This window comes from Mercenaria mercenaria, chromosome 6 (assembly GCF_021730395.1).
Source record: "Mercenaria mercenaria strain notata chromosome 6, MADL_Memer_1, whole genome shotgun sequence".
In the NCBI taxonomy this organism is placed as follows: Eukaryota; Metazoa; Mollusca; class Bivalvia; order Venerida; family Veneridae; genus Mercenaria; species Mercenaria mercenaria.
The window spans coordinates 66,478,800-66,550,888 of record NC_069366.1 but is presented as its reverse complement, the minus strand read 5'-3'; the positions used below and the strand labels follow the sequence as shown (position 1 = coordinate 66,550,888).

The 72,089-nt window shown below is 34.4% G+C and overlaps 4 protein-coding genes across 4 annotated transcripts; 3 read left to right on the top strand and 1 right to left on the bottom strand.

The window, feature by feature from the left end:
- The first annotated feature begins 11,798 nt into the window (after window positions 1–11,798).
- Window positions 11,799–14,746, top strand: LOC128557820 (uncharacterized). Its single transcript, XM_053546221.1, has 3 exons — window positions 11,799–12,064; window positions 13,854–14,021; window positions 14,319–14,746. The coding sequence occupies exons 1-3, from the start codon at window positions 11,827–11,829 to the stop codon at window positions 14,465–14,467; spliced, it is 555 nt and encodes a 184-aa protein (XP_053402196.1). The 5' UTR covers window positions 11,799–11,826; the 3' UTR covers window positions 14,468–14,746.
- Window positions 14,747–15,346: 600 nt separating this feature from the next.
- On the top strand, window positions 15,347–24,787 carry LOC123548536 (uncharacterized). Its single transcript, XM_053546219.1, has 8 exons — window positions 15,347–15,603; window positions 16,461–16,566; window positions 17,135–17,386; window positions 18,271–18,392; window positions 18,966–19,123; window positions 19,509–19,624; window positions 19,794–20,358; window positions 20,893–24,787. The coding sequence occupies exons 3-8, from the start codon at window positions 17,225–17,227 to the stop codon at window positions 21,195–21,197; spliced, it is 1,428 nt and encodes a 475-aa protein (XP_053402194.1). The 5' UTR covers window positions 15,347–15,603; window positions 16,461–16,566; window positions 17,135–17,224; the 3' UTR covers window positions 21,198–24,787.
- Window positions 24,788–37,551: 12,764 nt separating this feature from the next.
- LOC123550384 (uncharacterized) lies at window positions 37,552–46,127 on the bottom strand. Its single transcript, XM_053546868.1, has 4 exons — window positions 45,989–46,127; window positions 44,548–44,691; window positions 43,136–44,209; window positions 37,552–37,760 (listed from the first exon to the last, which is right to left on the bottom strand). Exons 1-4 carry the CDS (start codon window positions 46,125–46,127, stop codon window positions 37,552–37,554), a joined length of 1,566 nt encoding a protein of 521 aa, XP_053402843.1.
- A 20,384-nt stretch (window positions 46,128–66,511) lies between these two features.
- LOC123561924 (uncharacterized) lies at window positions 66,512–67,831 on the top strand. The gene has a single exon (XM_045354586.2). The coding sequence runs from the start codon at window positions 66,512–66,514 to the stop codon at window positions 67,829–67,831; it is 1,320 nt and encodes a 439-aa protein (XP_045210521.2).
- Window positions 67,832–72,089: the final 4,258 nt, after the last annotated feature.

The window sequence follows — 72,089 nt, the reverse complement described above, 5'->3', positions numbered from 1 at the left end:
ATATACAACACTGCCAGAGGACTTGAAGAATGCCGACGGCATACTTCTAAAGTAGACCACATCTGTAATCTGGAACACGTTTTGATGGTCAGTTACTCCTGTATTTTGCGCCGAAACGATCCCCTCAAACCATTATTTAGTCATTTAATGTCATTGTTGAGGCCTTTATGAGATATAAAATGAATTTAGTTTTAGCAATTTATGCAATATGTGCCGATGAAGAACAATGAAATGTGTTGAAAATCGTAATTTCTAGCATTTTTCAGGTGTCCGAAAATGGGCTCGAATCCTTGTTACTGCTGTAATGCACATGCAGCGTCCTAAAGGACTTGAGGAGAAATAAAACCATGTGAATATATTGCTTGTGTATATGTTCAAATGATAGTATATACAGCATTGCCGGCGGATTTGAAGAATGCCGACGGCTTACGTCTCAAACAGACCTTATCTGCAATCTGGAACATGTTTTGATGGTCAGTTACTCCTGTATTTTGCGCCAAAAACGATCCCCTCAAACCATTATTTAGTCATCTAATGTCATTGTTGAGGCCTTTATTAGAAAATGAATTTAGTTTTTGCAGTTTATGCAATATGTGCCGATGAAGAACAATGAAATGTTTTGAAAATGGTATTTTCAAGCATTTTTCAGGTGTCCGAAAATGGGCTCGAATCTTTGTTACTGCTGTAATCCACAGCGTCCAGGAGGACATAAGGATGAATCAAACTATGTGGATATATTGATAGTATGTATGTCCAGATAAAAATACATATTGCATTGCCGACCGATTTTCAGCATGCCGAAGGCATACGTCGAAATAAACGCCTCATCACAAAATTGAAACATATTTTGGTGCTTAGATGCTGCTGTATTCTGCACCGAAACAATGCATATGAGACACGATTTGGTCTCCTTAGGTCATTGATGAAGTTTCTGTTATATACAAAATAAAATTAGTTTTAGCAGTTTATGCTTTATATTCCTGCGAAGAACGGTAAAATCTGTTGAAAATCTTAATTTTAAACATTTTTCAGACGTCCAAAAATGGGCTCGAATCCTTGTTACTGCTGTAATTCACAGCGTCCTGAAGGACTTGATGATAAATAAAACCGTGTGGATATATTGCTTGTGCATATGTTCAAATGATAGTATATACAACATTGCCGGCAGATTTGAAGAATGCCGACGGCATACGTCTACAGAAGACCTCATTTGTAATCTGGAACATGTTTTGGTGGTCAGTTACTCCTGTATTTTGCGCCGATACGATCCCCTCAAACCATTATTAAGTCATCTAATGTCATTGTTGAGGCCCTTGTGAGATATAAAATAAATTTAGTTTTAGCATTTTATGCAAAGTGCGTCGACGAAGAACAACGAAATGTGTTGAAAATCATAATTTCTAACATTTTTCAGGTGTCCGAAAATGGGCTTGAATCCTTGTTACTGCTGTAACCCACAGCGTCAAGGAGGACATAAGAATTAATCAAACTATGTGGATATGTTGCTGATATGTATGTCCAAATAAAAGTACATATTGCATTGCCGACCGATTTTCAGGATGCCGACAGCATACGTCGAAAAAACGCCTCATCACAAAATTGAAACATATTTTGGTGCTAAGATGCTGCTGTATTCTGCGCCGAAACGATGTACATGAGACACGATTTGGTCTCCTAAGGTCATTGATGAAGTCTATATTAAATACAAAATACAATTAGTTTTTGCAGTTTATGCTTTATATTCCTGCGAAGAACGGTAAAATCTGTTGAAAATCGTAATTTTAAGCATTTTTAAGATGTTCAAAAATGGGCTCGAATCCTTGTTACTGCTGTAATTTACAGCGTCCATGAGGACGTGAGGATGAATCAAGCTATGCGGATATATTGCTGGTATGTATGTCCAAATAAAAGTACATTATTGCATTGCCGGCGGATTTTCAGGATGCCGACGACATACGTCGAAAAAACGCCTCATCGAAAAATTGGAACAAATTGTGGTGCTTAGATACTGCTGTATTCTGTGCCGAAACGATGCACATGAGCCACGATTTGGTCTTCTTAGGTCATTGATGAAGTCTTTATTATATGTAAGATAAAATTAGTTATAACAGTTTATGCTTTATATTCCGGTTAAGAACGGATAAATAGCTAAAATTCGTAATTTTTAAAAAAAATTCAACTGTCTGGATAAATAAAACCTTGTGGATATATTGCTTGTACTTATGTTCAAATAATGATACAATTCACATTGCCGACGGATCTGAAGAATGCCGACAGCATACGTCCAAATAAGACTATGTCTAAGGAGTCTAGAGGTCCGGTAACCGATATATTTGTACTGTTATGTACTGTGTTATTAATGTATAAGATTATTGCCAGGGAAAGATATATTTTGTTGTCATGAAGTTGCCTTTAAGTATTTTTTGTAAATATTTTTGTAAACAGCTCTCGCTCGGACATATATTGAATATTAAATTATAAAATAATTTTGGCGATTTCCGTAAGTTACTGTTACTAATTTTAGCAGTACAACGAATTCAGCATTTTATGAGCACAAAACAGTCTTAGTATTAAAGTAAAAGCATAAGTTTATTATTTTAATCCTTTTGTCCTGTAGAAAACACAAAATTGATGAAAGATTAGGCCTACATTACTACGCACAGTAGCTAATTACTATTAATAATCAATTAAAATAGCGATAGTGTTTTTATAGTCATGAACGGTTTATCGTACTATTTTGTTTCTGGTCAGTTGCAATGTACAATTGTATTTAGAACAAAAAAAAAGAAAGCAAAATCTGTTTTTGATGAATACGAGTACACTTTGCAAATAACATTTTCAGAAGTATTCATTATTCATCCTAATTATTACTGGAGCTCTGGCTAGACGTTGTCAAATTTATAGGTTAGCAATTCATAATGTGATATGAACTATCATTATATATGTTATTATTATTTATCCTCCTTCAGGATGATGTGAATTACAGCAATAACGAGGATTCGAGCCTATTTTTGAAAATCTGAAAAAATGCTTAAAATTATGATTTTCAACACATTTAACCGTTCTTCGCCGGAATACAAAGCATAAACTGCTAAAATTAATGTTATTTGTTTATAAGAAAGACTTCAACGATGACCTAAGAATACCAAATCGTGGCTCATGTGCATCGTTTCGGCGCAGTTCTAATACACCAAATCAAAGCACCAAAATATGTTTCAATTTTGTGATGAGGCGATTTCAACACATTTCATTGTTCTTCGTCGGCATATATGGCATAAATTGCTCAAACTAAATTCATTTTATATCTCATAAAGGGCCTCAACAGTGACATTAGATGACTAAATAATGGTTAGAGGGGATCGTTTCGGCGCAAAATACAGCAGTAACTGACTACCAAAACATGTTCCACATTACAGATGAGGTCTTCTTTAGACGTATGCCGTCGGCATTCTTCAAATCCGCCGGCAATGTTGTATATACTATCATTTGAACATATGCACAAGCATAGTATGGCTACCGACTAGATAATCTTTTTTTTTTTTTTTTTTTTTTTTTGAAAAATATTCTGTAAAAAATTCTGACTTCATCAGTCCTGGCTCTGATTATTTATGTTTTGAGAAGACAAGGGACATAATTATACAAAATTTGAATAGCCTCAGGAGCACAAGCAATATATCCACATGGTTTTATTTATCCTCAAGCCATTCAGGACGCTGTGAATTACAGCAATAACAAGGATTCGGGCCCATTTTTGGACGTCTGAAAAATGCTTAAAATTACGATTTTCACCAGATTTTACCGTTCTTCGCAGGAATATAAAGCATAAACTGCTAAAACTAATTTTATTTTGTATATAATAGAGACTTCATCAATGACCTAAGGAGACCAAATCGTGTCTCATATGCATCGTTTCGGCGCAGAATACAGCAGCATCTAAGCACCAAAATATGTTTCAATTTTGTGATGAGGCGTTTTTTCGACGTACGCCATCGGCATGCTGAAAATCGGTCGGCAATGCAATATGTACTTTTATTTGGACATACATACCAGCTATATATCCACATAGTTTGATTCATCCTTATGTCCTCCTGGACGCTGTGGATTACAGCAGTACCAAGGATTCGAGCCCATTTTCGGACACCTGAAAAAAGCTAGAAATTACAATTTTCAACACATTTCGTTGTTCTTCATCGGCACATATTGCATAAATTGCTAAAACCAAATTCTCTTTATATCACATAAAGGCCACAACAATGACATTAAATGACTAAATAATGGTTTGAGGGGATCGTTTCGGCGCAAAATACAGCAGTAACTGACCACCAAAACATGTACCAGATTGCATATAAGTTCTTATTTAGACGTATGCCGTCGGCATTCTTCAAATCCGCCGGCAATGTTGTATATACCATCATTTTAACATATACACAAGCAATATATCCACATAGTTTTATTTATCCTCAAGTCCTTCAGAACGCTGTGCATTACAGCAGTAAGAAGGATTCGAGCCCATTTTCGGACACCTGAAAAATGCTAGAAATTACGATTTTCAACACGTTTCATTGTTCTTCATCGGCACATATTGCATAAATTGCTAAAACTAAATTCATTCTATATCTAATAAAGGCCTCAACAATGACATTAGATGACTAAATAATGGTGTAAGGGGATCGTTTTGGCGCAGAATACAGCAGTAACTGACCACCAAAACATGTTCCAGATTACAGATGATGTCTTCTTTAGACGTATGCCGTCGGCATTCTTCAAATCCGCCGGCAAAGTTGTATTTACTATCATTTGAACATATGCACAAGCAATATATCCACATGGCTTTATATATCCTCAAGTCCTTCAGGACGCTATGAATTACAGCAGTAACAAGGATTTGCGCCCATTTTTGGACGTCTGAAAAATGCTTAAAATTACAATTTTCAACAGATTTTACCGTGATTCGCAATAATATAAATCATAATCTGCTAAAACTAATTTTATTTTGTATATAATAGAGACTTCATCAATGACCTTAGGAGACCAAATCGTATCTCATATGCATCGTTTCGGCGCAGATTACAGCAGCATCTAAGCATCAAAATATGTTTCAATTTTGTGATGAGGCGTTTTTTCGACGTATGCCGTCGGCATCCTGAAAATCGGTCGGCAATGCAATATGTATTTTTATCTGGACATACATACCAGAAATATATCCACATAGTTTGATTCATCCTTATGTCCTCCTGGACGCTGTGGATTACAGCAGTAACAAGGATTCGAGCTTATTTTCGACACCTGAAAAATGCTTGAAATTACGATTTTCAACACATTTCATTGTTCTTCGTCGGCACATATTGCATAAATTGGTAAAACTAAATTCATTTTATATCTCATATAGGCCTCAACAATGATATTAGATGATAAATAATGATTTGGGGGTATCGTTTCGGCGCAAAATACTGCAGTAATTGACCACCAAAACATGTTCCAGATTACAGAAGAGGACTTCTTCAAATCCGCCGGCAATGTTGTATATACTATCATTTGAACATATACACAAGCAATATATCCACATGGTTTTATTTATCCTCAAGTCCTTCAGGACGCTGTGAATTACAGCAGTAACAAGGATTCCAGTCCATTTTTGAACGACTAAAAAATGCTTAAAATTACGATTTTCAATACATTTCACTGTTCGACGTCGGCACATTATGCATAAATTGCCAAAACAAAAATCATTTTATATCTCATAACGGCCCTAATGATGACTTAGGATGACCAAATATTGTCTTAAGAGCACCGTTTCGGCGCAGCAGTAACTGACCACCAAACCATGCTCCAATTTCGTGATGTGGTATTATTTTGGAGGTATGCCGTCGGTATAATTAATATCCGTCGGCAATGAAATATATACTTTTATTTGGACATACATACCAGCAATATATCCACCTTGTTTGATTCATCCTCAAGTCCTCCTGGGCGCTGAGAATAACAGCAGTAACAAAGATTCGAGTCCATTTCCGTACACCTATAAAATGCTTTAAATTCGGATTTTCCGGACATTTCAACGTTCTTTGTCGAAACATTATGCATAAAGTGCTGAAACTAATTTCACTTCATATATTATGAAAGTCTCAACGATGACTTAAATTTCGCGATGAGGCCTTCTTTGGACGTATGCCGTCGGCGTTTTGAATATCAGTCGGCTATGTTATATGTACTTTTATTTTTACATACATACCAGCAATATATCCACATGTTTTATTTCATCCCAAAGTCCGACTGGACGCTGTGAATTACAGCAGTAATAAAGATTTGAGCCCATTTTGGACATTAAAAATCTTTAAAAAAATAGGATGCCATTTGTATCCTGAACATCCGCCGACTATGTAATATGTAGTTCTTTTTGAACTAATATACTGAAACGTACACGGGGTCTGCTAGCCCGCGCACACATCAATATGCAAACGTGGGTTCTTCTCAAACACACATGGGGGGAAACAGGGAGATAATAGGGAGTAAATTACACGGACACCTGAAATAATGTTAAAACACAGTGATTTATTTATATGTCATTTCACAAACAATAAAATCGGATGTGGTCTATCTGTATTATTGGCCCTGGTTCACCGTCTAAGTCCGGTCTGGAATGCTCGCCTACGCCGGTCAAAAGTTCCTCATCTAGATGTAGTTCAGAAAATTCTAAAGAGTATAGAAAGGCTTGACAAAAACGGTGTCACGTCTTGCCTTGGTAATATTTGAGGCTTGACAAAAACGGTGTCACGTCTTGCCTTGGTAATATTTGAGGCTTGACAAAAACGGTGTCACGTCTTGCCTATAGGTCTTGTCAGGAAATCCGGTTGATGATTCTGGCTCTCGGAGGATGAATAGAGTTAAGCTATTTAGTTGAAAGGAATCTGCGTTAAGTCTAAATAATGGTAGTCTTGTATTGGTAGAATAGTAATTAGAAATCAGTTTATTCAGGGTCCCAGGTGTATTGGGATATAAGGAATAGTATTTTATTCTTGGGTTGTGGATGTCATGTTATATCTGGTCAGGAGATATGTAGTTTATTAGAGGAATTATTATAGTTTCATAGCTGGGAAGGTATCCGTTTCAGCCAAACTCTGCCAATTATATGTGGCTTTATTGTACCATCTAGGTAGCTGAAAACATTCATAAGGTATTTCGGCATACTTGGATGTGTGATGTAACCAAGTGGTCACTGTGAGTTCTTACCAGGTACTGACAAAACTGCCAAGGTCTGCCAAGTATTTATAGTCTTGGATTGGCACACGGTGCCTAGCTTGGCAGGGTTGTCATGGAGTCACCATCTGGTAGATGACATCATCATCAAGTCTGACTATGTTGGCATACGGTGCCTAGCTTGGCTGGGTTGTCATGGCACAATTGCCATTTAGTAAATGATGTAATTGCCAAGCTCATGTGATAGAAATTTAGCGCTCGCCAGAAGTGGCATTCATGGCAGAGCAACAGATAGTATGTGTATTTCAATGACTTTAGCATGGTGTATGTATGATAGATATCATAAGCATGAAAATATGTGGAAGAAGTGTAAATTTCCATGCAAACTGGTATCGCACTAGGAATATAATATGCGTGAATTTATAGCTTACTGCATTCTACATGCATTTGTATCTGGAGTTAAAATGATAATGGCTAGGTCATTACAATACCAACAATATATCGATATCGTGACATGCATGCTAAAGCTACATAAAAGTTGTGAATAACAGCAGCAAGAGGGCTTGAAGCCCGTTTCCTGAAACATAAAAAGAAAATTTTAACATTATACATTTTGTAAAAAGAACAGCTTTGACAACTTTTCGATGGCCAATAATACATAAATTGATAAAATTGATTTCATATTGTATTTTGCGCAACTTCCAACTACTGTTGTTACTGCTATAACTTCCAATAGTAGCATCAGTAATATTGTTGTTGTTGCTAAAACTGCCAACAGTAACAGCATTAATACTGTTGTTACTGCTATAACTTTACAAAGTAATAGCAGTAATACTGCTGCTACTGCTATAACTTCTAGCCTTAGTTTTCTTTGTCCTAATGTTACCTGTAATATCTCCTTTTTTTCTTCTGGTACAAGTACTTGTCTATATATTCCTGATCCATCTCTTATAATGAACACCTTTATCACTTTTAGCTAATCCCACAACTGCAGTTAATTTCTAAACCATGGGCTCAAAATGTCTGTCTTTTCTTTCACAGGTTTTCTTCTAACGTCTTTGGCTTATAGAACTGGTTTTGTTTTATGTTCAAATAGAAAAAGTGGAAACTCCACAGGTCGTCCAACACAACAAAAACGAAAATGTTGCATGCTCGGTTTGATTGATTGTCCAGTCTGTGCACCCACTGCTTGTGCCTGCTGTAGGCTCACTTCGCAAACTTCCGCAGTATCCTGTAATCCTCAAACTTCCCCCAATTCAATAATATAATTTCAACAAGACGTCGGCATTTCAGTGGTTCGCCCATGTCAACTTCACCACAGTTGCAATCCCTCAGATTGTCACACCTGGATAAAGCGTCACAATGAGGCTGCAATTTGCCTGATCGGTACTTGATTTAAAAGTTGAAAGGTGCAAGGATCTCTATCTAGCGCGCTAATTTTCCCATTAGGCCGAAGAGCCAAATAAACGCTTGATGATCGCTACTCACTGTGTGTTTCCACCAAAGAAGGTATTCCTTAAGTATTGCATAAAGTAAACAATTGCAAGCAGCTCGCGCTCACACAATAGTTACGTTCTGCTTTGTTCTGCGATCTACTATAGCATAAGCTGAAAGGACATCTACATCTAAAAAGTACTCATCCTCTTTATTGTGTGGAAATCCAATATTTTTTTTGTTGTGTTCTCTTTTTTTTTCTGGCGTTCCCGCCAGCTTAAGGACATGACAAAATATGGTGCCAACTCGACGAAAACATTTGTCATCTCCCTACTTTTGTCGGATGGTCTTGCTGACAGAGTAATATTTAAAACAAATGGCGTTCTGGAAAGCAACTGCTCGACTGAAATGGATAATTGTACAGATGTTTACTGTCTTTCGACATTTAGCTAGAGCATGGTATTAATGACGAAAAATCTCAACTGCCTGTGGCAGGATTTGAAACTGAGTCGCTCAGGTGCTAGTGATTGCCCAATGCTCTAATTAACCACTGAACCAAAGAGTCTACTTCCTGATGCAGATGTCAGAAATTTGCTTTAAACGTACAAACTATTCTTAAGCGACCGTTACACTCCCCCACTTCAATGAAGTCATCATTTATAATTTTAGCATAGAGTGGTATACAGTCCGTATCCCAGACGAGTTTCGATTGTGACCAGAGAAGCTATATCTTCTCTCTCTTGAAAGTTAACTGGATCTCGAGGATACATAGAATATATAGTGATAGTTTGCATTAAGGGATATAATTATATTCAGAACAGTTCACTTTCCCATACGTTAGATCCGATAGGATACAAGTTCGCATTATAAATTATTATATAGTAGAGAAAATTTATACGAACTAAATCACTATCACAATATACCGGTATTTGATTAAAGGTCAAGGCCACAGAGACAGTTGATATAGAAATGGTGTTCGCTCAGTATATTAAAATGTGTTGGCATGTGACCCTTTCACTTTGTAGACACATTGCTTAAATATAGTGAACAGACAGTCCGTATTGACTTTAAGGGTAATTTGTCAGAGGTCAAGGTCACAGTGACTGTTATTACCAAATGATTTATTTACGCTCAATGTCTTGAGAACCCCCTGACCTATGATCGCAAATTTTGCAGGCACATAACCCGTTGGCAGTGACTATGGTTTCTGAAACATTTTGAGGTTATAAAAGGTAAAGTTCAAACTGACTGTTAGTGCAAAAAAAGTTTCCTGGTAATGTTTCGAGAGCAAGTTGACATGCGACACTCTAAAATTGAAGATACGTTGCCAGTGGGCAGCAGCTGCATACTATTTGGCTCAGTGGGTTAAAAGTTAAGGTCACAGTGACTGACATTATTTTTATTTCAAACTATTTAGAAAAATGTTAGTTTGTTATCGGACTTCGACCAAAATTTATATTGGTAGATTATAACAAAGGCATAGAAATGTTGTCTTTAAAGTTATATTATTAATAAATTATTAATGGTACATTGTCACTCCCTTTGTACAACGGTTAGGCTTGGTTTCGACGTTAGTTTCACATTGTTTTAGAGACAATCTTTAAAAAATGTTTATGGCAAAAATACATTAGAAAATATGTATAGTCTATCTTTAATAAAAAGTGGAACCCCCCAACAGGATACAAACGAAAATATTGTAGGCTTAATTTGTTTGAGCCTGTTCTTGTACGCAGATGGAAATGCATGCTACCATCTACACCCTTCAGCCGCGGGTTGAGCATTAGTCAACATTTACACATGTTACATGTACAAAAATAAAAGAAATAGACATCCGCTGATGTGTTCATACCAAGGTATACATGGAACCTGATACACAGAGTCTATTCCATGAAAAAGGACGTTTCGTCCAAAGTTAAAAATATGCTTGCCATTTACGAATGAACAATGTACAGAACTAAATGATCTGGAATTTAGAGGGATATTCGTGGTCATGGAGCCCGCATAACACAGAAACTGCCAAAAGACAAAATTAAAATGCAGACATCATATCCAAACGGGGGTTGAAAACACCCAAATATATGAAAGCGGGAGTTTACATTTGAGTAAAAATTAAAAGTAACAGATATTGTATTCTTTCCAGCGGTACCTTTCTGTACATATATTGTCTTGTGAAAATCAGTTGGTTTTAACGTTTTCAGTGTTTGAAAATTTCACTACAAAAATGTCACATTTTCCCCAGAGCATTTCTTAATTTTATCTTTACACATTTTTCTTTTCAATTCACTGACCACTGTAGTAATTATGTATGATATTTTCATGTCTAGATGTAGAAAGTGCATGATGTGCAGGAGATAATAAGTACCTAGTCTTCATGGTCCACAATAGTTATTTCTATTTATTTCCAAATATTTCACCCGGGACCTTTTTTCAAGTTTTATTTTCTCTCTGAAGAAAACTTTCGGGCCCTCTGGTCACTTAATATGTTATACATTTGCATTGTCTTGTGCTGTGTTGCATTGTTCAAAATGAAATGGAAGTATGTGCTTGTGTCAGTTTCAAATCAGTCTAGAAAACACTCAAGCACACGACTCTATATTTTTTTTTGTATTTGCCATATTTACTAAGTATAGTCTTACGTTTTCAAAATTAATCTTAATCAAATTCTACAATGCAGATTTTGTTTTATCTGAACGTGCAGTTTCACCTAAAGATCATGCTGTATGTGCTAAGGAAGAATGCTGCACCTTGTTCTTAACCCAGGCTCATGACGAACACTATGCAGAATGATAATTTCTTCAAGTTACTAGAAATAATATCTGAGTAGTCACATTGGGCGCAATGTTTCTCATTATTTAACATAAAGCTATTATTATCTGTGTGACTTTAATTGATAGTATAAGATGACAAAACATCAAATGTAAATTTTTGAATCGAAATATATGTCATATTGTGGCTTGATTCTGCCATGTCATGCTGTCATGCTGGCGCTCTTACCATGCAAGTTCTATGCACGATTTTCTTCTTTTCGAATTTTTACGCCAGTAAGAAGGGCTTATAGTGCACGGTCCTCAAAACATTTTGTTGCACTGCCGACTGGAGTTATTCAGAGTTATGTCAGGTGTGCGTTTTAGTGTATTATAAATACTAATTTAAACATGTATTGTAATTTTAGAGATACCACTTGAATTGCTTCTCATGAATGAAACGTTAGTAGACTTATACAAAAGAGCTTTAGCTGAAGGATCAGAGAAGGTACACAATATACGTGTTATGATAGTTGGGCATTTTGGAGTTGGAAAGACAACGCTTACAAAGCGACTGTTTGAAGAAGACGTTGTTTTAAACAATCAGGAAAGTACAGAGGGAATCGAGGTTCATGTCAGAAAATGCAAGGTTTCTTTAGAGGATGGAAGTTGGCATGTATTAGACGAAGGTTATTACTTTGGTTTTAATTTCGCTATAAATCTGACAATTCTGTAATATATTTCGTTATATATTAAACAAGTTTAAAAACTGCAACAGCAACAACAAAAACATTACATCATTACTTGTTTGAAATATCATTCAATTCCATTTATAAGTAAAAATTCGAAATGTTCGATTATTTCTATTTTTTAATAAACTACAAAAAGCAGTTCAACCCATCTTATCATAAACATTTTAGTTGATTAATTATTTACCTATTCTCATTATTAACACTGATGACGTGTAAATTGCTTATTTTATGGTCACTCACCAACCGCCATCCGCCGTCCTTCCGTCCTCCTTCTGTCCACACTTTTCTACAAAAAAAACATCTTCTCTTAAACCGTGTGATGGAAGTTGATAAAAACTTGGCCTGGAAGTTTCTCGGGTGGTCTTTTTCCAATATTATTCAAACATTTCCGCTTGGTTGCACAAAGGGGACGCGAGAGCTTAAAATAAAAACATCTTCAAAAGACATCTTTTCCTAAACAGTTTGTCCGAGATTGAAATAATTTCACACAAATGTTCCTTCTGTACCGAGTTTATATAAATTATTTGGATTTGTCTAAACACCTATCCACCAGGAGGCGTAATCACTTTTCCTTATATGTTAAAAATCATCTTGTATGAAACTGCTGTCCTGATTCTAAAATAATTTCACACTATTGGCCCAACATGTGATCCTCTACCAAGGCTTTTCAAACTATTCCGATTTTTTGGTTGACCTTTACGAAGATTGAACAGCTTATTCTGTTTTGTTAAAAAAGATGCCCGCTATAGGGTATGATCACTTTCTCTTTTTTTTTTGTAATGGAAGATTCTTCTTTGAGATCGTCTCTATATATCCCTGGTCATGATTACCCAACGTATTGCATATGCCCCCCCCCCCCCCCCCCCCCCCCCCCCCCCCCTCCACACACACACCTTTTCAAGCAAGCGGTGTTTCTCAGGTGACCGATATTTAACTCTTATAACTCTTATAGTGAAATTACATACTCATCGAATTAAATAAGAGATTAAGACGCTTTCTAGTACACTGTGAAGATGACACTACTCTATGTAAAAATGGAATCTTCTGAAAATTATTCCAAAATAACTAAATAAACATGTTTGACACTTAGCTCATTGTGTACGGCAATTGCATGTGAAAATAACAATATGGTGAATTTTGACAAGTCAGATGTTCAATGAAATAATACTTTACTCTGTACCTGTATATAATGAAATCTTAAACTTTCTTATAGCTAAAATCTTAAATTGTGAAAAACGATTCATACAAATTAACGCTAGTTGCTTATACATATCAGTTTTGACTGAAAATAATACTTTAGTCTTGATTTGATCATTTTGAGGCATGTTGTTTATGATCTTCTGAAACTTACCTGGATTATTCCTAGAAAAACTTATCTAAATACAAAACAAGTTGTCAAATACGTGATTATTGTATGACACCAGCAAATTATTTAAGTGTAATAATATAATTTCAGTTCAATTATTCATCCTGAAATTTAGAAAAATATGTCATTTGTACGATATCACACATCATACATAAAAACAAAAACGAAAAACTTCAGTATCCATGAAAATTGACAATACACTTTTCCTATTAACTTGTGTAATACAAGTGTACAGGTAAATGCAGGGTAAATTAATATTTGTGTCATTGGTTGATCTGTAGTACTATGTCTATCTAATATGTTCTAAATTGTTTTGTTTGTATTATTCGCTTCTTTAAGCATGCATTATTTCCGTTTAAGATGACCGAAAAACTGATATATATAAGCGCCTAGCCAAACTATTCAAAGCAAACTCTGCTGGACGGACAACTGAAACAGACAATACTCGGGACGTAAGTCAAGAGCGTAGTTCGGCATCGAAACATGACACGGACACATTTGAAGATCGAATGAAGAACACATTGCAAGGTTTGACAATTATTTTCTAACACATTTCTGGTTAACAAGTATAAACGTATTATTGATTAAGACAAATCAAATCTATATATATCTTTACTAAAACTTTTTTAAATAAATTTATTTAGATGTTGCTGTTCTGGACTTTGACATGTTGACAATTTCAATGTTTCAAATGACGATAAATCTGTATAAAAGGCCAACATCTTTTATATGAATTTCTTATGCAGTAATATTCCTAAAATATTTCATTAACTGGTTTAAAATGAATAAAACCAATTAAAATAGGGACATCTTGTTGTTTTACAGATAGTCAAAACATAGGGTTATACCCAAAAGAGGAACAAACATTCAGAGCTACGAAACCAGAAGCTTGTCCAACGAATCTGAGTCAGTTTCAGACATCGGACGACGTATTCAAAGATTTAAAAGTACTGTATCCTTACATTGTATACTAGGCATAAATATGGCTGATCATCTTTTCTAACTAGTTATACAGTACTACCAGGACCCATGCCCCCACCCTTTTCTCTCACAATTCAGTTGGCTGAGAAGTTACCTATACTTATCAAAGTTGCACCAAACTATTTTGGCAAAGAAATAATATTTTCTCAAATTAAGATCAGGCTACCATTCCATACCTATATTTCAAATGTTTATAGGGGAGAGCCCTATGACGCCCCTAAAATGAGGGGTACCCTTCCAATACCTCAATAGGGGCTACTATTCTATACCTGAAAACATGCACCAGATGCCATCATTTCATACTTGTATTTCAAAATTTTCCAGAGGGAGAGACCCCTGACACCACTAAAATAAGGAGGTTACCCCCTCCAGTACCTCATAATTTAGATAGGGCCACTATTCCATACTTGTATTTGAAAAAAACCTCCAGGGAAGAGCCCCCTGACTCTCCTAATGTTAGGGGAATTCCCGCTCCATTACCTCAAAATCTAGACGCAAAAACGAAACAGGCCACAATTTCATATCTGTATATCAATAAGATTCTCTAGGAGAGCCCCATGACACCCGTAAAATGAGGATAATCAAGCATGAGACTAAAACTGCACCAGAGGCCTACATTTTATACCTGTATATCAAAACATTCATTGATGGAGACCCCCTGAGCCCCTCTCCCCCAACAGGGGCGGAGGCCCCACTCCCGAAACTATCCCATCTCGGTAAAATTCACCTCGTCGGTGACGCCTTCATTCTAAACTGGTACCCCCTATCAGTATTTTCTGGATCCGGGCTTGATAGACTTGATTTTATTTCAGAGCAGCAAGCCTTACGCGTCGTGAAGGAGCCATAAAATGTAATTTAAGTAATTAAAATCTGTTGTCATTTTACGAGATTGTCGTTCAAGCCATGGATTTCAACCGCGATTTCAACCGCGGTGTCAGACCAACAGAAATGGCAGATCTGTTTGTATGGGACTTTGCTGGCCAGCTTGCGTTTTACAGCACCCACCAAGTATTCTTGTCAAGAAGAGCTATTTATCTTCTAGTCATCAACTTATCCAAGAGCATAGATGACGAAGTATCGGACAGATGCTTTGCGGACTCTAGGGGATCTAGACATTGTCCTGTTATAGGTTATGTATATTTTTTTCTACTTATGTAATAATTCATAATGCAAACTTGTATTCTGGCGGATCTCACGTATGAAAAAGTAAACTGTTCTGAATTATATTCCTTAATGCAAACTATGTCTATAAATTCAGTGTATCCTTCCTTGAGATCCAGTTAAGTTTCAGAGAAAGAAAATATAGCTTCTCTGGTCCCAATCACTTAAAAACTAAAATGTTACTGCTGATTTGTGAGACATGAAATTAGAGATTTGTGTATATATGCAAATGTTGAACCAGTGCGAATATGTAATACAATTCGGGTGTGTATATATAAAGCAGCATCGAAACTAATCTTCAATCAAACCGAGCCTGCAACATTTTTGTTTTTGTCGTGTTGAGCGACTTGTGAAGTTTCCACTGTTTCTATTTTATTGGGTTAGTGGACTTGTTGTTAGTCTGTACTGCTAGACGCTTTGCCGTAATTGGTGGTGATTTAGTTCGTATGTATAGGTATATAGTAAATCCTCAAACGATGCTTTATTCTGCACAGATGTAAACCCATGCACAGATGTAAACCCATGATATATCAATTACATATCTCATTTCATATAGCCTGAGCCGGTCAAAGAAAAGCACTGCTATGTTTATCTAAAAAAAGGTGTACATACAATCATGAGAATGTTTATATTGACTAGCATGCTCCGTTGGATAAGTGTACACACGGGCATCAATAATCAGAAGCTGTTCAGTAAATTTCAGTAGATTTAAATCATACGAAAAACAATGACCAAAATTTAAGATAACCGATGATAAAAGATCACAAATAAAGTAGTTTCCTACACAAGGAATGATAGTAACAGTAAAATGCGTTATTATTTCAGACTATGTAGAGTTTTGGTTGAACTCTATTCATGAATATTGCAGAGGAACAACTCAGAGAGGACTCCTGTTATCCTAGTTGGAACGTTTGCTGATAAGTTAGATCAGGTTTGTTGAACAAAAAACATGTTATGATCTGGTTTACGTCGTTACGACCATTTACTACTGGTTAATTAAAATGTCAGGATTTTGTAAGATTTGCCATGTACGTCTTATGTTGCGGCAATCCGTCCTACTTCTTCGTAATTACCACAAAGTGATCGATTGAGTAACCTCACTTAGCATCGCTTTATCAAAATGTGGCCCTAGATAGGGAGCAAATAGGTCAAAGTTCTACACAAATAGCTGAAACTGTGCGCAAATAAATCCTTATTCATTGCATTGAACTTGAAATAAATCAAACGATTTACAATTAAAATCTTGTATCTTGTTTGTTGCTTTAGTCTAGAGGTAGTATTGATGTATAGCAAATTAATTTTAAAATTGTCTTTACTAAACCGTTCTTTGAAAAGAAGTTTTCAATTTGGGAGTTGTGGCATCTGAAACACAATAATGTTTTTGTATCTGATGTGTATGTTGTTCTATCCAATTTTGAGCTTAATAGTTCCTTGCCGAAATATTATTTAGCAATACAAACTTGTACTATTATTTTGAACATTGTGTTGTACAAATGTAGGCAAGAAAACAAGAACTCGCTAAGTCCTACTTTAAACAGTTGAAACGTAAGCTGGTGAAATGTGAGACATTTGAATATCTGGCAGAAGAGATGATCATCATTGACAACAGTATCGTGGATCCAAACATGGAAACGTTAAAAACGACCATTTGGAGGCTTGCGTCCGGACAAAACTACTGGGGAGAGCTTATACCAGCTAACTATATCACCTTAGAGAAGACTTTGATGAAACTAAGGAATGAAGGACTCAAAGTATGTGCAAATATTTTGTTATGTAATAGAACAATTTTGCTGAATATGTAACTGTTTGAATAAGAATCCAATAAAAACTGAAGAAAAAAAAACCTTAAAAATAAACCTAATTATAGTTAAGCTAAAATACTTTTTCAGTGTAAACATTTCCTTTTTCTTTCTTTATATTAAATTACGTTGGAGTTTTCAAAATATAATAAGCTTGCGTTTCATCTCGATATTTTTCTATTCATAACAAGATGATCTGTAAGATGAATTCTTTATTTGATACTGTTAGTTGGTAAGAAAGTAACATTATATATTCAGCGTTTTTTCGATAATACCATGTACAGAAATTTGCGTCGCGAATACCATATTTGAAATATATGTGTTTATATGGACATATGATAAGGATTCGACACTATTTAAAAAACAAAAAATACAATATTACAAACTAGGGTAAGAAAGTTATCATTTCATTAATTTGATGACAAAATGATACCAAATAAATGTGTCTTTAATGATCTCTATTCAAATTTCGACTTTCCATGTACTTTTGATACTTTATTCAGAATCCCCTGCCTTTAGTGAGCATACCGTGTGGTAACCACCATTTATCATTCAAATAAGCAGGTGGTCAAGAAACGTTTAGCACTAAAATGTATCTTACGTTGATTATCCTGGTCAAAAAGAATACTCAAATTTCATACGAAAATAAGAGCTATAAAAAGAATATAATGTATTTATCTTGCATGATTATATCCATGATAAATTTTGCAATGTGTTTGTCAACATTATGGCGTTACTTTTTCATATGTTCGATGAATGTACATTCAGTCATTCTAATTCTAACTGGCAAACGGGAAAGTGAAAGATATTGTGTAAAACTGTTTTTTTTTTTAAAGGTTCTCGTAAAGACCGATTTGAGAGAAATCAACAAAGCAATGCCTGTCCCAATTGCCTCAGAAGAAGGTCTTGACGTGTTTCTCAATTTTCGTCACGAAACCGGTTATCTTCTCTATTTTAAGTATGTTGATATATTCTTTCCTGATATAAAATGGCATTGGAGACTTATATCTTTAATACAATCACGAGTGTTGTGCGTTGTTCGACATAGTTGTCTGAATTTTGAACTTTTTGTTATTTTTTAGTTGTATCTAGACTCTGTCAAAACAAAAGTTCTTGGAACTTATTTATTTTCAAATTGTTTAACATATTATCGTGCATAAAAGATGGGGATTTTTTAATTGCAGTAAAATAAAAATAAAAGCTGTACTGTCTCAAACGGAGTATGATAGAATTTTGTTACACTGATATGATACACATGTTAAGTTAAAGAATTTGTCTTGACTTTCGAGCTTCCCCTGAAAGTTTTATGAATGTATTTAATCTACAGTATGTAATTGTGATTAGTAACCACCAATTTATGATGCAAACTGTAAGGTGCTGAAGCGGGTACTCTCAACTCTTCAGTAGCCTATGACGAGTCTAATAAAGAGACAAAAACTGAAAAAAAATCTCCCATAAAACATTTTAAAAACATATTTGTACTTTTCATATATGCCAGAAAGCTAATAAAATTATATAACTCGGCTTTTAGTGACGCTACTTTGAAGGATTATGTGCTGCTGCAGCCACAATGGTTAATAGATGCTTTCAAGTGTCTTATTACTGCTGATCAATTCTGCAAAGAAAGAGAAATGTATACAAAATGGATGGAATTTGATGAAAAGGGAATTCTTACCAGAGAACTAATCGGTGGGAACTGATATTTTACTGTTTCATTATTTAAATAAGAATTGATCAATGGCAATTGGCGGCATGTTTTACATAAACTTTGTAACCGTAATAAAAAAATCAGCCTTCTGATGACATTTAAGTCATACACATATGGTGTTGTTTAATATTGTCCATTTAAGGCAGTCATTAAGGTCGACCCATAAGGTGATACTTTTTAATACTAGTACATTGATAAAGTGTTTGGATAGAGAATGATGAAGTTTGAACGCGAATGCGTCCTTCGTTTCTAATGTCACTTTAAATTATTTTCTATAGTATGTCAGCAAAACCGTTTTAAGATTAAAGCTACACGATTAATTTACTCAGCAATTGTTTCACTGCTTTCACTTTTATTTTATTTTAGATATGGCCTGGAAGGAAACTGCTGACAAGCACAAAGTAGTTCTGCTTTTATTTATGGAAAGGTTAGGGCTTATTGCGAAACCTTTCGGGAGTACAGAAAGCGGTTCCTTACAAACGGTTAGAAACAATAGAGATTTTTACTTAACAATACATATATTGTTGTTTTTGTTTACATATCGTGACTGATTTCTTTCAATTCCCATGGATTTAAAGCCATTTGTCATAGCCCTTTAGTTTGTTTTAACAGTATGGTCCTTTTAATTGAAATAAATATGTTTAATTGCAGAAAATGGATCATTACTTTGCCCCCTGTGTTCTCAAGCAAGAGCCACCTTTAGATATCCTTGAAACACAGGACACCAGTGATAGCACTTCGACGACCAAGTTATGTTTTTCAACAACTTCAAGATTTGTCCCATCCGCTATGTTCAACAGACTTCTGGCAGCTTGTTTGGCTAAGTGGCAGCTGTTCGAGCAAGATGAAAAGCCTACGATATTTTGTGGATGTGGGGTATTCAAAATAGATGAGACGCACCTTCTGTATGTCCACTTCTTTGATAATATGATTCATATCTGGATCACACGAGTTAGTGGAAAGAATGCATATCCTGGACGAAAAAATTGTGAGGAAGTTAAGAATTTTATTATCTCATTTCTGCAAAAAAGGATGACCAGCACAATTGATGTGTATATCAAATGTCCACAGGAGCAAGCTCTTTCAAATAAAGCATTGTTCGAAAGTGAGGAGTTGCTCAAGAAATCAGAAGTGTTATGTTCCTTCCATGGTGGACGCCATTCCATAAAAACAAGAGATCTGACGAAGTATTGGTATGGGAATGAACAGGTGTATGGTGGGTAGATACATATATATTTGGACTATACAGAACAGAAACAATTATTGTAAATATAGTACCTAACACTTTTAAATGCATAAAACATTGAAGCTGTAGTATTGCAGGTATCCTATTCCTTAATAAAATGTACATTTTCCTTAATAGGAAGAAACACACGCAAACGTCAATACAGTACATTAAAACATTTTAAGATCGTACAGTATTTTTCTGTTACGTACAATTGTTACGGTATAGATTTGGTGTTCAAGTTTTTCAAATAGTTTCTTTAGTCATGTTCGTTTCCCTGTTTCCTGATATTTCTGGCAAATTCTGTAAACTGAAAGATAAATAACGTATTTGCTTTTCAATGTGATGGCATTTGTCAGTCATTGCACGAAGAAGTAAAGTTCATCAGTTTTAAAGCAATATTTTCATTGAACCTGAAATTTATAACACTTTCGATTAGTATCCATGTGATTACGGAGAGAAAACATACATCTTAATGACCTTAGAAAAGAAACTATAGAACATTAGCAATTTGTATTCTTTTAGGAAAGGATGCTGACGGAAGTATTGAAATAAATTCACTTGATCGACTTCCAACAGACATAGAAATAAATCGTATCGCTCAAAAGATTGGAAAGGACTACCAATCCTTGGGTCGAGAACTTGGTCTAACACAGCCTGAAATAGAACGCCTAGAGATGGATCATGGAACTTCGCTGAACAGGATACATGGTATGCTTCATCAGTGGCGTTCAAAAGCTCTTGATGAAGCAACTTTTCGCCAGCTTAAACAAGCAATGCATGCAATAGGGATGGAAGACATTTTTTGCGTTTGTGGTGATACTCCCTGATAAGTTTATAGGTCGTTACGGAGGTCTGTTTACATATTCAAATGACCTGGTTGAAGTGCCTAAAAGGCAGTCGGAAAATCTGATTGGTACAATTAGTCAGACACTTTAGATTTACAGTTATGTAGGTTTTTTTAATGTTGTACAGGAACGTCAGCTTTGACACAAGATATGTTTTGAGAATGTTTTGATCACAGTGTTAAACATATCACTGTAAACGACCGATGGAATACTCCGAAAACTGTTGTATCATGAGACAGGAGTCTTTGTTATACAAAACGAAAATACATGTAAAATTTGCGGATTTTAATTTCAATTTTCATACATTAAGACTAAATATTTTTAGATGATAAGGAATGATTTAAATATCTTTATAAGTGTTTAAAAATTGATGTTTCAAACGGAATGACTGACAAACTTGTTTTGGTAATTATGGTAAGATTTTGTCACTTATTCTAACACGATCCGCAGCAATTGCTATATAAACATATAGCGAAATCGCCTATACATGAATCTACGATAAAATATGGTTGGCTATTACATTTCACCCCCCATATGATTGTAACATAAGAGATTCTACTTCAGTTCCATTACATACGAATTATTTCAGGGTCAAACGATTGAAAACAGCATTTCAAAAACAAATATAATAAAAAGTCATACTGACTTATGTGTAGGTCCGTAAAACACGTTCTGATCTCTACGAGCGAATTCAATTAGCTTAATTATGATTCAGCGGTGACGTCATAAATGTATGACATAAAGTATGACGTCACAATGATGTGACGTCATATAAAAGTTAAGCTCGTCACTCGTAACACAGGGTCAACTCGCCTAATTTGATGATTCTGTTCATAAATAGTTTGCGAGCTGTTAGATTACTAATTTATGAACACTTCTCAAAATTCTGATAAAAAAGAAACAAATATCTATACGTTCCATTGGCTATACAACACTTTCTAACCATAGGGGGTAAATTGTAACAGCATATGACCCGAATGACGTATTACGCTGAAAATGTAGTACTGTAAAATGCGAATTATTTGCGTTGTTAGAATCGAAATAATAAATATGTTCCAATAATTTTATCAATTAATAAAACATGGGCAGTCGTTTGGATGCGAATAATTAAATCACTCGTGCTACGCACTCGTGATTTAATTACTACGCATCCAAACTCCTGCCCATATTTTATTAACTGATAAAATATAGGAACAGATTTATTATTTCTAAATTAAATTACCAAAGGTTAAGAAAAAGTCTTCCCTATGTATTGACTGACTTCTGCAGGATAATGTTGTGTTTCATGAAATTAAGGTCTCATTAATATGAAACATATATGTACATTTTTGGTCAAGATGTTAAAGTGAGAGCTACAATTTTATGGTATGCTCTTATTAAAGATATAGTGTGTAGTCACTCTGGTTGTATTTTGGGATGCTCTGAACTTCCGGGAAAACTACTCCAAGTCTTTCATCCACATATTGGGCTATACGGACAAACATCAAGTGCCATCAGCTTTCAGCAGCCATTTGTCTAAAGCAAAAACCTTCAAGCAACCGCCATCAAGAGACCATTTTGGCATATTCCTTGAGTGGCTTCTTATGAAAGGTTTATCATTTTGTATTGTAAATTGAAGGACTCTATCACTGAATAGAACATCCTATAAAATGTAGCTCTAACTTGTACATGTCGAACATAATTTTATGCTTATGTTTCATATCAATGAGTTCTGAAGTGTTATATTAAGATATATGTTATGTTTAAATGATTTAGAAATTACAGTTAAGATGGGATAACCCTTACAAAAGTTTACCGATATAGGTTAAAGGAATATCTGTAAACAAAAAAAAATATGCAAACATCCTTCATTTTTTCTGTGGCATTTATTTTCTTAATCATAAGAGTAGATGAAACAATTTTATTTATCATTGTATACTTAAAGTTAAGTATAAATGGAGATAGTTCTACTTTAAGCGAGTTCAGTAGAGCTTGCTATATGCCTCTATTTAATTCAAATAACATGAGCGGTTTGTAAAACAAACTTACGATATACCGTCAATTCAAGAAGTTAACCAGAAATCATAATCAGTGATTCACAGCTTTCTTCAAATAAAATTTAAAAGTCAACCCGAAGTATTATTCAGTGTTTCACAATTATCATCAAGTATACTAAAACAGTTGAGTCATAGTCATATTTATTTTCACAGTGATCATAAACAACAATTTAAAAAGTTAAGCTGAGGCTAAATGCAATGTTCCGCACAGCTGAAAAAGAAAGTTCAAATAAAAAGTTTACCCGAGGTCATGTTCTATGTTTCATATTAACCAACAAGTACAATTAAAGAAGTAAACCCGAGGTCAAATTCGTTATTTCACAGAAATCATCAAGTACAGTTAATGATGTATATTTATCACTCAATACAGTTTAAGGAAAACGAACAGTTTACTTGACACCTTGTAATTAAGTGTGTATTGAATCCCACTTATCTGGTTCTTAGAGCTACCTCTGTAACACCGGCTCCTCTCTGTGCCACAAATGCACAAAGACGAAAATTCGTCACCAGATCACATAGATAGGTCACAAAGTAATAAGATTTTTTCAACAAACTTGAAATCTTTAATTCATTTAAATAAGAGTGAATATATATATATGTATATTTTATAATATGGATACATAGGAAAAATATTTACTGTGTCATTATTCTTCATCATGTTTAGTTGCTTTATATTTCTATCATATGCATGCTGTTACAATTAAGACTTGGTTTGGTAATGGTACTTTTGTTTGTTTTGTTTTTTTATCATGTATAGATAAATTTTCTATACTATATACTTTTATGTACTGCTTGTTAAAGTAGTCCTGCACGTTCGGGTCAAAATATGTTCTACAATGTAGAATTTGCTTAAACCCTGTTTTTTCAAAACTTTAGAATATACTTTGAAAACGCGGCATCTAAAAAAAGATAGGTTCGTATTCTTTAAGTTCTGCTAATCTGATTTTAAACATTTGAACCTCACAATGTTAATATAATTCGCATCTATAGAAAAATCACAATTGTTATAAGATTTTTGCGAATGCAAATTTTGCTACTATGTAGATTTTGATGAAACGTCTCGCAGTCGTAAATAGAAATATTGCATATGCTATAGTGAAATACAATGTATAGGGTTTTGAGATATTTGCCCATTATTTAAGAGATCCACACATTATACGTTGATTTAAAGAGTTTTATTAAATTCACACATGAGTTGTCATTAATTCATGAAACGATTTTCATTCATGGCTTTATTTAAGAAATAATTTATAGCAAAAGAGTGTTTTAAAACTATTTATGCACGATAGGCGGTTATACGACGGGCGTAATAATTTCACGAGGGTGCAGCCCGAATGAAATTATTTGTACGACGTATTACCGCCCGAGTGTATAAATAGTGTTAAATACGGTTTTGGTATAAATTACTTCGATTCGAATATTCCCTTAATCTAAAACAGTAGATAAAATATAGTAGCGTTCTTTCTTTGTCGCAATAAAACATTGACTCACCGCACGTTAACGTGACGTCATTCTAGCGTAAGAGTGTTTTAACAGTGTTAAGAGTGTTAAGAGTGTTTGCCTGAACTATTATTTCGTTCAGTGTTATTTGTCGTAGTACATTCCATTCACTTTTTGCCATGTTACTCGTGTATATAAAAAGATATTTAAAACATGTTAACACACATATGTACTCTTTTATTACAATACCCATTGAAAACGACAGTATTTGCAGTTTTATGCTAGAATAAGTCCAGTGTGTGTAATTTGCTTTACATGTATTTAATTATATGCATTAAATAATTATGTTATTGTGTTTCAAATTCACTTCTAATAAATCTGCCTGCTGTCAAACATATTTTGTCTTCTTTCAATTTTGTAATATCCATATCTCCAGAACGCTGTACAAACAGTATATATACGGATGGATTGTGTCTTTCCGATCTGCCATTAAGTTGGTTCATCCGTCCGCATTGTCATGGTCCCTCCATAATTTGTGCCTTCAATCAGATGGTTTAGATATGCTTCATATAACGAAACGATATGTCATGAGCGATACATATACCTTAAGGTTGGAGTTAAAAGGTTAACGGGACCTGCTTTGTAACAGCTCTGTAAGTCTGTCTTCAAACCAAGATCCCTTGACTTAAGGCCAAGGTCACACATAGAAGTCAAATTTGAACAAAATCCTTTTTCTGACCGCCCCATTACTTCACCACCCGTCAAGGAATTTTAGCTCTACTATAGTAAAACTTATGTTGTCATCGTTTTGTCGGCATCGGCTTCCATGTCACAAAGGTTTTACATGTATGGAGGTTTTTCAAGAACTACTTGACTAAGTGCTTTCAAATTTCACCCATGCCTTCGCCGAATAACTTTTCTTTTGTATTTCCTATGAATTGAAAAATACAAGTATTTAGTTACAAACTGACAGTGAAATAGACATATTTGGCCAAGCCAATGTGTTTAATGTCTAAAAAGTCTTCAATGAATGTAGCATTATGCAGTGATCTTGATATATCAAGTTTAGTTTTGACTACTCACTTTGTTTCTGAGGTATAAGATAGTTAAATATCTAAATCTATATTTTTAAAACGTTCATTCGTCCGTCCGTCGTCCACAATTATTTCTTTTAACAATTTTAGCATCCTCCTTCTAGTACTAGTCTTAATTAAGTACTGTTATTTTAGACTTGTCCTCAAATAGATGACTTTATCCGGAGTCTTGAGAGACAACTTTGAGGAAGTTCGATTGTTCATATTTGACTATTTGGTTTTGAATTTCGGCACTGTCTTGACTTGTGAGTGAATGCTGTGATCCACAATGTTTAAGCTCTTGACCCTTCAGTTTTACCTAGCTTGTACACAGAAAGTTTTTACTATTAAAATTTTCTGCAACTCTGGCTGATTTTGGATAAGATAGGACCGCCGAAGATATGTGCCAAGCTATTTAATTTGTCAAAAGTCAAATATTTTGCTATTCTGTCCTGAATACCTAGCAATCATAATCATATTAATAAAACTTATCTCAAAAATACTTTTTCATTCTCATAAATTTTATATGCAAATAAAAGTACATATAACAATCTATTGATGCAAGGCTTATCATCATATAAAGAGAGCTGATTTCCCTGTGATTAAAAAGACAGATGCAAACCGTTTTCGGTAAATTTTGTAAACCAATTTCAAGATTCTCTATTTTATTGCATCAATAACATTTTATCTACCGAAATGCTATTCAACTGATGAAATACCACAAGAGATATATTGTCTTTGTGTGTTATTGCTCACATTTTATTGTATGTCGTATTATTCGTAATTTTACTTTTATGCACATTTTCTACACAAAGCTGACCGGATAACAATGAAATTTTACAGGAGTGATTGAAATATGGCTTCATATGCATGTAGTCATCACGTATCTCTCGGAATTATTTATTGCCAAGAGTAATGGCCCTTTAAATCTCATTTTAGATATATTTTTCCAGAAAAGCAATAAGGAGCTCCTGTTCACATTACCCTCCTGATATGTGTAGACCATGAGATTCGAAAATACAACCAATCTTCAAAGAGACCAAAATAAGTTTTATCGTAGCAAATAAACAGGACGTTATTAGTGGGTAATAAAACATTTATGACGGACAAGGTGACATTACTGATAAATAAAGGCACCAATGAGGTCATTGGTAGTGCTGCTAAAAATAATATTTTTTGCAGGACCAAGTAACAAGGCCTGTAAATAAAGGCACAAGTGAGATCACTTGTAGAACTGCTAGAAATAACATTTACACTGGACCAAGTAACAAGGCCTGTAAATAAAGGCACCAGTGAGATCACTTGCAGAACTGCTAGAAATAACATTTATACAAGACCATGTAATAAGGCCTGTAAATAAAGGCACCAGTGAGATCACTTGCAGAACTGCTAGAAATAACATTTATACAAGACCAAGTAACAAGGCCTGTAAATAAAGGCACCAGTGAGATCACTTTCAGAACTGCTAGAAATAACATTTATACAAGACCAAGTAACAAGGCCTGTAAATAAAGGCACCAGTGAGATCACTTGCAGAACTGCTAGAAAAAACATTTATACAAGACCAAGTAACAAGGCCTGTTAATAAAGGCACCTGTGAGATCATTTGCAGAACTGCTAGAAATAACATTTATACAAGACCAAGTAACAAGGCCTGTAAATAAAGGTACAAGTTAGATCACTTGTAGAACTGCTAGAAATAACATTTATACTGGACAAAGTAAAATGACTGATTAATAAATGCACTATTGAGATTCAATGTTTTTACCTCTAGTTGGTGCGCCGTAAAACCCTAATAAATAAATAAATAAATTCTTACCTCTAGAAATTACATTTATACCAGACACACATTTATACCAGAAAAAGTAACATGACTGAAAAATGAAGAATCTAGTAACATAAATTTTATAGAACATAACAGAATGATACTTTCAAAATAAAGGGAACGGACTGCAATAAATAACATTTATTCCTAACAAAGGTAGCAGAGTTCAAGAAATGTGTCTACCTGCCTGCTGCGTGGGGTAAATTTTCTTCGGTGTCGTATCTGATAAACAAAATAATCGAAGGAATTAGTCGGAAGAATTATGCGCCTTTGTCAATGGCGGACAAAAAAAATCGAGAGCTCTCACAAATCTTGTTTTTTTTTTGATAAGTTTGTTTGTTTTGTGGACTCTTTAACAAAGATAAAAGTTATTGGAACCAACTACAGGTGAGCCATATTTACATGGGGTGAACCTGTATTTTTTTTGGACTTCTACATTGAAGAAAAGTTTTAGCCTTTGTTTAAATTTTGTTCACTGACCAAATGACGGGCAGCGGAGATCTTCTATTTAGACCTCTGTCTCTTCAGTTCCAGACGAGATTCTTAAGCATTATCATCATTTATAGACGATTCACACATAAAGGCAATTCAAATAACCGAGGCTGAATGCATAACTTTAGTTTACGACGAATTTAAAATAGGTACATTTATATATTTGATCACAAATATAACGGTAAAAGACACCCCATATGAACTGTCTGACTCAGTGCTGTTATAATGTTTGTCTGCACAGTTCGATTACTAGGTCATACGTGTTTACATAGAAAATGTTGAGAGAGGCCCATTAATTATGGAAATGAAATGCAAGCATTTTAAGTTTTAGAATATATGTCGTAGAAACAATTGAATCCTTCTGGGAATTCTGGGTAAGCTGTAACAATAAATTTAATACAAAACGAGAAAGATCGGATATGGAAAAGCAAAAAGTAAAGTCAATTTCTGTATATATATCCATATATAGACCATTCTGAAGGGAAAACAAAACCGCATAAAAGAATACAGATTTTAGAAACGAAACTTGAAATTTTAAAAAAGTAAATATCGATGTACTAACAATTTTGGTATTAGATTAAAGGAGATTGTTAAAAGAAGTCAGAGAATGTTTAGAAAAAAGTTGGTCTATCGGATTCCCAATCGAGGGCATAATATCATTGTAATATAAGAATGGGTAAGAGAAAAACTCAAAAACTGAGGTCCTCTAACCTTGCTTAATGTTAAAAACGAAATAATTTCAAAAACCATAGAAAGACTACAGTTTCGGAAATAAATATAGAAAAATGCTTCCCAATATAAAGGTCTATAAAACAAGGCTGTCCAGTGACACCGTTACTTTATATCTTGAAGGCAGAACTCATTGCATGCCATGTCAGAGCAGATAGAAACTTTAAAGGCTCATAATCAGTTGACTTAGCCAATTGATTCTGCAAAAATGAAATTTATCTTCCGCATATATTTCAAAATCTCAAGGTTTATGAGGAAGCATCAGGAGCCAAAATTAACAACGAAAAAATCATTCGGACTTACTATTTGTAGATAAACAGCACTCCGAAATACAACGAAATTAAATGAACTAAAATTACGTTGAAACTTTAGGTGTGTGCCACGGCTACAGTACTGATATTAATGAAATCTGGATGGAAAAAATAAACAAAATAAAAAACTGTCTTCAAGTATGGAAATCAACAGATTAAACATATCATGAAAATAATCTTATTTTCGTAGGAGGATCTGTTTCAGTGACTGACCTGTTTTAGTGACCGCCTGAAAATCTTCTGCCATTTCCAAGTGCAATATTTTAGGCAACTAATTTTGGTAGGTTGTTATAGGCACAAGACCACAGTAATTTGCCCTTGGTTGACTACAATAAGGAAGTGATTACGCGGAAAATAGTTCCTCTTTTTGATGGTGAATATTGGTGAATGTTTTAGTGAAAGATCTGCAATAAATGGCATAATTTAATAGAGGAGATATGAAATACTAGGTACATGTACAATTTGACAGAATGAGAATGTCAGAATATGCATAACATGACTTTTTGATAGGGCCTGTTTTGCCTGTTTGCGGCCATCTAGAGAGTATTCTTCATACGCATCTGATCTGGTTCAAAATGGTGGGAAAAAGAGACGGTCAACCCCATGTTTATTGTGGCTGGAATGTTTTCTTTTGAATAGTTCTGTTGAGGTCAGGTATTTGTAGGGGGTTTGGAATGCATGCGAAATTGTAATAGTGTCCAGTGCCTATATAGAACATATATAAAAATAACTGTGGTCTTAGCCTCTTAGGCCTGGTTAACAGTAACATTTCAGCTTTCAATACGCCCAAGGAAAATATTGTGCTAACAATGACAGTTTGGTGGCATTGTTATTTCCATGGTTACCCCAATTACGAGACATTTTTCTTATTACTTTTTATGCTTTTAAATTCTGATCTAGCTATTTGGATATAAGGAACATTTTGATTTATTTTCTGTTTTGATGCAAATGTCATCTTGCTTTCTGTCTGATTTTTATGCAGATAGAACAGTCCAACAATTACTTTTTGGAAATATACGTATGTCGCCGCAATAAATGATCATTGTCGTTGATAATATTATGTTAAATTTCACAAGGCTTTGTATGCATAAATATATAGTATATATTAAATCAATGAGTATGTCATAAAAACCCTTATTCGTTTTATATCGTGTATATATGCATATTTATGTTCTAAGCAATGTACAGAACGATTTTCAGTTTTTCCAATAATCGGTAATTTCGTCATCGTCTTTTTTTTGTTGTTGTTGTTGGTGGTGGTGGTGGTGGTGCTGCTGCTGGTGCTGGTGTGGATGTAGGGGTGACACATTAGATAAAGAAGGATAAATTCTATTTATGTGTTATGTCTTTAAAATGGTTTAAAATATCGAAATTGTCCTGTAGTACAGATAGTTCGGTGGTAGTATGGTTAGTACAGATAGGTCGATGATTGTGTGGTTTAGTACATATAGTTCGATAGTAGTATGTATGTATAACCTCAGATCCCCTTTCTAAATTCCATTTTGTTTAGTTCTGCCCATTGTTTTTCCATTTAGGGCAAACCCATTACTTTATCTGGGGACCAAACGCCGCTTTTCATGGAATTACACGCCACAACCCGTGTATCATTGAAGGTTCCATGTGCACCGCCGTTTGAATACATCTGCGAATGTCTCTAAATTGCTTTTTGTACTTTTAGCATGTGTAAATGTCTTTTCTAAGCTGATCTTTTACAAACGATTTTCACCTAATTCTAACATCTTATATTTAAGGCCTAGATCCACTACTATATAAGTGTCCCCTGCCCCACCCCGCCCCCAATCCGATAAACAACTCCCATCTTATCCGCTGCTTATGTAACAGTAGCTGTTTAGAGGGCAAATAGCACAGCAAGGGTACCAGCCAGACCATGAAGATGTGTACAGTGGAGTTAAAAGAAATTAAAGTCATTCGGTGAATGTGGAATAAAAATAATTATAATAATATGGTTATGTGATGATTATCATTATTAGTGAAAACTCAATAAGTTCTTTGTGTTGACAAACAGTATCTTATAACATCATTATAACATTGTATAATTAAAAAGGCCATACCAATGCAGGTGATCTTTCCATTATATTATAAAAAAACTTACAAAAAAGACAGAGAAAATAATGTTCTCATATACATGCAATCACCATTATTGGAATATAATATTCCTGGGTAAAATCAAATTATTGTAAATAATACTATACTGAACTTTTGATTTCAATAATAAGTTGCCTAAAGTGTACTTTTTTCATGCTTTGCTTTATTATAACACTGAATTTTCGAATAATCTAAGACAAATGTTATTTACAATATTCTGCAAGCATTAAAACAAAACTTTTAGGTGAGTGAATGTCACAATTTTCTAAATTATCAAATTTGTATTTGTGCACAACTCCAGAGAGAACTTGAAAAAATAAAAACTATATTTTCCCCCTTAAAACATAATAAAATTTGTAACATCTTCCTAAGTAAGTTTTTTTATTATTTTATTTTTATTAATTTTTATAATGTTTGATAACCAACTATTTCTTTACATAAAACTGTCAAAAATAGGTATAACTTTTTAAAGTTGTCACAAAATACACCGTTTCCCCATCTCACTAACATTTTAAGGAACATTCGCAGACTTTTAGGAGGCAAAGCCTAACGAGTTGATCTTCTCATAGACATCCTTTACAGGTTATTTTTCATTTTCAGTGGTCTGCAACATTTTAAGAACACTCAAACGAGCTCTTCCTCCTGTGCCTATCACCAGGTTTGAATGCTATTGCCCTTGGCTGCACAATTTACAGAAACTTTTGAAGACTTTCAAGAGACCGTGCCGAACAGACCTTTGTCTACATATCCTTTACTAAAAGGCAAAATGCTAATAATGCTGCCATTTTGATGGTAGATATTTCAGTTGTAGTACGTTTACACCTCTTGAATTTACAAGGTCGTCAAGTTCACTCAGAACTACACGATCACATGGCAAAATTAATGAAGAAGCGAGTATATATTGTGGACCACACTACATTTTTCTGTCAAATTTCGAGTGTCGTATGTCCAATGACGTTTTTGCACGACTTTCATTTTTTCCAGTGACGTATGCCGTATGTTGCGAACTGAACAACATTCATATTTTTCTGTCATAGTTCGCGCACTGAACGACATTCAAATGTTTTTTGTTAAAATTCGAATGTCATATGTCCAATGGCATTTTTTTCGAATGTCGTATATCGTATATCGCGTATTGAACGGCATTCACATTTTTCTGTCAAAGTTCGAATGTCGTATGCCGTATGTCGCGTACTGAACGACATTCAAATTTTGCTTGTCAAGGTTCGAATGTCGTATGTACAATGTCGTTTTTTTTTGCACGACATTCCTTTTTTTTCGAATGTCGTATGTCGCGTGCTGAACGACATTCAAGTTTTTTTGAATGTCGTATGTCGAATATCGCGAACTGGACGACATTCATTTCTTTTTATAGTCCGAATGTCGTATTCTGCATGACATTAATTTTTTTTCATCAAAGATCGCATGTCGTATGTTCAATATCATTTTCTGAACGACATTCAATTTTTTTAATGTCGTATGTCGCGTACTGAACGACATTAAATTTATTGTACCCCCCGAACAACAAAGTTGTAAAGGGGGGGGTGTATACTGGTTTCAGGTTGTCTGTCTGTCTGTCCGCCCGTCTGTCTGTCTGTTTGTCGGCCGTCTGTCTGTCTGTCCGTAGACACAATCTTGTGCGCACCATCTCTCCTCATCCCCTTGACACAATTTAATGAAACTTCACACAAGTGATCAGTAACAACAGTAGTTGTGCATGGGGCATGTTAGGTTCTTTCAGAAAAAAAAATTGCAGAGTTACGGGACTTTGATTTTTGTTACTATACTATATAGATAGACACAAACTTGTGCGCACCATCTCTCCTCATCCCCTTGACACAGTTTAATGAAACTTCACGCAAGTGATCAGTAACAACAGTAGTTGTGCATGATGCATGTTAGGTTCTTTCAGAAAAATGTTTTGCGGAGTTACGGTACTTTGCTTTTTGTTACTATACTATATACATAGACACAATCTTGTGCGCACCATCTCTCCTCATCCCCTTGACACAATTTAATGAAACTTCACACAAGTGATCATTAACAACAGTAGTTGTGCATGGGGCATGTTAGGTTCTTTCGTTAACATACTATGTACATACAGTCTACATATGCAATCTTGTGCGCGCCTAATCTTCCGAACCCTTGCACACAATTTAATGAAACTTCACACAAGTGATCAGTACCAACCCTAGTTGTGCATGGTGCATATTACGTTCTTTTAGATAAATATCCTGCATAGTTATGGGACTTTGTTTTTTGTTACTATACTGTATACATACAGTCTATATACATACAGTCCACATAATTATGCAATCTTGTGTGCGTGCGTCAGATTGCAATGTACTATGTCAGTGCATGCGGGGGAGGGGGGGGGGGTACATTCATCACCTTTAGTGATAGCTCTAGTTATATCTAAGTTCGAATATCGTATGTCCGATGTCGTTTGTTGAACGACTTCATTTTTTCCAATGTCGTATGTCGCGTATTGAACGATATTCTAATTTTTTGAATGTCGTATGTCGTGCGTCGCTTACTGAACGACATTCATTTTTTATCAAAGTTCGAATATCGTATGTCTAATGTCGTTTTCTGCACGACGTTCAATTTTTTTCGAATGTCGTATGTCGCATTTCGCGTACTGAACGACATTCAATGTCATCTTTCCCCGACATCCATTTTTTTTTTTAATGTCCAATGACGTATGTCTAGTACTGAACTACACTATTTCTTTTTAAATATCGAGTGTCGTTTATTGAACGACATTCATTTTTTTGGAATGTCTAATGTCCTTTGTCGCGTACTGATCGACATTAACAATTTTTTTAATGTCGTTTGTTGAACGATTATCATTTTTTTCAAATGCTGTATTGAACGACATTCAATATTTTTTAATGTCTATGTCATTTGGTGAACGACATTCAATATTTTTAATGTCGTATGTCGCGTACTGAACGACATTCAATTTTTTTTATTAAAGTTCTAATGTCCTATGAGGAATGTCGTTTGTTGAAAGTCATTCTTTTTTTTTCAAATTTCGTATGTCGCGTACTGAACGACATTCAAAAATTTTAATGTCGTATTTCGTGCATTTAACGACATTCTAATGCTTTTGAATGTTGTACATCGCGTACTGAACGGCATTCACATTTTTTGTGGAACTTCGAATGTCGTATATCTAGTTTTGTTTTTTGCACGACATTGATTTTTTTTTCGAATTCGATATGCTGAATATCGCGTACTGAACGACATTAAATCATTTAGCTCATATGAGCCAACGCTCAGGGTGAACCTTTGTGATCGCTCACTGTCCGGCGTCTGTCGTCCGTTCGCCGTCCTTCGTCCGTCCGGCGTCCGTCCGGCGTCCGTCCGGTGTTAACAACATCTCCTAAACCACCAGGCAAATTTTGATGAAACTTCACAGGGATGTTCCTTGGATGGTCTTCTTTATAAATGTTCAAAGAATTGTATTCCATATAGAACTCTGTTTGCCATGGCAACTGAAAAAAACAACGTTTTGTCCAAAAGTACAGGTCTTAGGACTTTTATATTTGGTGTGTAGCATCACCTTGTGCTCCTCTACCAAGATTGTTCAAAGTATACCCCTAGGGTCAAACTTGGCCCCGCCATTGGCGTCAATTGGTTTACAAAAACATATATAGGGAAAATTTTGAAAATCTTCTTGTCCAAATCCACGGGTCTTAGGCTTTGATATTTGGTATGTAGCATCATCTAGTGGTTCTCTATCAGGATTGTTCAATTTATCTCACTAGGGTCAAATATGGGTTTCACTCGGGGGACACGTGGTTTAAATAGACTTAATTATATAGGGAAAAACTTTGAAAATCTTCTTGTCCAAAACCGCAGGGCCTAGGGCTATGCTATTTGGTTTGTAGCATTATCTAGTAGTCATCTACCAAATTTATTCAAATTAAACCCCTAGGTTCAAATATGGCCCCACCCCAGGGGTCACATGGTTTATTTAGACTTATATAGGGAAAAACTTTGAAAATCCTCTTGTCCAAAACCACAGGGCCTAGGGCTTTGATATTTGCTTTGTAGCATCATCTAATGATCCTCTATCAAGGAGAGAGTTTCAAATAAGCTTTCAGCTTCCTACTCAATCCTGTATGCCTTTTTGATATATGTACATGTTATAAATGAATTGTGATTGTGATTAATAAAATATTGTTTAAACCAGTCATGACCTACTGACCTACTTTCTTCTTTTTGAAGGTAGAGCACAAATATTTGAACCACGTTTATAACTTTTGATTCTGATTTCAATATTCATCTTAAATATTCTTAACCCCGAGCTACTGACCTACAGTTCTGCTATTCTAAGAAAGATAAATACATCTTAAAATAAATACAAATAAGATTCATGTATACATCTTAAAATAACATAAATATAAACGACCTAACCTTTTTAATATCATTTTGAAAGAAATCATTCATAACAGACTCATTCAACAAAAATGTATAGTATATTGAGAGGTAAGTAAGTAATTATACTTTATCATACATGTACATTTTTGTAAGCAAATTGTTACACTATTTGAATTTGATTATATGAATTAATTCTTAAGTGTGTGTCTATTATGCCAGATTCATTGCTAGATTTTGTAGTCTAGAAATGCTGCATTTTCTTCTTGAAAGTAGTAATGCTTTCATGGGTCCTGTTCTATCAGTAACTTCATACTAACTTCAGTAACAAAGTACAAATGTTGTATTTTTGTTTTGCGGAGCGATGAAAGAATTTCCAGCAAATTAAAAATTCTTAATGAATTAATGAATGAGAATGATACCAAACGACTTATCATCCAGTTGAAATCGTGCCTAAGTGGCTTGTGAAGATCAATCTTAATTGTTCTAGCACTACAAAACTTACTGTATGCATAAAATACCAGGAGTTCGCTGTCGGTTGAATTCTTTCTTTTTAGAAACTATAATATGTGTGCACTTAAAAAACACCTACAATCAAAAATTGCCTTGCAAACGTAAGCTTGAGTTTTCCAGAAATGGTCAGGACAGATAAATTTAAATATTACAGAAAAAATTGTTACTGGCTAAATGGTATGTTTTTATTTCATTAATTAATTACATGTATATAAATCCATACATCTAATTATCGTGTAAAAAAAGACAATTCATTTTTATATGAACTTCTTAACAAAAAATAGCTAATTTTTATTTCAAAATATTGTGTTTTGCCATTGTAACACAAAATTGACTTGATATTCGATTACTTACCAATATGTAGACAGCATGTTTCTAGTTTAAATATTCTGCTTAATCAAACTATACTGTGCGAGTAAATATATCGTACATTAACCATATAAATCTGCCTTAATATGCAAAGATGTAATACAGACAGGAAACTATATAGTTCTCATTGTCAAATTATACATGAAATGACATATGTTATGCATGATAATACACCTATCTTTGATGAAAATACAAATCTCTATCAAGCAGACACTTTGACTATCCAAAGGTTTACAATGTAAGAAAATGGTGTATTGTTGCCATTGTAATGTTGATTTAATTTCGAATTGTTGTACAAATCTCTTTATTATTTATATGTTCTATTTGTAATACAATATTATGTAAGTGAATATATTTTTATTTGTATTAACTGCATCAACCAAACACTATGTTACCACACAAATCTGCCTTAAAATGCCAGAACTTGTGACTTGTGTATCAAAACAATACGTATTTCCCAAACAATGTCACATCAATTTAGATGAAATGAGGTCTTTTTTTTAGATATGTAAGTTGACAAGGTTTCGATGTAAATATTTATTAAAACGCTTTAAAATATTCAAATTATTTCAAGGAATTGACAAAAATGGTACTTTTCTAAAAGAAAATAGTGCACTGTTGCCATGGTAAAAATTCACCTATCGGTATGACATCTGAAATTAATCAAAAGCACTGTTAATAATATTTCTACTAATTACATCTTCTCGTCTGATTGTCTTTTTAAAAGTTGCAAAGAAATATGTTGATTTGTATTCAAAATGTTTCACATGTTACGCCCCATTTTTTACAATTGGACAAGAAATATCCTAAATTTTGTTAAATGGATGTTACTAGGAGATTACAGGTTGCATCCGCGCAGTCTGGTCAGGATCCATGCTGTTCGCTTTCAAAGCCTATTGCAATTAGAGAAATTGTTAGCGAACAGCATGGATCCTGACCAGACTGCGCGGATGCAACCTGTAATCTCCTAGTAACATCCATTCTGGATCAATGCTGTTCGCAAAGCCACTATGTTGGTTATCTCATGGCGCGGCTCATATATTTCATGACCAATAATTATACTGCGTAATGTAACATTATGTTTCTTGTTGTTATGGTTGTAGCAGCTGCCAAGTATGTCACGATATGTGCTCTAGGTACGACTGATTCAAATTTCTTTTTACCAGAAAACAGTGCAAACAGAAACAACATTGAGCCAGTTAGCTGAACGCAAGCACCTGTCAGTAACACTGGCGAATAACTGTCAGAGAAATCTCGAACAGCACCTGAAAAAAATAAACAAATAGATTAAAAGAATATATATGTATTTTTTGCATTGCACTTTTGTTTATGATTTTTAAAAAGCAAATAATAGTTACGATTTAATTTGAAATACGAAATGCACTGTTGCGTATAATTACTCCGATACAAGCCTAAATGATTTGAATGCATATGCTATTTTTGGTTGCGGGTTTATCCCGCTACCAAAGTTAAGTGTATTTCTGACAATCATGTAGCATCTTTATTTGATTCCAAATCACATCCAAGTTCATGTGCTACACAAAGTAGTCCCATTCATGAACAATGCGGATGAATTATCAATGATCAAGCAGTTCTTATTCATCCTCTATCCATTCACACTGGCCATTTAGATTATATAAGATCTGTCAATGATTAGGTATTACAGCCTATGGTTACATCACTGACTTCCAGCTGTTCATGTAAGGTCAAGCAGAGTTTATCTTAGATATGAGGCATATTAGTATTTGTATCTTATACATTTATATTTATAGATTGGCATTTAAAATGAAAATAACTCTAGCAAAACCCGCAACCACCAGACACCTCAAGGCTTTGATTTATACAATCCAGTCCAGTCCCTAAATAGATGTCTGAGTTAGTAAGATGGTCAGAAAAATTGTCCTCATAACTGGTTAAAGAAACATCTTAGGTGCAAAAGGAATCTAAGGTTATTGTGTTGCATCATTGTGCATCTCGATAAAAATCAAGATGATGACAAAAATTAAAACTATACTTCTTTTCATCATGGGGCAAGTTTAAGTGCATTCTATACCTTACTTTTGCTTTTATCATTGCTAATAAATAATTAGAAATACAGGTTTTAAATTGGGGTTTATGCAAGACAATTGCATTCAATTAAATTTGATCCGAAATGTATGCCTTAAGAATTGAAACAGGGCGATATGTTGAAGAAGAACTAGAAAATAAACTGTATACCCTGTGTGATATGATCTTAGTAAGGAACAAGACACATTTACGATTCAGTTGACTTTGCTTTATATAGCTTATAGTGGTGAACAGTGGTCAGACATGCAGTCCGTCCAAATGAACAATAATGATAATCTTCATACATTTCATGAGTCATGATGAATATCTCACAAAAGCCTAAAAGACAAAGTGCATTTTTTTTATAAAATGTAGCATACAATGATTGTTTTAACTCTATGTAAATATGATATGCATCATTAATATAACCTGATTTTAAACTTTGATACAGAATAAGTTGGAAAAGTATTCAATATCTGTGTTAAAATGGGTATTTATCCTAGCTTTAAATCTGTAAAAGTAAACATCTGTTCCGTTCTGTTAATGCAATACCCATGTATTTGCTGCGAACCAACATAATCGCCTATTATCTATTATACCCACTTAAAATCATGAGGTGACATAGGCTCATTGGGCCGGGTGTTGTGTAGAATGATCGTTTATTGTGATATGTATTTGTTGTATATATTATAACACATGTCGCGTGAATAAACTATTTACTTTCTATTTCAGTAAAAGTATATTGTTTTTCTAGAAATGGAAGTCATTGAAACCATTCGTGAATTTTCAGTGTGTGCGAAATGACTAAAAGTCAAATATTTTTCAAAATATTATTTTTGTCTATTATAAATTTTCCAGCCAATATTTCCATGTATGTAATTCGTGGTTCGACCTGTACGAAATGTTTCAGCTGTAAAAGTGGAGATAGTACCTAAAATTCTGAATTATGAAAAACGATAAAAAAAATAACATAGGTTGCTTATATATGATATCTACGACAAAATACTATGCTGAAGTCTTGATTTTATCCTTTCGAAGCATGTTATTTAACGTTTTCAGAAACTTTCTATTTAATTTCCATATACCTGCTCTTGAAGATAATCCTACCTATCAAACCATTGATAAATATTTCATCCCCAATTACTACTGCAGATCAAATTGCTCCTTCACTATTTTTGAAATCGATAGAAGTATACATTAATCAAAAGTATCAAAAGAGGCGAAGCTGAAGCTAATTTCGAAGTAAAGCCCAGCCCGCTCCGCTTGTCACTTGAAAGAGTTGAATGCGTTTTTTTATCTTGAAGGATGAAACATACATAAGTAACTAAAATACTTCATCAAGACTTATTTTTCAAAATCTTACTGGTGATTTAGTATACTTAACAGGTACATCCCTTTATTTTGTCAGTATCTCATTAGAAGCATGCTTTAAATGATAATATATGTATGGTTATTTATTTGATAATTTTTTTTTTTAAAAGAATGTATTTTGTTCACAGCAAGTCAGTGTTTTGTAAAGAAAAATAGATAATTACATTTATTTGTAAAATTACAAGATATATATCTCCTCTTAGGCACATATAGCTACATCATACAGGCATGACCTAAAAGTTACGTTCCATTTTAACTTGTAGACAGACACCAGTATTTTTATAAAATGCAAAATAATGCATACAGTATACTTCATAAAAACAATAACTGATAAGACAATGGAAAATAACACAATTTCAGGACACTGTTTTGAAATTGATAGTTTTCGGACAATTAGTGATTGAATATATGGATCTTCTGCCTATGAATTGAAAACTGCAAACAAACGAAAACAAATATTTAAAAATGGATATACTAGAATAGCCATTTTGCTTTACCTTAAAAACAATGACTTGATCAAATGACTTCAATTTTACAGAAAAAGACCATTTTAGAGGGAATATGTAATTCAAATTATTAGCAATGATGTAAGCAAATGTTAGTTATAAACATACCTTGAGAGAAGCCCTATGGATTAAAATAGGGTAGTTTAAAATTTTGTGGTCATCTTGGCGGCCACCTTGGTTTTTCTCTAGACACAATCCTAAGACATTGCAGAATGATACTTATTTCACTTGGGTAATGATTACATTTTACTCGGACTTTATCATAGACTCCCTGTGTAAAATCTCAAACTTTTAACTAAAATAAAGATATTAAATCGATATAATATTTCAATGAAACTTCAAAGTTGTTTTGTTTGTAGCATCATCTGGGGCATGTGCAGTGAAAAAACTTAATTTGATTTCTAAAACAGTGCGATATTTATTTCTAAAGTCACTTTATGTTCATTGTAAATATACTTCGATATACCCAAGTGGAGACTGGCAGGTACCCGAAAATGCAGCTCTCTGACTGGTCAGTTAGAACCCCTAATGTACTGTAATGTCATGATAAAGTTATGAATATGAAGCGACACCATCACACTCGATTTTTGTCACACCTAAGATCTTCCTTTTATCACTTGAGAAATTTTCTCTGTACACAGAAAACCCAAAGGGACTTAAATAGTATAGATTTTTTTTATCAAACTTATGACGCATTTATTTTTTTTAATATCTCAGCGCTCCTCTGTCGAAAAGCATATTGCATTTCTAGAAGGTTTTTGGGTTGCATTACGCATGGTCGCATGCCTTTGCAAAATTAATATTCATAGTAAATGATGTGGGAGCATGGGGCCCGTTATATATTATCTTCAAAGGATTCTTTTTCGGCGACGCCGTCTAAATTCGTTTTCGTTACCTATGCCACGTGACTTCAGTTTGCAAATCAAACTACTTGATAACGCATTATAGATAATTTATCAAAATGGAAGATTTATGCAACACTCTGCCTGATTGGACGAGAGTGTCAATTTCTTTCACTCTGTTGATTGTGCTACGCTGAGTGAAATGTAGACAAAGCGTTTATCCTAAACGACGCTGTTCACAGTTTTAAAGCTAACTTTGGCTCAGTATATTTAGCAAGAATATTGATATATCTCAAAATGATAAGTAAGTTTAATAAATATGATAAAAACCTGTTCAAATACCAACATATATCAAGTTAAAGAAAGACCTGAATACGGTCTGCGTATCACATGAATAAGGGTGTGATAAGAGTCCTTTATGTAGAGAAGTGCTTTTTAAAAGATTTTCCTTGTTACAATTGTCGTCTGTATACGAAAAGGTTTCTTGCTTTTGTGACTTATTCAGATTGCATATTAAAATGAGCACTTGTTTGCTTTGATATATTTGTTATAAATTATTTAACTGATTTATTATATATGAATATTTTTCTTTAGTATGGTATGCAAATATTGAACTCAGTTGAAATCTGTTTCATTATATATATGCTATATAATGACTGAATCTCATTACACTGAAATGAAGGTACGCTGCATACAGTTTATCTATGTGATATGACTACAGTCAAACTTTGCTTATAAAACAGAAATATTGAAATAATTACAATTGTATGTTTTGCTTGACCTTCACTTTTTTATAGGTGTGACGTCATTGTCCAAAGATTCATGAATAGCGAATATGCATTTGTTAAAGCGGGATCAGTTGGCCTATTTTAGAAATAAATAAAAATAATAAATAAAAAAATCCTTTAATTGATTTTTTTCTCATGTATTCTAATCAAACTTGATTTGTAGCATCTTTATTAGGCCCACAGCCAACTTTGTTCAGCTGGGACATTTGACCCCTTTTAGGGGCTGCTAGAGCTAAAACTAAAAATGCCTTTATACAGCGTCTCATGAACAGCTCGGTGGATCTTTGTCATACTTGGTCTGTAGCATCATTATAAGGTCCTCTTCCAAATTTATTTATATAGGAACTTGGGCCCTATTAGGGACCACTATAGCTAAAAGTAGATATGCCTTTCTTCGTATTAACCACTAAAATGTAATGGATTTTTATCAAACTCGATGTGTAACAATATCGTAAGGTCTCCTGCTATTTTGTTACAAATGGGGATAGGGACCAATTTAGCTAAAAATATAAACACGTTTCATGACCTCTTCTCATGAACCGCTTCATGAACCTTCATCAAACTACTGCTGTAATTATTCGTCTAAGGATAAACGAAACAAAATTGCAACCCTACGAAACCTTTGCGAAAAATTAAAAGAGAACCATTTAAATTGTTAAAGTGCGGTGTTTAGTTTTGCAATTTGAAAAATGTTAGATGAAAGATGAATGTTAGATGAAAAAGTCATAAACTTGTTTCCTTATTACAATTCGCCGACCATCATTTTTAAAGATATTTCTTGTTATAGATTTGATTGACTACAACAAAATACCGAAATTTAGAAAGACTACCCTGTTAATAGAAATCTAATTGATTAACATCAGCCATGAAATGCAAAATGAGCTGTAGGTTGGTCGAAAAACAATATACTAGATCTAACTGATACAGATTGTGAACTGAATATGCCATTAAATGCATTACGAAAATTATCTGATTTCTCAATATCAGAACTTGCAAAAACATGCTTTTCATTTCCTTACATGCCAAAATTGAACAAAGACAACTTGTTGGTTATGTGTTACAGAGAACACGACAAAATAGGTTTTACCATAAGCAGGTCCACAAGATGATGCAAGTATGCCAGTAACAGTTAAGATGAGTCCAAATGCCACTGGAAACGTCTTCTCTCCAACAAGTTTCGCCACAAAAATGGATGCCACCGAAATGACACCACCCATTTGAATTCCCGTCAGACCAACGCCAGTCATCATCAAGATGTAATTAGTTGAAAACAAAATCATCACCTGCCCAATGCATCCACACACAGAGAACACTATTGCTACGATAAGCAGATTAACACCTTGCACTTGTCTTAAAAATGCTGGGAGTAACCGCGCTACCAGACAGCTAAGGTTAAGCATCAGAAAAGATCTTAAGCCTTGGTCCTTTTTGTATCCTTTCGATTCGAAAATGTCTGTCAGCAGTGAAACATATCCGTTTTGTGAGGCAATAACAATGCCAGTAGCAATGAGTATAGTCAGAAACGGGACAGAGAAAAGGCCAGATACGTACTGACGAAGTTTTAGGGAGATCGAATTACGCATTTCAATCTTTTGTCTTTCACAGCTTTCTACTGAATCTAATTTGTCAGTTTCTCTAACACTTGTTTTGTTAAGGGTGGCATGTTTAATTGAAACAGTTGCATTTCGGTTTTCGCAATCTCCTTCGAATGTTCCAGTATCGGTAAAACTTCCGTTGACAGTATTTTTCGGACTTGATATGGAATAATCATCAGAATTACTACTGCTTTGATTATTTTCTAATACTGTCTCCGATGAATCTTCATCTTGAAAGGCTTGATTTCGTTCGTAATTATTTCCAGCTTTTTCACGTTTTTTATTCTTGTTCCTTAATTTACGTTTGTCCTCGCTTTCCATATTTGCTACTGTTTTCGAAAAGAATATACTAACAGCAACATTATGGAATAGATATGCACTTAATATAAGGAATGAACCGTGGAGGTCAAAAGTGCCTAGAATAGAGTCCAAAATAAACGGATAAGTCAGTCCCGCAAAGCTTATGGACGCAGAATGAAGCGCTATTGCCATGGGAAGCTGTCTTTGGGGAAACACGCGACTGAGCATAACAACACTGCTGACAAACATCAAAGAAACACCTACAGCTGAAAAAGGACATAAAAAAATTGATTGATTATGCTATTATATTTTTGTTGAATCTACCACATTTCATAAAACAAACATGTCAGAACCACAAAATATCGTTTAGGAGAAGTTTCATATGTCAGTTTTACAATAACAGTTGTAACTTATTCTATTATGTCTCTTTCTCTTTCATTACAGCAGTTACTCATTTCATTTATCTCTTTCTCTTTATTTACAATAGTAACTCATTCTATCGTCACATTGCCTTAAATTTCAACAATAAATACAATTCATTTGTTTTGAGAGAAGATGAAACTGATTGCATGAATAAAAAAATGAAGCTTAGTTATTCAATTACCAGAGAGAAAGCCAATACAGACACTGACATGTACTAATGAAGAAGAAAAGTACGACAGAAAAAATCCCAAGGGAACGAGAATTGATCCAGTTAGAGATACTTTTGTAATTCCGAATTTCGTTATAAGAATACCAGCAAAAACACCTGAAACGAAAAAAAAGACAACATTTATTTTTATCCAAGACAATGTCTTTGAGAAAGTATCATATTGGAAGAAAAATAAAGATAAAATAATTAAGTTTACATGTACGCTAACAATTAGCACGTGCAATGAATTGCAGTCAATGTAAGGACACTAAATGTAATAATAAGAAGTACATGGTAATAGAGTTTGCAGTTTCTTGGTTTAGTTACAGCATAATATTTTCTAAATGAATTCAGAATCCGACTGTTTGAGATAAGATTTACCAGGAATTCTTACTTTCCAGTCAATATATTAAATATATCAGCATGAAACTTAGAAAATAAGTATCGAGAACAAAACTTTGAGTCGCCGGGGTTGGCATTTAAGGCATCTTGAAATTCCCTGTATTGTAACATTAAAACAGATCACAGTTGACAATCAATATATATATATTAAAAATATATATGGCCAATAGAATAAGCCTTTATAAATATGTTTACATAATTAAATTATTTATGAACAGAAAGCCTTATGTTAATAAGCATGGTTCAAAGACCGGTAAAATGTTAATGCTGTTTTCTTATACTGAGAGAACCTTGTTATGGGTGGTAGCCTTGGATGGTTTACGCTGATGAATAGGTAGAGCGTCCGCTTCGAGTGCGGGAGGTCGTGGGTTAGATCCCTGGCCGCGTCATACCAAAGGCGTTAAAAATTGTACCAGTAGCGCCCACATTAAAAAGCGGGAAACTGGCCTCCTCTCTCATACTCTCGTGGCGATAGATTCCATCAGAAATGAGGTGTCGATAGTGATTTATATAAGTTGTAAAACTTGGTTTACTACTGATCTAAAATAAACTAGTTTAAACTAAACTTCGCCGATGATATGGATTCGCGAGTATGGTAGAACAGAAATAGAGATTTAGATCCTTATATACATACAATATTCTGGTGGTTTACCAACCATGGTATAACTAGGAAAAAAAACATTCGGTTTCGGTAATGAACATGGATGTATAATGACCGTGGTAGAACAGGAGATAGAGATAGGTACCCAAGCCTAATTTTATGGCGAAAGAATAACATAAACTGTACAGTGGCCGTGATAGAACATTGCTTTACGACGATAAACAGAGAATGTTCACATGTCTGGTAATGGTTCAAATAGAAAAGAAAACATATATATGACTTGGTTTACGCCGATAAACATAGACTGTACGCTGGCCGTTTAAGTACGATTGTCACCAAACTGATCATGCATAGCCAGAAAGAATGTGCCTAATGTTAAATAAAAGCAAAACAAAACAAATACATGTATACCTAAACCTTGGTTGACGCCAATAAACATAGACTGTACACTGGCCGTTTGAGTACGGTTTTCACCAAACTGCTCAAGCATTGCCAGAAAGAAAGTGCCCAATGTTGTCTGCAGACCGAAGTCAAACCAGCCCACCCACATCGCAGCGAGAAGTACAATCCATCTACAAGTTAAGTTTCAGAGAATAACAAATGTTATGGACGTAAGAAAATATTTCATATAAAGGGTATATACTAAATATCATTAAAAGACAGCTAATTAGCTTAAAATAGATTAAAGGTGAACATAGGGTAGAGGGTTTCTTCTAAGCACATGTCCACGCATTAATGACCTTTCTGGACGCGGACAAAAAGCGATCACCAAGGTTCTGCCGTAAAGCTCGTTTTGTTAAAATTGATTAACACTGTGTATGTTTGATAAAGGGTCTTTCTTGCATGATAAATACCAGAAAAAAACATGGCATACAGAAAAATACCAAAAGCAAACAAACCAGAAAAAACACACACAAACACCAATTTTAATGAAACTGGGCATACAGAAAAAACGCCTACTGGTACTGATGGGAAACTCGGACAGAAAATGAGCTTTTTTACCTGTAACTTTTTTATTTTTGCAAATTGTTATCAATGTTTAGTATCAAAATAAAGCTTAACACTTGCTGAAAAAATGGAATAATTTAAATTAATATTTAGTACGCAATGGCACACGAAGTAGGGCCCTGAATAGGGTATGTAAAATGTGGACTGTACAGGCCTTCATGTGTTGACAGTGAACATGCGCAAAAATCATCCTCTTCTCTTCCCCAGTAATTTTGGATAAATATTTTTAAAAGGATAAATGTAAGTCATTTATTTAAATAGAATATTTACCAATTTTGTTTTTGTTTACACTAGTTGGTGTTGTAAGTGGTTGCTATCAGACGCCGTGTTCAATTATATAAATAACCAATTGCAATCGAATAATTCGAAGGTGGTCGACTTTATCATCTGTCCGGGTTTATCATCAATTCCAGTACGGCACAACATATTATCCTTCAGTTTAAATGAGGCAATGTATGGAGGCAAGTTTAAATGAGGCAATGTATGGAGGCAAGTACATTTACTATGTGCAATATCTGGTTGTGTTTTGAGTAGGAAAAATACTCTTGTACTATATCGAACGAAATGGTGCTATGTCTGGTTTTATTTCTTATTAATGCTGTTTGGTTATATAAATAATTTCGAATGGTAAGAAAAATTGTTATCTTAACTAGTATGTATTTAAAAGGTACAAGAATAACACTTATATTTAAATTAATTAAACCAAACCTATTTCTGAAGACTTAAAGCTACATTCTAACACGATCCGATTCATTTTCCTATTAAACAAAGAAGGAAGAAAGCAATGAATTATCATACAACAAATCACTGTTCTGACGTCACATTTATTACGTCACGGTGTTAAGCGGCATAGCGGCGCGCTGGAAAAGAAACCGATTGAAAACGGGCAAATACTTGCATGTCATCAAAAATGTACTTTAAAATCCTTTATAACGTGTTAGAATCGAAATAATATATCTCATTTAGTGATTTGCTCTTGAATAAATCACTGCTTGTCGTTCAGATGCGTATTATTATATCACTCGGGCTACGCCCTCGTGATATAATTCCTTCGCATCTGAACTCCAAGCAGTGATTTATTCAACGACAAATCACTGGATGAGATATATTATTTCTTAAATATTTCATTATGCCATTTGAAATCAACAATATGAACTCATCAATGTATCTGATATAAGCTTTTTTTTTAATGATTAAGATTTTAATGTTAAGAACATCATTGTAGTCGTTCAGGTCAGACAATACTCAAAATAGTGTATAGGCATTTTTAGTAATAATTTATTAATATTGTCCTTTTGTTTTTAGCAGAATGTCTAACTCATTGCAGTACATAATGCATTATAATATAACACACCATCCTAGCAAATAAAAATGATTATACAGATACATATGAGCCGCGCCATGAGAAAACCAGCAAACCAGCATGGATCCAGACCAGCCTGCGCACCCGCTCAGTCTGGTTAGGATCCATGCTGTTCGCTTTCAAAGCCTAGTGGAATTGGAGAAACCGTTAGCAAAAAGCATGGATCCTGACCAGACTGCGCGGATGCGCAGGCTGGTCTGGATCCATGCTGGTCGCAAACGCACTATGTTGGTTTTCTCATGGCGCGGCTCAATTATGTATCTACTACTATAAAACTTCTCGCCAAAATCATCTTTCTAACCTAATTCTTCAAATTTAAATACTTTAAGACATATGGCAACATCTATGAAATATCTGTATCATTTTAGTTAATATTTTAGTAAATTAAATATAAAACGTACTGCTAAACTCCTACGTTACGTCACATTTGTGTGCGAGAGTTTGTGTACATATTTTACAGACTAAACGTTTTTAATTATTATAAACAAAATCTGCTCCAAAAATCTTCATAGTTCTCTTTTAACCCTTTGTATTACTTTGTATTTACACTATTTCTTCCAATTACTATCAATTTAAGGTAACTTTTAGATATAAAAAAGACATTTCCTTTAAACACTTAAAAGATGTCGGTGGGTTAAATACCTATTATTGTCTCCACCTTAAAAAAGTCCAGAAAACTAGACTAAGTGTTAAAGAAGTCAAGAAAACTAATGTTTCTCAAACGATGAAAAATAAATCAGTAAATTTTAACAAGTATCATAATGAGGGGAAAGAAACGATTGTTAAGTTTTTGTTTACACGGTAATGTGTCAATTTACTTATAACAAATAAATTAATTTCAAAATATGTTTTATCATTCAAAGCATTGAAAAAACGATTGTCATTTCTAATTCAATAGCAACTTGAAATTTTCATCTTCATTTATTTGAACCATAACCTGACTAACACTGTTAACCCGCCCGCTTAGCTCAGTAGGTAGAGCGTTGGTTTACGGATCAAGGGGTCGTGAGTTCGATCCCCGGGCTGGGCGTTTGCTCTCCGTGACTGTTGGATAAACGACATAGTGTCTGAAATCATAAGTCCTCCACCTCTGATTCATGAGGGGAAGTTGGCAGTTACTTGCGGAGAACAGGTTTGTACTGGTACAGAATCCAGGAACACTGGTTAGGTTAACTGCCCGCCGTTACATGACTGAAATACTGTTGAAAAACGGCGTTAAACCCAAAACAAACAAAAACAAACAAACTAACACTGTCTGCTGATTTCACATTTGGTCATAAGGTAATATGAGGATCATAATGCAAGCTAAAGTGATGTTCGGCATGTTGGCTTTATGTAAAGAAACAAATTGTTTCCTTTAATATAACATATCTGGCAAGAAACTATACACTATATTCGAGTAGAGATATGCTGCATCGGCAAAAAGTATTCATATACGCTTTTGAGATGATGACCATCGACAGGTTGTGTAATTGGGGAAAAATTGTAAAAAAAGGCACCAATTTTGCCCATCTTTCGGCATTATTTTTACAATTTACAATAATAATAGAAATAAAAGGGCAAAAATATTAGGAAAATGTTGTTTCCTGTACAATAAAACCATTCTCATGATAACTTTTGTTAATTTTGTTAAAGAAAGGCTTCCTTTTGAAAACAAATGGACATTTGCAAAATTATGGCGGCCATATTGGCGGCCATTTTGAAAATCTGGTGATTCCATCCGCTTTGGTAACTAAGATATGGTAAATTAAAGTGCCCAATCTCTTGGTCTAATGCCAACGCTATTTTAACACACAAAAATCGATATTCATAGGAAATTCTGTCCCCAGACATTTGCAGCAGAAAATAAATACTTTTTATACTTTTCTCAGAAGTTAGGAACAAAACATCCAAAATTTGAATTGTCCCAAATTTTAACTGCCTTTTTCACAAAGAAAATTTCAAGAAACCCATGAAAAGTCCTCTTTGTGAAATGTTTATATTGCTTGAAAGTTCAAAACAAAAGAACCTATATTCGCCTTACGTTTGATGGTATCAGCATAAATATGAAAACAAGAAGGCCAAGATGGCCCTAGGTCGCTCACCTAAGAAACAAACCATAACAGTGTAAACATGTTTGACCTCGTGATTTCATGGAAACAAATCTTCTGGCCAATTTTCATTAGGATTGGACCAAAAATGTGGTCTCTTAAGTTTAAACAAGTATTTTCTTTGATATGACCTAGTGACCTAGATTTTGACCCCAGATGACCCATGTTCGAACTCCACCTAGATTTCATCAAGGCAGTCATTCTGACCAAATTTCATGAAAATCAGTTGAAAAATACAGCCTCTATCGCATACACAAGGTTTTTCTTTGATTTGATCTAGTGACCTAGTTTTTGAGCCAAGATAAACCATATTCGAACTCCACCTAGATTTCACCAAGACAATCATTCTGACTAAATTTCATGAAGATCAACTGAAAAAACCAGCCTCTATCGCATACACATTGTTTTTTTCTTTGATTTAACCTAGTGACCTAGTTTTTGACACCAGATAATCCACATTCAAATTCGACCTAGATTTTATCAAGGCAATTGTTCTGACCAAATTTCATGAACATCAATTGAGAAACACAGTCTCTATCGCATACACAAGGTTTTTCTTTGATTTGACCTAGTGGCCTAGTTTTTTATTTCAAATGACCCATTTTCTAACTTAACGTGGATTTCATCAAGATAATCATTCTGACCAAAATTTATGAAGATCAATTGAAAAATACAGCCTCTATCGCATACACAATGTTTTTCCTTGATTTGACCTAGTGACCTAGTTTTTGACCCAAGATGACCTATTTTCGAACCCGGTCTAGATTTTATCAAGGCAATCATTCTGACCAAAATTCATGAAGATCAATTGAAAAATACAGCCTCTATCGCATACACAAGGATTTTCCTCCATTTGACCTAGTGACCTAGTTTTTGACCCCAGATGACCCATTTTCAAACTCGACCTAGATTTCATCAAGCTAAATCATTCTGATCAAAATTCATGAAGATCAATTGAAAAATGCAGCCTCTATCGCATACACAAAGTTTTTCCTTAATTTGACCTAGTGACCTAGTTAATGAACCCAGATAACCCATTTTTGAACTCTCCCTAGATTTTATCAAGGTTATTACTCTGACAAAATTTCATGAAGATCAGTTGAAAAATACAGCCTCTATCGCATACACAAGCTAAATGTTGACGGACGACAGACAGACGATGGACGCCGGACATCGAGCGATCAGAAAAACTCACCTGAGCATTGCTCAGGTGAGCTAAAAAGGGATGTAGAAATGTACATTTGCACATTAAGTGTTTTCGAAAAACCAAATGATGTTGTGCTGTTCTATTTGTTGGACGATGACATACTTGAAAGCGAATAAAAAAGTAGTGACACAAATATACTTCAACAGAGCGGATAAACATATCGTGTTATGCATCATATCAGATTAATTTAGATGCATTAGCGGACACATTGCTCTTCTTTTCCACAAAACTTCCCATACATGTTTATGCAAAAGTAAGCTACCATTTAATGAGATGTACTTGTAATCTGCAATTTAATTAATTTCAGTATTGTCTTTTGCAAAACATATTTTATGCACATTTACAAATGTTCTAATTGTGTTTATTGTATGTACTCTTTTGATCAATAAGCACGGATGTTGACATTTATTCTTTGCATTATGATAGGTCCCGTATGCAGATTCCAAGCTTGATTTCTATTTCCATGATATACTATATACTCTTTATTGCAGTCATTCCATCCAAAGAAATATTATACCGACATGCCGATATTTGTAATGCCCTATCAATACCCAGAACTGGCCTCCGTATCGCACGACAACTAAGAAAAAGAAAGAAGAAAAAAATGTATCAGGAAATAAATCCTATTATTCTTTTTAAAAAAAGCCTTGAATCTGGACTACTGTCAGACTATATGTTATGGAAACACATGAGAATTATTTGTTTTTACTATTTTTTGCTGTAAAATTATAACGCTTTACTCGAGGTAAACTGCCTGGTGGTATTGGTAAAGACAGCAGAAAAGTTTTTATTGCCGTGGAGGCCTGGTTTCGATTCCGACGCGGACATCTTTTTCTTGAATTGGCATTTTGAAGATTGTTTAGAAACAAAAAGTCGTATTCTAATGTTCATAATATGACCAAACTTCAATTTTAAAGAATATCAATTTTAGCCAGTTCTGGAAGTCAGTGCTTATAAGAATTATTTTCAAAATTTTTCGGTCATTTTAGCCCTTTACTTCTAACGATGTGCCGCTAAAATGTCGGTAAACATGCTAACCATTAGTGATTTTCCCGAATAAGACTCAAAAGTCGTGTTATTTTACCGACATGAAGATTGAACTAAATCTTTCAAAAGTGTCATTAAATATGTGTTTCTCTATTGTTGGTACATGCCCTCACAATGAGTCTAGAGTCATGATGACTTGCATATCATATCTATTACACAGCCATGATAAAACATTATTAATACAAAGTTAGTAACTGCTTAAGTTATTCCAGTGCTTTGTGCAAATGTATAGCGGAAACCTCAGAAAGAATTGTTTATAAGAAACCTACATATTTTTTATAAAGCACTTAAATAGATGAAGGCCTATATGTCAAGAAGAATGCAATTTGTATGTTGATAGTGGCATAGTTTAAAACACCTAGTCGCATGTCGCCTATTGTAATTCACACACTTCGGTGTATTCAAATCGGATCAGTATACATGTATATTACGGCGTGATAAAAAATTACATCGAATTTACGATGGCTGTTTCATAAATTCGCGGAATATTCTTTTCAGAATTTTATTTTTCAATCAAATTACATGAAAATATGTATACAAATATCTCCTATGTTATTTTGAAATAGTTTTTTTTTCTCAATTTTATAACAGAACTTTATAGTTTGTGAGAACTTATACAAATGATCACAAGTCTCGGTTCAACGCGAAAGCATCTCAGAGGACGAGGGTCATCATGTGAAAGTTAGAACTTTTTTCTTGGGGATTTTTTTTAGTTTAATAAAATGTTAAAGCATCAAACAGTAACAAACAAGAAATATCTTTAAAAATGATGGTCGGCGAATTGTAATAAGGAAAGTTTCATCTAATATTCATCTTTCATCTAACATTTTTCAAATTGCAAAACTAAACACCGCACTTTAACAATTTAAATGGTTCTCCTTTAATTTTTCGCAAATGTTTCGTAGGGTTGCAATTTTGTTTCGTTTATCCTTAGACGAATAATTACAGCAGTAGTTTGATGAAGATTCATGAAGCGGTTCATCCCCATTTGTAACAAAATAGCAGAGACCTTACGATATTGTTACACATCGAGTTTGATAAAAATCCATTATATTTTAGTGGTTAATGCGAAGAAAGGCATATCTACTTTTAGCTATAGCGGTCCCTAATAGGGCCAAAGTTCCTATATAAATAAATTTGGAAGAGGACCTTATAATGATGCTCCAGACCAAGTATGACAAAGATCCACCAAGCTGTTCATGAGACGCTATATAAAGGCATTTCTAGTTTTAGCTCTAGCAGCCCCTAAAAGGGGTTAAATGTCCCAGCTGAACAAAGTTGGCCGCGGGCCTAATAAAGATGCTACAAATTAAGTTTGATTAGAATACATGAGAAAAATCAATTAAAGGATTTGTTTTTATATTTTTATATATTTGTTATTTCTAAAATAGGCCAACTGATCCCGCTTTAACAAATGCATATTCGCTATTCATGAATCTTTGGACAATGACGTCACACCTATAAAAAGGTGAAAGTCAAGTAAAACATACAATTGTAATTATTTCAATATTTCTGTTTCATAAGCAAAGTTTGACCGTAGTCATATCACATAGAAAAACTGTATGCAGCATACCTTCATTTCAGTGTAATGAGATTCAGTCATTATATAGCATATATATAATAAAACAGATTTCAACTGAGTTCAATATTTGCATACCATACTAAAGAAAAATATTCATATATAATAAATCAGTTAAATAATTTATAACAAATATATCAAAGCAAACAAGTACTCATTTTAATATGCAATCTGAATAATCACAAAAGCAAGAAACCTTTTCATATACAGACGACAATTGTAACAAGGAAAATCTTTTAAAAAGCACTTCGCTACATAAAAGACTCTTATCACACCCTTATTCATACGCAGACCGTATTCAGCTCTTTCTTTAATCTGATATATGTTGGTATTTGAACAGGTTTTTATCATATTTATTAAACTTACTTATCATTTTGAGATATATCAATAGTCTTGCTAAATATACTGAGCCAAAGTTAGCTTTAAAACTCTGAACAGCGTCGTTTAGGATAAACGCTTTCATTTCACTCAGCGTAGCACAATCAACAGAGTGAAAGAAATTGACACTCTCGTCCAATCAGGCAGAGTGTTGCATAAATCTTCCATTTTGATAAATTATCTGTAATGCGTTATCAAGCAGTTTGATTTGCAAACTGAAGTCACGTGGCATAGGTAACGAAAACGAATTTAGACGGCGTCGCCGAAAAAAAACTATTGAAACTAATATTTATCATTGACAAGAGCTGAAATACCAGTTATGGAGCTTGGAATAACATAATAAAAGGGCATACAGGTTTTTCTTAAATCATGCATGTGAAAAATATTGTGATTAAGATAGTTGCATATGCATTCACCTAAAATTCTCAAATTACCTTTGTTGACTTTCGGATGATGGACTTTCTAAATGAAACGTCTGACTTGGAAACTGTGCATTAAAATGGATATAGATTTGATGAATAAATAATAAAGGAATTATGATTAAAGGATTTTATAACAGTGAATAAATACTAAATTTGTGACAGGATTCTTTCGTGCATGGTAAGTTCTTTTTTCAAGTTTTCATTTTTGCATGTTTCAAATTTTTGTTGTAGATTCTTTTTCCAGACACACGCAGATTTTACGGACGAAGAAAAAACTTAAATTTAAAAAAAGTAGTTTGAAACGTCCCTGACATTTTTCGAAAGATAGCACGTTAAATTTCCCGTAAATCTCCAAAATAGAGAATCTTTTGCAATCACGACCAGATATTAACAACAGCAAATTTCTAGAGATAATAAAATTGGGCCGAAGGAAATTCTTGCGAAAACCCTGAAATTCCCAAGGATGACTTTTTTCAATTCACAAAAAGAATATGTTTTATGTCCTTTTATTCCGTTCCATTTTCTCATGGCAGCCCAAAGTTGAGGTCCAAGATGGGATAAGACAGGCTAAAGACAAACACGATCGTTCATTTCGTCTGTATACATTCTAACATTTTAGAATATGTTTGCAGAATATGACCAATTTCTGCTGAGTAACAATCTGAGACAGGCTTTGTTCCATCATCTGAGCTATATTCTTACTCACTTGAATTTGGCTATTATATACAGACATACTAAAGTTTTCGTTAATTTTAATAAAATGGTAAATGTCGTATACGGGTATGACCAGAGAATGGACCTATATTCACAAATACAGCCCGTATATATTGCATAAATTGCAATAAATACTACACTAATGAAACAAATTCCAAGAATAATTCCACACCTTCTTCCTGGCATCGTTCAGATATTTCTTTCATATATCCAATGAGTTATAAAAATAAATTTATACTTCTTTGATATATCCGAGAAAACTGCATAGAAATGTATGTCTTCGACTTGAGTTAAAGATACACTAAAACAAACTGATTGTTGTGTCGGCGAAGCTTTATGAAATGGATTTTGACCTACATTCTATAGTAATCGGGGCACAGAACAGGTGCGCGCTGAAAAGATAAATAATTTATTAATTAGTCTTAAATAACATAGAATGTCAGAAAACACATCGAGGGCTTGGTGCAAAACTATTGTAAGTGCATATAAATAAAGAACAAGATACAATAGTTTTGCGCCAAGCCCTCGACATATTAAACAGAGGATATTTGGTAGTTTTACTACCTCAAAACTAAAATGATTTATTCCAATTTTAAAGTATTTAATAATTTATCATCGCAAGAGAAAGCAAAAGTAAACTTTTTCCCTGTTGCGTAACTCGTTTACAGATGAATGTATGGCTGGTTGTAACTGTAGTCAGTGTACCCCGTTTTGCACTGTACGCGGGTTCACACATCCTGCAAATATATGTTCTAAATAAAGCAGAAAATTTCACAATTCTTTGTTATTATTTCATGAAACTGAGTTATTCTTTACATAGTTTGTCACTAGGGGTCGTTCCCTATTGAAACCGTGCTCTGGTAAATGCAGACGAAAGCAACACCAGTCGAGGCCAGTAGATAAGCTGAGAAATCTTAAATTTCAGGAAAATAATGACTATGCAAACAACAGCAACAATGTTCAAATTAAATTGAAAAATCACTATTCCATCATAGATGTAAGAATATACCTATTACTTTACCCCAAAAAAAAGTTTTCAGCAGTTACTGAAATTCTCCCAACCTCCAAATGTTCAAAAAACTTAGAACTTAATCGAGTAATTAGAATTTTCTTGGTCACTAGTGATTCAAAAGCTTCAAGAGTTTTATTTTTATGTAATTTATTCAGCTGCTTCAGCTTTTTCTGCTTCTAGGTGTAAAACAGGGTTTTAGTAACTGGACTGCTTTTAAATCTCGCTTTCATGTGTTTCAGTCCTTGCATATATTTCGCCTTCAGGATAAAATGCCTAGACAGCGGTGTAAGGACGATAGATGCAGTAGTTGCCAAAGTAAAAACTAATTGCATGCACGGCGAGATATTGTGCTAGTGGGTTACTTATGGGGGATTCTGAGCCAACACGAAAGTATTTCAGAATCAGCCACAGGACGTTAAATCATATTACACTTCTGTCACTGAAAAGATACCTATAGATCATTTAAATTTGCAACTTAGTTGAAATAATTGCAAATGAATCATGTGTTCATAGATGCATATCCAAATCTTGTCTTTCTGCACATCCTGTTAAATTTTGATTTTTCCATGCGCCAAACATTATTATTACATCTACCCTGTGTGTCTTTTTTTCATTTCAAAACATGCAGTTGTCAGGCAAAATCATGTACTTGATTTCTGCCAAGGTTGCAGACGGTCATATTACTAAAGTTAGAAACGAGTTTTTTCCTACAAACTTACTATGCAAGAATTATCTTTATATCAAAAACTGATTTCATTGGATTTATTTTCCTTGGATGGGGAATCTTTTGCTTCACATTGGAAAAATTGTGCTTAGTTGGCATTGGGTACTGGCCGATATTCTGATAAAGATAATTAATCTGAACTGAAAACGTTCAGGATATTAGAATCTGTAGTTCAAGTGATTGTGCTAATTAAAAAAAGTTATGAAACTTATAGCGATATATACAGCTTATATAACGATTGAAATACATGTCATGTATACTTTAAACATATATCTACTTCTTTAGAGGATATTCACATCTATCTGCATAATATATAAAACGTATATATATATATATATATTCTTATGTTGTATAATTAAAGGTCATCGCTGACATCTAACATCCTTCACCGCTTTATTGATTCTAAACCTGATTTACCGGTTTACATCATATGTTTTATCAGATCTAGGGCAAAATGTAATGGTAATAAAAATAAACGTGAATTTCTTCTGTGAAGCAATATGATAAACGACAATTGTGGTTAAATCGTCCCCTTAATGAAAAAGGTACCATGAGTATATGAATAAAGAAGGCACTTGGTACCTTTTTGCATTAAGGGGCCGAAATGCTCTTGTACGTATGCATTAAAAGTTTTGCAGTCTTTCAGTTCGCTCCAAAATAAAAGTAAAGAGTTGTGAACAATAGATAGGACTCTGAGAAGACAATCTAGCATAAGGTGTTTGGTTGCGGGTTTATCCCGCTACCAAAGTTACAAGTATATTTCTGACAATCATATAGCATCTTTATTTTATTCCAAATCACATCCAAAGGATGTTTATGTGCTTCACAAAATAATCCCATTCATGAACAATGTGGATGAATTATCAATGATCAAGCAGTTCTGATTCAACCTGTGTCCATTCACACTGACCATTTAGCTTATATAAGATCTATCAATGATAAGGTTTTCCAGCCCACGGTTACATCACCAGCTAGGTCAGGCAGATTTTATCTTAGATATGAGGCACGTTTGTATTTGTTTCTCATCCATGTATGTTTATAGATTGGCATTTAAACAGAAAATAAATCAACCAAAACCCGCAACCACCAGATGTCTCAAGGCTTTGATTGTTGTTGTTTTCAGTAAGAGTGACATTGTGTTAACAGAGAGATTTTCGCGGCTAGGCGCTGTTAATACACCTTTTGAATATGAGCTTTCCGTGACACCAACGTGATCAACGTTGACATTCCTGCATATTCAATTTTAGGGATGTTCATCGTCTTTGAGAAAATGATATGTACTGAAAAGTGATTTGTCGCTGAATAAAATCATTGTTTGGAGTTCGGCTCCAATAAATTGGGTCCAGTGCAATTCTAAAACAGCATAAAGTCCAGTTTATTTCGTGTCATAACATCTGCAGAATTACCCGATCTTGGGCAATACCTTATTTGTCAGTATTCTTTAGATGTTATAACACAAAAACATGTGTTATTCCTGCATATTAAATGAACAAATAATTATTGACATGACATTTAAATATATCTTTGCTCCTAACTTTCTTTAATTTCCACAGTAGATAAAATGTAACAAATAACACCCAAATATTTTTTACAACCAAAACAAACGTTTATTGCTTGCGAATGTATCTACAATTACCACAAGAAGATTTTATAACGGAATCTGTCAAGAAAACGGAATCTGATTCATCCCATCCAGTTGTGCAGAAGTTTAGATTTCTTCACTTAAATAAATGTTATTGAATCAGATCGTAGACGAATGGTAATTTTTTTTCTATCAAGGGGTGTTATGGTCTGTCAATAAATTCATCCCCGGTCAAACGTTTGTTTGGTGAGAAAGTAGCACCCGGCTCGCAACTTAACTTTGGATATATCTATATCCTGACATCGTATAGTATTATGTAAGGACAGTTGGTAAATTATTGAATTTATATTTAAAACTTTGGATATATCTATATCCTGGCATCGAATAGTATTCTGTAAGGACAGTTGGTAAATTATTGAATTTATATTTAGAACTTTGGATATATCTATATTCTGACATCGTATAGTATTCTGTAAGGTAAATTGGTAAATTATGGAATTTATATTTAGAAAATCCTGAAAATTTCTGCAGTTTTGTGCAGTACTAAGCCAAAAATATTTCTTGATGCAAAGCTTATGATCATTTTGCTGCATATTCATTTATATTTATAAATGATAAAAAAATTGTTCGTTTGGTTAAGTAAATTTGAAAGTTACCGACGTTTATTTATTCTTTGACCATCCATTGTATCCATGACCACCAGAACTAAAACTAGAAAAAAGTGTTCCTTAACCCTTAGCCCGATTTTGAAATAACTTAACAGAAATGTTCATTGAGTGGCCGTCTTCTGTTTTAAACAATCCGTGTTCGACGGGGTTTGGTCTAGCTTTTCCTTTATGGCACCACATCACAGAAAATATGAAATGATTTTATTTATTGTACACGTATTTGATAGTATATTTGTCAGATAATCATACAAGCCAGTACACTACTCTTATTAGTATTTGGTAAAATCCATAAGGACATATTGGGGATATACAATAAATGACGAATAAATGTAATACTATAATTATATCCCTTTTCCCCTATGGATGAAAGCAATAACTAGGTTCATACCACGTTTCGAATATTTATTAAAGGGCTGGAATTTGGGAATTTTGATGTTACATTTTTTTTTAAAACATGTTAGGAACCGAGGCAAAAGTTTAAAGGTCCTTTATCCTGGCACATAAATATGTCTTAACTTTAAAGTGAGTCAGACTTTGTCCACATTAAAGGGACATATACATCGTATGTAAAATATGTCCTAAAACACAAACCCTCCTAGTTTTGAGCTGCTTTCTTGACACACCTTGCTTGAAACTATGCATTATAGTTTATACAATAAAGGTTACGTCCATATGACTGGTATGGGGCCGTACCATTATGTTAGACAATTTTTGATTGGCGTTTTGCTGGCCTGAGAAAGATTGACAAAACTCCAGGTTTCAACAGACAAAAGCAGTCTTTTCAAACTATTTGCCTTGTTTTAAAAACATGTAGCATCAAAATTCCCAAGTTCCAGCCCTTTAAAATATATATACTTTTACTACATTGATACTAAATGTCGCAAACACTTTTGTTACGAAAAGATATAGTTATGCATTCTAACACGATCCGTTTTGTTTCCCTATTAAGCAAAGAAGGCTAAAAACTGTGTGTTATTATTCATTCTAACACAACCCGATCTAATCTCCTATTAAACAAAGACATTTAAAAACTATGTTATTTTACAACAATTCACTGTTCTGACGTCACATTTATTACGTCGTAGCGTCAAACGGCATAGCGGCGCGTTGGAAAAGAAACCAACGAAAAAAGGCAAATACTTGATGGACGTCGTCAGGGATATACTTAAAAATCAATGGTAAGGTGTTAGATATATATCTCATTTAGTGGTTTGCTCTTCGTTCAGATGCGCCCTCGTGATATAATTCCTTTGCATCTGAACTCCAAACAATGATTTTATTCAACGACTAATCACTGGATGAGAAATCAACAGAAATGAGGCAAATATTTGATGGGTATCGGCAAGGATGTACATAACAATACTTGGTAACGTGTTAGAATCGAAATAATATATCTCAAACAGTGACTTGTGCTTAAATAAAAGCAGTTTTTGTCGTTTAGATGCGTATTATTGTATCACGAGGGTTGCGCCTTCGTGATATAATTCCTTCGCATATAAATTCCGATCACTGATTTTATTCAACGACAAATCACTGTTTGGGATACATCATTTCTTAATTATATAACTTTTGTGATGCTGCTGCTGCTGCTGCTGCTGCTGCCGCCCCGCCACCGACGACGACGACGACGATTATTATTATCATTATTATTATTATTTATCAAATTGCAAATACTTAATCTTTTGGTATTTTCGTCCATCATAGGGAATTTTATATTTATTAAGATGCAATCATTTTATGTCAGGAACAATGTGTATTGAATACACTGTATTCGTGTTATCTTTCATCTAGATCTGTCATATTGCCGTGTAAGAAGGCAAGGTGGGGTCATAACGGTTTGTTTAAACAAAGTTATTGTCATCATTATTATTATCATCATTATTATTATTATTACATGCAATATTATTATTATTAATAATAATATTATTATTATTATTCTCGGTCGCAACTACACTGTCAGACCAGTAGCCTCGATGAAGCTTGTGGTTTGCCGCAGATCCTCAATGCCTTCATACAGTTTCTAGTGCACTGAAGTATTTATCGGCCAAGTCGCAGCTCGCTCCTGGTCATGCCTTTTACATCTCTGAAGAATATGCTCCGCAGTCTGATCATCCTCACCACATGGACATGTTGGCGATGGTACCAGTCTGTATTTCTTGTACATGTGAGCATTGAGCTTGTTGTGCCCTGAGCGAAGCCTGACCAGCATCACTTGTTCAGACCGATCAAGGAGATGAAAAGCATCTTCCTCTATCCTTGGTCTCGTTAGTGCCTTGATGATGGTGACCTTTTCCTTGTAACTCACAGGTTTTGTTGGTTGTTCGTTCTGACTGAGCTCCCAGCCAGTTTGTCTGCTTCTTCATTGCCTGCAAGTCCACAATGGGATGGAATCCATTGAAGTGCTACTTTGCAGGTTATACTCGGGCTCTGCATTCTCCTGGCTAGCTGCGGTGCTTTATTGTTGATCAGAGCTTCCATGACAGACAGTGCATCTTTGAGAAAGACGACTGAGGAGCTTTCTTCTGCCGAGTCTTCAATCATTGAGACGGCCTTCATGAGTGCTGTAGTCTCTGCCTTTTAATTGCTGCGATGTTTTTCTGTGGCTGCATGTAGTGTTTCTCTCTTGCCAGATGGGTATTGAATGAAAACTCTTGCTCCTCCATCTTTGACGGCGCATGTGGCTGATCCGTCTGTATAGACATAGAGTCCATGTCTCCGGAGGATAGTCTTCATTGATCATAGCAAGTGTGAGGCTCTTCCGAATACCTTCATCCACTTGCTTCCCGCGGTCAAGACGAGGAACAGCAAGTCTCACGGTCACTGAGGACAGATCATTCGCTAGTGGGTTTATAATGTCTTCACTACCTAGGGGAGTCGTTGGTATGTTCAGCTCAGTTTTGAACTCTCATTATTATTATTATTATTATTATTATTATTATTATTATTATGTACAACGCCAATGAATATGTCATTGTATAGAAATAGGCGTTTAATCAAGTTGATTATGATTTCACGGACAATTTAAACGAAAAACCGCCTCCACGCCGGTCGCCGGACCAGAGGTCAAATCGATCTGGTGATAATTTGATCGACCTCTGCAAAGCAGTTAATATGTGCATTTGTAATAGTCGAATTGAAAATACCCCGGGGAAATTTACATCTATGACAGCGAATGGTGAAAGCGAAATTGACTTAGTTCTTACATGATACTCGAATTTTAACTGCATAAAAAATTTGAAGTGATTACACTGTATATTCAAATCATGGACCGGTGTCATTTTTGTTGAAAATCGATACTATATCAATTACGCAAAACAGTAGAAGTTTTGTATTTTCAAAATGGAACGATGAATATAGGCACGGTTTTTGATATGATATTAGCCGTGATATAAACTTATTAAATGAAACAATTAATAAGATTGAAAATAACAGATTTCTACAAACGAAACGGTAGAGGCATATAGTAAATTTATTTTGAGCAAAGCAGACGCATATTTTAAAAGGTCTGTAACTGTAAATGATCAAACATTTTTCACAGATGCTAAGTTAAATGAAAATAAACGATGGTTTAATACGGAAAGTCTTGAAAAAAAGCAAATGTATCATGATGCATTGCAATAGTTTATATGTAATAGAAATGACCAAACCAGATTAAATTTGTTACAACTGAAGAAAGATTACAAATACTCTGTTAGAAAATCGAAGAATGTCTATAATATAAAACGATGTGCTAAAATGAATAAAATGCGAAGGAAAATCCTATGATTTCAGAAATTTCTGGAAAATATTCAAAAACAGCAGTAAGTCAGAAGCGGTGACGTGCCATTAGAAAATTTTTATAATATTGCGTCTGAAAAGCGATCAGGTGAAAACGAAGAAACTGTGCAATTTGTACACAAAAATGGACCAGTTGCCCACAAAAAACCTTCTACTTTCTACGAATTAGATGAGCCAGTGTTGCGGGATGAAATCTTAGCGGCCTCAAAAAGCTGAATAGAAACAAAGCACCAGGATTAGATTCTTTGATGTCTGAATATTTTAAGAATCGTTGGACTTAATAATTAACCGCTAAAATTACTTTTCAATAAAATATTGCAAAGTGGAACTTTTCCAAAGCAATGGTCTAAAGGAATTATTGTACCAGTTCATAAGAATGGACCAACTGACAATCCAAATAATTACGGGGGCATAACACTGGTTAGTTGTTTCACAAAATTATTCATGACAGTTGTAAATAACTGAAAAAATGTCCGTAGCATTTGTCGAGAAGCCTTTAACCTGCACTCTTCAAACTTAGTGGGGTGATTGGCTAAATGGAGTAGATAACCCCTATTGCTTTTAAGATCAATATGTTAAAGGTAAAAGATGCAGCAGCCGAAATGATATCTTCCTAGAAATACAGAAAAAACAGTTTCTGCAGTCACATTTTCTGCGAGTTTATTCCAGATGTTCCTCAGGTGAGCGACCTAGGGCCATTTGATCCTTTTGTTAACTATCTTTTCTTTAAGCTGTGAACAAATATAGAAAACTGTCAAGAGTTTGGCTGAATATAAACCCTTGTTTGAAATAAAAATTGATTACGTACTTCGTAACAACCTGCGTTGTATAATTGCCCGCCATACCCCACCTCGTTGTAATTTGATTTAAGCCAACTCTAATACGGTGACCTATCAATTTTCTTTTTGTTTTAGATTAGGTAGACATAACCAAATATATGTTCAGAGTTTGATTTAATTCTATTACATGAATCCCGATAAAATAGCAGAAATACCAACTTAAGATCGACAAAAATATGAAAAATTGGTATTTCATATATATATTTCAGAATCAAAATTATATCAAACAGCATGGCCTTAAACTTATTTGTCACACTCTAAGAAGGCACGCAAAGTTAGACATTAGATGTTTACTCACTCCTGTACTATTTGCGGACGTGTAATCCCCCGCCACTTCACATGCTTTCGTATTACTAAAACACAGTAACGTTGACGTCACGTCGTCCTAAATTTGGCGCCATAAATGTGTCAAAAAGTGACGCTTCCCACATTCATTCCTTTCTTATATAAAAGACGTAATAGAATCGAAATAACAGAACCGTGTTTTGACATTTTTTAACATTCTGTATCAGTTATATATTATACGTCGCATTTAATAATTTACCTGGGCTATGCCCTACGGACCCAAAATCCATTCGTCCTGTTTAAGCATTTAGATATGGTTCTCCTTTAAAATATTTCTTAATTATATATTCATATATTCATACAGCTAGAAACTAATATCTCATATATTTAATTGTGAAAATACCTGATAGAAAAGTTATTTACAACACAATAAGAAGTAAAAGAAATATGGCCTTAGTGTACTTAACGCTTTTAGTTCTCCTTAGCAACTAAAAGTAAGGCCATATTTCTTTTATATATATACAAGCTTATATTAAAATTGTTACTTAAGCTGTTAAACGTTATGCAGAACTATTGAAATACTGCAAGAGGTAATTTTTTCCTTCAAACCAAGCAATTCGCACTTATAACCTTGTACTGATTAATTATTAAATGTATTTAATTGTAATAAATTTTAACTGAAACGTCATAAGAAAATGCTCAAGGATTTTATTCCATACATTTTCCAAACTATTGCTGTTTGATGTAATGCTATTTCAATAACGCTGTATTCTTAATAGTACAGGACGAGTATGGTACACCTGAAGTTGATAAAAAATTATGTTAACTAAGTTTAGTTGTAAGGTTTCAAAAATGGTTGCATTGAGAAAATTGGACAACTTCCCATTGGAAAAATTAGAAAATTTCCCATTAGGAAAATTGGAAAACTTCCCATTGGGAAAATTGGAAAACTTCCCATTATCAGAAATTTGCCAAGACAATGAGTAATAACTTTTCTGATCCTAACTGTATAAATAGAGAATATTAGGTTACTGTCTTTCTTAACTTAAGTTTATCCACCGAGTTGGAGAAAGGTTTATCCACCCGAGGCTTGCCGAGGGTGATAAACCTTTCGGAGACGAGGTGGATAAACTTAAGTTAAGAAAGACAGTAACCTAATATTCTATTTATCCTGCAGTCAATAAAATCTGTGTATAACATATATTTACTTTCAAAATGTTTTTTTCTATACAGAAATAATCCAGAATTTCACTCACTTGTGAATTCCTACGCCTTCAACCCCCTTGTCTGCTTGATGCAGTTACACACGATTCCTTACAATAAAACATTATTTCATGCCTCATACTTTGCCTTCTGAAGTTCTGTGTATTATAAATCATCTGTGCTAACAGGGCATTCGCGTACAAAACAAGCAGAATGGTTTTGACTCGGATAAAATACAGCCGAAAACCACGCTTGAGACGAATTCAAATGCCCGCAGTCTTAAATTTACTCCATTTCCGTACAAGACAATGTGAGATAATGAAATTCCTTCACCATGAATAGTTTAGATCCAATAATTACAATAAACGACTGCTTAAATCTGGTTATTTGTGTAAATTTCTAATTAAAAATGAGTGAACGCCAAAATAAACAAAGTCAAGGACGATTCACACAGACGAAAAAGAAAAAGTGAAGAGCGTGGGTTCACTTTTTTCAAAATAGGTCCCATTTTCACAAATTAACCAACTCCATCAGGTTTCTTACCATCTTTTTGATGAAAACTAGGGACATAGAGACATCTTACACGGAGTGAGGGTAAAGTTTGGCCTTCCCAATTTGTTTTTGGCATTTTTCTCGCTCCTAAGTCGCTTTGTCACCCATTTTCGCGACATTTCAAAATAGACCTATTTTTGGCCCGTTTTGTGCTTTAGTCATGTGTAGAATTACTCTGTGTACGGTGGGGATTTTATCCTTATCTCTATATTTTATGAGTGCTGAGCTGTCTAATCAGAATGGAGGAGGTTCCTTCAAAAAGCTGGGTTCCATTCAACTCAACAATATCTGTCAATCTGGGATCAGCCCTTATTTACTTTCAAAAATGTTCCAACAATTTTGTACTTTTATAAGGACTGTTAGTGGTGCTCCTGCTTTAGATCTTGCTTTTGGTTTGTCTTGCCTAATACACTTGAAAAAATTCAGAAAGAAACTCCTCAATCAGAATAGACTCACACTCTTTTACATATGCCTTATTTTGATAATGTTAGCTTTTGATATCGAGACCAATCCTGGTCCTGCCAGTCCAGTTCCTGATAGATCAGATCTATGTGGTATTTGCACCGAGGTAGTGGGTTGGCATCCTGACCGTGGTATTTATTGTGATGATTGTGACACCTGGTACCATGCACAGTGTCAAGGAATGACCTCACAGGTATATGATTTCCATAGTAATCATCCTGATGAATTTTGGCAGTGTCTTAAATGTGGACTACCAAACTTTGCATCTTCACTTTTTGAAAGCTCATCAATTGTTGACTCTGAAAATTCCATTTCTAACACCAGCACAGATGTATCCGACATACAGTCACCAACTACTACAATCCAACATCCTCTTTTTAGTAGCACTCCATCTGGTAAATCACGCCATGCATCATCTGCTCATTCAAACAGAGCTCCGAAACAAATTAGAAGAAAACAAAATATTCAACATCTTAAAATCATTACACCCAACTGTCAATCAGTCAAAAGTAAAAATTTGGGCTTTCAAGTCATGATGTCCACTGTGAAGCCTGATATTGTACTCGGTACTGAGTCTTGGCTGAAATCCCATATAAAGAACTCTGAAGTCTTTCCACCAGACTATAAAGTTTATAGAAAAGATCGCAAACGCCGTACAGGCGGAGGGGTTTTCATTTTGGTCTCAAACAAAATTAACAGTAATTCACTACCAGAGCTTCAATCTGACTCTGAGATCATCTGGGCTCAAGTTAAACAGAAAGGTAAAAAAGATCTTTATGTTTGTAGTGCCTACAGGCCAGACCGGGACTTTAATTGCATCGATGAAATCAGTCGTACCACCTCATTGATTGATAACTCAAATAACACTATTGTAGTTGGTGGAGATTTAAATCTTGGTGATGTAAACTGGCAATCTCTCACAGTTAACGCTGGGGCCACCCATGCCGAAGAAAGTGTTAAACTCCTTGAACTAGCGGATTCCTATGGATTCCAACAATTGATTCATGTACCAACTAGAATCACTGATAAAACTCGTAACATCCTTGATCTCTTGTTCATAAATAACCCATCCTTGGTTGATAATGTAAAAGTCATTCCTGGTGTTAGCGACCACTGCATTCCATTTATTGACATAATTTCAACACCTAGGATTAACTATAAAGAAAAAAGAAAGATATACTTGTTTAATAAGGCTGACTGGAATAGTTTTAAATCAGAACTGATACAATTTGACATTGAACTAAAAAACTTGTCAGATAAACTCAATGTTCAGGTCCTTTGGGAAAAGCTAACATCCAAGCTGGAGATTTTGACAAACAAATATGTGCCTACAAATCTGTAAATGGCAAACAACATCTGCCATGGATAAATGTAGAAATAAAAAAGTTAATTAGAAAAAGGGATAGGTTGTATGCAAGGTTCAAGAAAGGTAAAGATAAGTACTTTGATAAACTTAAAAAAGTTAAAGCTCTTATACAAATGAAAACAAGGAAATCATACTGGAACTACATAAACAACATTGTATGTGACCCAACTGAGCACAAAAATGGAACCACTAAAAAGTATTGGTGTTTTATTAAAAGTTTAAAAAATGATTCATGTGGAGTAGCTCCTCTTAGAGAAAATGGCATTTTAAAGTCTGACTCTTGTGATAAAGCAAACATACTTAATCGTCAGTTTTCATCAGTTTTTACTAAGCCAGATGCATCTGAGCTTCCAGACCTTGGTATCAGTCCCTTTCCTGACATGAGAAATATATCAGTTTCGGACAAGGGAGTCTCAAAATTGCTCAAAGGGCTAAATCCCCATAAAGCAGCTGGGCCAGATTGCATAAAACCCCGAGTCCTTAAAGAATGTGCTGATGAATTAACACCAATTTTTTCCCATATCTTCAATGAGTCCTTAAAATCTGGAACTGTACCATCTGATCGGAATCAGGCAAATGTCACTCCTGTCTTTAAGAAAGGTGAAAAATTTAAACCTAGCAATTATCGACCAGTGTCCTTGACCAGTATTGCCTGCAAAATATTAGAACATATTGTAGTCAGTAGCACTCTGGATCATCTTGATGCAAATAACATACTGGTGGACAATCAACATGGCTTTCGTGCACGCAGATCATGTGAGACCCAACTTGTGGGTTTTGTTCATGATCTGGTCACATCTGTAAAGGAAGGCCAGGTTGATGTCGCCATTATGGATTTTAGCAAAGCCTTTGATGTTGTTGACCACAGGAGACTCCTCCACAAACTGAAACATTATGGTATAACTGGTAACACTCATGACTGGATAAGAGCATTCCTACTAAACAGAACGCAGAAAGTTGTTGTTGATGGCGCTATATCATCAGAAGCCTCAGTTGAGTCTGGTGTACCCCAAGGTTCAGTTTTAGGACCTCTTCTGTTTCTTCTCTATATAAATGACCTACCCTCCAGTGTCTGTTCAAGTGTTAGGCTCTTTGCCGATGATTGCATCATTTATCGTGTAATACGCTCCGTTAGGGACCCACAGGCCCTTCAGGAAGACTTGAACAAGCTGGAGGAGTGGGAGAAGAAATGGAGGATGTCCTTCAATGTGGACAAATGTCACATCATGCACGTAACTGCTCCCAAAACTAAACCAGTCAAGACTGCTTACATTCTGCACAACCAGCCTCTGTCCGCTGTCCAACAAGCTACTTACCTTGGTGTTGATCTTTCATCTAATCTTTCCTGGACACCACATATCAATAAAATAACAAACAAAGCAAGTCAAAGTCTTGGTTTCATAAAACGTAATTTACATTCATCTAAACCAGAAACAAAAGAGGCAGCATACAAATCGATAGTAAGACCTTCTTTGGAGTACTGCTCATCAGTTTGGGATCCATATCATGTAAGTGATAAACAAAAACTTGAAAATGTTCAGAGAAGAGCTGCCCGTTTTGTCACTAATAACTACTCCAAAACACCGGGTACAGTAATGCAAACACTAACCCAACTTCAGTGGGAATCATTAGAGCGCAGAAGACAGATTGCACGCCTCAGTCTCTTTTACAAAATCCACTATGGACTTGTTGCTATCTCACCGCTGCAATACATGACCCCAATTACAAGACCATCCAGACACCACCATCATCTGGCTTACCACATTCAGCACACTTCAACAGATTATCTCAAATACTCTTTTTTTCCAAGGACAATAGTTGAATGGAATTTACTGCCGGTATACTTGGTCAATGCTGACTCAAACTCTGCGTTTAAGTCAGGATTGACTAGTTTGCCCCATATCCCCTAGACAGTACACATGCTTTTATCTTTTAACAGTACTAACACTCTATTTCTTCACCATGTACATAGTGATTATGCAATGTATAGGCTATTAGGGCTAAAGTAGGTTTTTTTTTCTTTAATGCACATATTTTTTATCACATTGTCAATGTCCAACAGGGTGGATTGAGTAGCTCTGGAGGCTTGACAATTCTTTTACTTTACTAACCCCCACGCATGGCCATTATAGTCCAGGAGGACTGTTTGCCATTACTAAAGAAAAAGAAGAAGAAGACTTTAAAAACCGTCACCGTGCCATTCCGTATGGTGGTTTACTAGGTTAGAGTGAACCAATTTTTTTATTTTTTTTACCGTGGCTGTCCTCATAAAATGATGAAATGTTTGAGCTTCGAACTCTTGGCCCAGTTTACATTGCCTATATAGCACATATACTTGAAAAAGTAGTCCGTCAGTTGCATTGACGGTATAAACCTGCATTGACTGAATAAACCTCAAATTTACACGGCAGGCAGATATCGGCCTGATAAATGCATAGTGGTAGGATAAAGTCTTTAAAGCGCTGTGTGAGGCATCTGTAGCACCCAGAGCCACTAGTTAGTTTGGCAAAAAGTGTAAATAAAATTAGGTACTGGTTATACAAGCTTTAGTTAAATATTTGATGATTATGTTAGATTTATTATTGAATTTACAATTCAATGCAATGCAATGCAATACAATGCAATACAATACAATACAATAAAATACAATACATTCTATAAGCATTGAACACTTAGCCACACTTATAACAGCTTATTTATAATCATTTTCAGAAGAAATGTTTTCTCATTTTCATCAGCTAACCATCTCTTACCAGCAATAAAGTTATCTGTAACCTGATTTTAACTTCGAACCTTATATAGATGTCAAAAAATTCCGAAAAAGTTTTGTATCCTTAAAAGCATCTTCTCACAAATTAAGAAGGTAGACATATTTGTTAAACCAAAGAATTACGTTTTTGTAAACATTGTAATGAAGTTATGGCTAAAAGATGGATATCACTTTACGATGAAATGTCCACTGTACGATCATATTCGTAAAAGATATAATTCACAAAAATAGTATGATAGCCCAAGCCTAAATAATTTTTTTTTTCGGTTGAAGTCATGTAGGAATGAATATACAATGAAGAATTTGGCTGCATTTATCTATCATGCCTTTGAACTAAGAAAATGATTTTTAATTTAGTAACCTTTTGACATGTACATTGAAAAAAATTGCTGAGTTGACTTTTGATACTTTTATAAAGATTAGCATTAAAATTCATGCGTAATTAAATTGTAATTGTTATTTTACATGTAACATGACTAGTGTTAAAATATGCTATTTTTATGTACATAATGTGTCATGATGATGTATATAATATGTAAACTATTGATATGTATTATGTTATGTGTATGAAACGGAGTTCTTAATGCAAATAAACTGAATGTCAACTTAACTTAAGGAGGTAGGTTACCTTAATATTTGTATGTGCGCATATCCAATCGGAAGCTAACGTGACGATTTACGACGACATTTACGACAAACAAATGTCTCCGATCTGATGCTTTATGCTTTAATAATGCAGAAATAATGAATGAATTGCCAGAGAAACGCTTCAAAACAGTTTTGCCTTAAAATGACGTCACTGACGTCTTGCCTTTACGCGTCAGTTACCGCGCAAAATTAATAGCTTTTATGGTGAAAGTACGTAATTCTGTGCATTTCCTTTATTTGAACTATTTTCAAACCACCTGCCATTATTTGCTGAAATATTTTTTTAATTCTTTTGCTCTGAATAATAATCAATATTTTGCTTCTTTCATGCAGTTGTATTGAAATGTTCTGCGGAATGTAAGAAAATGGATGATGGTAACCAATGTTATTTGAATTATAGTTTGGTGAAAGTTTACTTGTTTTGGGCCATTTTCAAATAAAAAATCTAGCAGTTTTATTTGTAATGCCTATTTTTCAGTTTCCTTGATAATTTATTGCTTATATACTAAAACTAATATCTTAAATTGTTCAAATTTCAACAGAAAATTGTGGTTTCTTGAATTGAATTGATGTTACCATGGAAATAAAGCCCGTGACCTATATATCTAAATGTAAAATTCAAAAGCGTTGACTGGTCTATTTAAGGAACACAGCTTCGGCTTTTTATTTTCATTTTAACCATATCCATGAGAATAATAGCAGCGGGCAGAACGATTTTTTTTTCATAAAAAATGCCAGACGAAGGGTACTTCTGTAAGTATTTTAAGCTGTGAAATTTGTTTGAATGAATGCAAATAACATAAAAATATAACTTAC

Bases quoted from the DNA above. Each gene is read 5' to 3' on its own strand.
- LOC128557820 (XM_053546221.1), top strand. From the start codon at position 11,827: ATGAATGAAACGTTAGTAGACTTATACAAAAGAGCTTTAGCTGAAGGA. The intron at 12,065-13,853 runs GTTATTACTTTG...TTTCCGTTTAAG, and splicing joins TTGGCATGTATTAGACGAAG to ATGACCGAAAAACTGATATA. The intron at 14,022-14,318 runs GTTTGACAATTA...GTTGTTTTACAG, and splicing joins AATGAAGAACACATTGCAAG to ATAGTCAAAACATAGGGTTA.
- LOC123548536 (XM_053546219.1), top strand. From the start codon at position 17,225: ATGATCATCATTGACAACAGTATCGTGGATCCAAACATGGAAACGTTA. The intron at 17,387-18,270 runs GTATGTGCAAAT...TTTTTTTTAAAG, and splicing joins TAAGGAATGAAGGACTCAAA to GTTCTCGTAAAGACCGATTT. The intron at 19,625-19,793 runs GTTAGAAACAAT...GTTTAATTGCAG, and splicing joins AAAGCGGTTCCTTACAAACG to AAAATGGATCATTACTTTGC.
- LOC123550384 (XM_053546868.1), bottom strand. From the start codon at position 46,127: ATGTGGGTGGGCTGGTTTGACTTCGGTCTGCAGACAACATTGGGCACT. The intron at 44,692-45,988 runs GTATACATGTAT...TTTTCGTTTCAG, and splicing joins TGGCGTCAACCAAGGTTTAG to GTGTTTTTGCTGGTATTCTT. The intron at 37,761-43,135 runs GTAAAACCTATT...TATTTTTTTCAG, and splicing joins ATCTTGTGGACCTGCTTATG to GTGCTGTTCGAGATTTCTCT.
- LOC123561924 (XM_045354586.2), top strand. From the start codon at position 66,512: ATGTTAGCTTTTGATATCGAGACCAATCCTGGTCCTGCCAGTCCAGTT.